The 72,089-nt window shown below is 40.4% G+C and overlaps 1 protein-coding gene across 4 annotated transcripts; it reads right to left on the reverse strand.

Annotated features, from left to right (window-relative positions):
* Nucleotides 1-7,986: 7,986 nt before the first annotated feature.
* igsf11 (immunoglobulin superfamily member 11) lies at nucleotides 7,987-22,268 on the reverse strand. Of its 4 annotated transcripts, none has more exons than XM_040131454.1 (7): nucleotides 22,215-22,268; nucleotides 14,048-14,255; nucleotides 12,662-12,817; nucleotides 10,943-11,005; nucleotides 9,841-9,910; nucleotides 8,343-8,542; nucleotides 7,987-8,240 (listed from the first exon to the last, which is right to left on the reverse strand). In XM_040131454.1, the coding sequence occupies exons 1-7, from the start codon at nucleotides 22,251-22,253 to the stop codon at nucleotides 7,987-7,989; spliced, it is 990 nt and encodes a 329-aa protein (XP_039987388.1). In that variant the 5' UTR covers nucleotides 22,254-22,268. The 4 variants fall into 4 exon arrangements, with proteins under 4 accessions (XP_039987388.1, XP_039987386.1, XP_039987385.1 ...); XM_040131452.1 differs by having other exon boundaries at nucleotides 9,841-9,988; XM_040131451.1 differs by having other exon boundaries at nucleotides 9,841-9,988; nucleotides 10,883-11,005.
* Nucleotides 22,269-72,089: the final 49,821 nt, after the last annotated feature.

A 72,089-nucleotide genomic window follows, 5' to 3' on the forward strand; every position in this document is an offset into this window, starting at 1 on the left:
GAGATCTGTTTGTTCTCATCTCAACATTTGCAGAATTATACAAATACAAAAACTCTGTAAAATAACAGCTCCCCTCATGAGAAAGGAGCTGTTATTTGGTTTTGAATGAGTCATCAGTTTTCACATTCTTAATCCTGACAATTTTGTGCAGGATCTCTCTCTCTCTCTCTCACACACACACACACACACACACATGCACAAACACACTGCCATCCTCCTTACCCATTGTAAATTTTTGATATGGTGCCTCAAGCTAAATGAGGTAGAAGCAAAGTGCAGAACAATTTAAGAATTAGTGTTTTTTGGATTTCTGTGTTTGTTTGTTTGAAATTCTCATAAAAAATAAATGTAAAACACATGAATTAAAACATGGCAAAACAACAGGAATTTAGTCATAGCATTTGGTGGACGCCCCAACTATTTGGAGATTAAAACAGCAGAAATAGAAGGAGAGGTGTGGAAACACAAGGGATGACACGAGGAGACAAATAAATTAAATGAGGGGTCAGACAGTGCAGGCCTTTTAGAGAGCAGGAGGATGCAAGTGCATGTGCACACAGGCAATGCGCTAAACATTCCTGCCAATAATTTCATGCGATGCGATGACACCTCAAAAAATACAGCAATGTGCCAGCAGAGGCAGAGAAGAAGAAGACTGGGAGCTAGTTCAACACGAGTGTAAACAATGCGAGGTTCAAAATACTTTAGAAAAAAATCTGCTTTGCAAATGTTTTATGAGGAAGGAAATGCGTTCAGCACTTCTGTTAGACCTCAAGGATGAACACAATGCATGTGTGAGAATGTTCTGCTTTTCTCTGTTGTCAACCTGGAAGAACAGTCAGTACTAACCTTTGTTGTTTGTCCAGGCTTTGTTCAATCACAAAGAACCTTACTTCAAATTCTAGCCAGGATCCCCAAGTTTTGATAGATACTAAATGTGTCATTTTATGTCGGGAAATGCGTGTAAAATGATGAACAAGACGTCTAGACTATTTCCATTTGAGGGAATGGAGGAGCCAAAAAAACCCATTGTAGCCTCATATAAACAGCTCATATGGCTTTAATGAAGAGTTGGTTTATACAGGATATTTACCGTATATGTATATGTGACACACTCAGACAATGGGGAATTAAATTTTTCCACACCTAAAGCTACGTATAGTACAGAAATTAAAACACAGAAGTGTTGGTATGTTAGAAGATACTTCATCTAAACGTCTAAAGCAACCTTTGTTCTTTTCCCAATGTTCTTGCCCTCTCCATTAGATGCTCTTGAGAATTCAGGCAAACCTAAAGAAACTCCAGCAGAGAATTGAATGTCAGAGTTTATGAATTGAATCCTTTAAAGCCCTTCCTATCTGCCTGCAGAGCATTACACATTATAGACACAGCACATTTTAATATAATTTACAATATACTTTATCTACTGTACGCTCTATCCTGAGACTCTAAAGAAACAAAAAAATCCTTTTTACTTTTAAAAGTGATTGTTGTACTGTATATATTGCAAAAACTCTGCCTCATGAAACTAACTTCACTAACTTAATCTTGACCAAAGTTTAAATTGTTTTTTCTGAGCCTTTCTTTTCCTCTAAACTCTGAAGCAGTCCATCACTGTGCTGAATCTATTTTCACCACCTAATTTTCTGTCTTCTTTCTTTTTTCCCACTATTTTCTCCCAGATGGACTGCTCTGACCTCTTACTCGGGGGATTAGCAACATCTATGGAACTTCTGCAACTGTAGTGCACGAGAATCCAGAACTTCAATGTGTAGCCGTGTGTAGCATAACTTACACACATTTCACATAAAGTAAGACTAATGTTCACAGTAATAAATATTCCAAGTCTATGAAAGTTTAGTGGCTTTGTGGAGGGCATGGAATGTATTAAAAATGTCAGATCTGTGGGGCACATTGAAAACCGCCTGTGAATTCACAGGTTGTGTGGTCATAGCCTACTAAGATGCCACTCTGGCTCATTTAACAACTGCACAGCCCAGTGCAAACGTTTGAGGAACTTTAGATGTTTAGATTCTTCTCCATCACACACTACTATCAAGGAGGCGTCTGATTTGTCCCAAATTCATTCTGCATAATGACAACAACCTCAAACATACAGCCAGAGTCGAAAAGAACCATCTTCGGCGACAAGAAGAATAAGGACACACCTGCAACAGATGGTCTGGCCCCCAGAAAACCCTGATTTTACCATCATGGAGTCAGTCTGGTATCACATGAAGAGACGGAAGCAACTGAGACAGCCTGAATCCAAAGGAGAACTGAAGCAATATCTCCCAGATGCTTGGAAAAAACTGCCTGCCAGGTATCCTGAAAAACTGTCCGCAAGTGTAACCAAGGAGAACTGGAGCTGTTTTAAAGTCAAAGGGTGGACACAGCATATTGATTACATTTGTTTTGTTTTGTTTCTTTCTATTTACTGCACTGTATTAAGTTCCCCTATAAAAGCTATTCATGGCATTATTTTTGAAAGCATTCTCACTAACGCTCGCACTGCTAATCTGTGACTGGAAATTGCTGCAGGGTAACAATTCCACCGGTGTGGACAAGAGGTAGCACCTGGGATAGCTCCCTAGCACCGGACAATAATAGGATCGGCACCTTGGAGAGCGCTGTGTCACGATTTTCCTCAATATAACCACTCGATGTCTGCAGGGGAGTGTTTTTGGGGCATAAAAGAATGCTGCCTGTGGCGAAACAGGGGTCAATTGGGGTCACTCACTCACTCGTTCAGCAACGTGTCTTGATGCCCCATTGCAAATGTATATATCAAGGTTAAATATGCTGAATTGACTCCTCCTCTTTGATTGGTTGCGGTTGTTTCAAACAATTCTGTATGTTAGATATGAATTGGTTCAACTACTCTTGCGTACCACATACTTGGTCATTGTTGTCAATATCACCGGTGATTCTAATGCATAGATAGATATATAGATAGTATGAGGCTTCCTCTGGATAGAAAGAAAGAGATAAAGGCAATCAGCCAGTTCAATAGATAGGGGCTATTATGGGATGGCTGTGCGATAGCCAAAACTAGAGAGAAGAAAACATTTTGGACAGGACAATGTAATGGCTGTCCAAGGTGAATTCTCGGTAACAGCATTGTGCATTCAGCTTGGAAACCACAGGGGGTTGATTGGCTGTATTCAGCTCTATAGTTTGCCACCTGTCTGCCCTGCTGGGAAATGGGTTTCAGCCCCCCCCCCACCCCCCACCCCCCTCTCTCTTTCTCTGTCTTTCATTTGTTCCCCATCTCATCGCTGTGTGTATTCACTTTAGCTTCAGTTAGTCAATCACAGATAAATGAACAAATGAACTGGCACAGAGATTAATATCCATTGCACATCCTGGTTTTACTTACATCAAATGGACACACAACAGTTGGCGCTTTTTAATCCTTGTTTGGCTGTGGCACTTCTTACACACTGCCCCTTTAAGACAAGTGTTCTGTCAGAACTTATTTCCCGTCTATTTCACTAAATAAAAATTGTCCTCTAACACTCCTTTGCCTTTCATAATGAATATTCTGGAGTTTACTGTCTAGAACTCTTATGATGGGATATGAGACATAACTGAAGAGCGTCTTTCTGCAAACCCAGGCTACATGACTGTATACACACTGCCCCTCAATGATGCATTTGAGAACCGCAGTCTCTGAGTATTCCAATCCCAACACTTCAAATTACTTCTCTACAGTACAGAAAGTGCTGAGCAGGTTGAAATGATAATGGCTATGTATAAATCAGCCAAATGCACAGTAGACCCGCCAAGTGAGCAGACACACATACACATACACATGTAATGCTATGAACCTGATTACAACCTAAAAACACTCCAATAATTTGGAGTTGTATCCAGTGTTGCTCCTGGTACATCCAAATTCATAAATTGCATGTGTATCACCGTAATTTTGTGCATTATATGTGGGCAATTTGCAGTAATAAGCCAAACAATTTCACATTTATGCACACTAACAAACCCCCAGTCATTTGATCTGAGTTTAGACAACTACACTGTGAAAGTCATGAGCACCGCATGAACCGGTCCTTTAAAACAGACATTAAAATCTTTATAACATGTTTGTATTAAAACAAACATTAAAGAAAAAGAATTATGCTTGGTAAACTTAAAAAAAAAACGTAAACTGAAAAAATACATCTGTTCATTTATTATGGCCCGCACCAGATTCTGTATCTTTACTTCAAGGGCCTTTGATTTGTGCGGTATTAGACAATTTGTCTTGGGAGTAGAAACCACAACTGCATGAAAAAACTAGCACACTTGCATATTTTTCACATTGTTATTCTGCTCAGCTCCTCTGCTTTATGGCTGTCTTAACAGCCTGCAGCAGCACCAAAGGCTCAATGAATGAGTTTCATAGAAACTTTGCTGAGCAAAGCCTGAAAGGTGTTATTCATATTACACGGTATTCTGCCGCAGTGCTCCTTTTGAACACAATACCTGCATGAAACATTTTATGCAGAGTCTGTACATTTCAAATATAGCTAAAATATAGTAAAATGTTTCCCTTTCTAAATAATGTTGATCCGCTTGTAGGCTTATTTCTCTGTTGCAGTTGTTTTTTGGTTTTGTCTTTTCCTTATAAACAATGGTGATAGATTCACCTTGATTCACCTTAAATACAGGAAACAGTTAGGCAGTTTGGTTCCACATGGTACCACATAACCATACACCCATACTCTCACACACACACACACACACACACACACACACGCAAATAAATTAGCAGGATGCCGACTAGAATGTATTAACAATATTTATTCACTACAAGTTCCAGTGTTTTTGTTCCTATTTCATTTCGACCCAACAGTAAGAACAAGATGTATTTTTATACATATTTACAGGTAGTTTTTTAATATTGGCAAATATACCACAGGTCATTATTTATCTATATATACAACCCATATACCATCATGTGTACCATATGCCAACATATGGCCAGAGTAGAAGATGAAGTTTTTATTTAATCTGGGTTAAACCTCAGTAGATTTCTACTGATTGTGCTCCCTTTCCTCCATTGGGAATGCAGAGTAGGGTTAACATAAAATAATCTCAGTTTAGTTTTTACAGCTTGACATTCTCACCGGAAACAATAAAGCCAGAAATCTTGGAAGAAAAGCCATTCTTTAATGTCATCGGCCAGCGTTCAGGGCAGGGACAGTGGGAGAAATGGTGAGAGAAATCTACACAGACAGAAGGCTTTATTCTCAAAACACTGTCAGCCAAAAAAGTTGAGGAGATAATGATGGATATTTGATCTTTTGACCTCTTTCATCCTCTGTATTTATAAATCAGTGTGTGTTTGTAAGAATGTCTTGCAAGAGGACTTAGCCTCTAAACTGTGGCTCTGCCACGCACGAGACAGCCTTGAGAATAATTCTGTAAAAGAAGTGCATGGGTGTGCAGCTTTGGTCAAACCTGGGTCAAATGTAAGCTGATGAAGAAGCATGTTTGTGGTTGATCTAAACTGGTACATATTGCGGTAACTTATAGAAGAGTGAATACATTTTTTTTTTTTAAATTTGAAACTAAAAACCCACTTCCATTATGCTTCCAGGAAAAAAAAAAAATCAAGGAAAAAACTGAGGATTACTGTATTATCCAGGTCTGTGTAAACCACAGGCCTACACATCTGACAACATACCGTGGAAAACCAGTGCTGACTGGTACTCATCAGGGTTATATTTGGGACTCAATCCATAAATGTGTAAATTAAAGGATGACACCAATAATACAAAAGTACATTATCTTGGCTGGTATTTATTATTCCTATGATCCATATATTTGTTGGGTTTGTATTTCTTCCATCTAGAATTATAAGTTATTACCAGTCTAAATTTTATTTTCAAATTCAATTACCTTTAATAACACTCTGTATATGAGTATACCGATCAGCCACATCATTAAAACCAGTTGCTGCTTATACATATATACATATATTCATACATATACATATATATATATATATACATATACATATATATATATATATATATACATATATATATATATATATATACATATATACATATATACATATATATACATATATACATATATACATATACATATATACATATATACATATATATATGTATAGCACACATATGTGTGTGTGTGTGCGTGTGTGTGTGTGTGTGCGTGTTTGTATAAATGGTGTAAATGTCTTCTCCACATTAAAAAGTTCCTAAATGTTCTAAAATCATCAAGTCATCTGGATGAAATAACAATAATGAAAAAATGTTTTCACCATAAATCATGAAATTGTATTTGTTAATGTTGGAGCACGTTTTTGTAAAGTTAGCACAAAAGTTTGTCTCAGTTTGACTTTAGATTCCAAAAAACTCATTGATTAAAAAATACTGCATGTAACACACAAAGGATAACACTTTAACAGTTCAGTCTGTTTTTTCACTGGTGAAATTTGGTTAAAATATAAATACAGTAGGTCAGAAACACAGTGATACTTTCTACCATGTACAGCATGGGTGTATATTATTTATAGTTAAACATATGGTCATTAGTATTAAACCATACTGTATTTACCTCAGACCTGGTAATGAAAATAATTTTTAAAAATCCCTTAATTTAAACCAATAATGCTGTCTATCAAACCCAGCTTGCTGTTTAATGTAACAAAAAGAACCGTTTTAAAATTAAGACACGTGAGTTGTAAAATATGTATCAGTCAGACATGTAATGTATTTTCTTTGACTCACAATCTAGCCTACTGCTGTAGTTACAATATGTACAGTAGAAAACAGTAGGTGTTAGCCTTTGTCAAAGGAAAAAAAATCACCTTTAAATATATATTTGTCTCTTTAAAAAGCATTTATGAAATAAGACATCCCCTTATACACGTCTTCTCAAAGCAGCACTGATGTGACATAAACTAGATTAGGACAACAGCAAGGATGAACACAGCAAAGACTACAACAATATCCATCTGCAGGTTCAAGTTCATATCAGCGGGGCAGTAGCTATCTGTTGTGAAAAGTGTTGTGCAGTTTTTCTGTGAAAATCCAGCACTTGTACTCTCTTCAAATATCACCAGTATTTTGCATGTGCAGACGAGTGTCAATTTTATGTGGTATGAATAAGCATTTCATTAGTAAGACTGAGTTATTATTCATAAGATGGCAGTTTTGATATAAAATTACCCTGAAAAGTGCAAAAAATGAAAATGTTTGCATTCAATGAAGTATAGTATGTGATGAATTGCATCCAATAAAACCTCTCTCTCTAAGCTTCTAAGGCCATTTTAACCACTATCATTTCATTCTTATCCTTTCATCGTGCAAGACTCTCCCGTAAGCCGTTTGAACATTCACTTTTTCAATTCGTAAAAATCATCACTATCATTATTGTTGATCAACATTACAACTGTGAGAAGAATTTTTTTGAAATAATATGGATTTAATTAGTTATCCTAAAACAAGGGACACATGCATTTATGAGGGAAATCCAAGCTCACTTCTCTCCGGCCATGCAGTATGGACACACTGAGATGAAAATGCCTTGTGTTGCTTTGAGTCCAAAAAAGCACAATCATTACAACGATCCAGCCCTGAATAAGATCTGGGAATCCAGGTTCTGCAGAACTATTCACTCCAGTTTTGTGAAATCATCCAAGTGGTTGAAAAGTGGTTCCCCCTGCACCCACCAAGACATTCCATCCAATAAGAGGATGAATAAAATCCACATAGTGCTTTGTCTATAAAATGAATGGTCCTGTCCATCAAGGAATTGGCATTAAATGAACTCTGCACTGTAAAATCCTAGTTTTTGTTTTTTAGATAAAAAGGTCGAGAAATACAGAAAGACACAGTCGTAAAGGGCGGTGGGCTGCTTTAGCCCATATTCAGTCTGTTTTTCATCAGTGAATTTCAAACATCACAACCAAACATTAGTCTTGTTTTCAAAGCTAACAGTTTGCCAAATCAGATTTCAGACCAGCGAGCCTGCTCTGCTCTGGGCAGGCACCATGACAGGCACTGCCCCCATCCGCTCCAGCGTGGCCTGGCTCACGGCGTAGGAGTGCGTGTGTTGCCCGTGTGTGGACGTCACCGCCGGTTTTAGACTAACAGAGCCATTGCTGCGCACCATGGTGGGAGGGGACGGGGCAGAGTTTGTCGTGACCACCAGAGTCTTGGGTGGCGGGAGTGTGTGGCTGCCATTGGCAAACGATGTCGTTGTTGCCGCTGTGGGCTGCGCATGGCGGGTCAGTGGTGCTGAGCCGGGCGCTGTGACCACTGTACTGTGGCTATGTCCTGCATTCTGGGCCTGTCCGTGTCCATGTGCACCATGGGCAGCAGTGGAGAAGGTCTGGCGTGTGTCTCCATTGTAGCGAGTGTAGGAGTTGGTGTCATAGTTGGGTTTGGGGTTGTGCCAATAGCGGCTGTTGTACGTGTTGGTAGACGTCAGCGTGTCGTTCTCTGAGGATGAGGCGTCTGCATGGAAAGCCTTCACTGATGATGATCTCTTAGGAGGAAGGTCGTCTTCTCTGTTGAGGAGAGATTTCAAAGAGAGGTTAGTTACTATGTTTGGAGAAACATCTACACCTTCAAATGCAGCATCAATGTCCTGTTTATTAGATTACTTAAAATAAATCATAACGCTGCTCTTATCAATATTTCTATATGAACAATGGATCATTGATGTATATTGATGACCCCACAGAGAAATTATTACCTGCAGTTCCCATTAGCTGTATGGAGCGTTTTAGCATCTTTCAGCTGATTGTGTGCTCCAGGCACACAGTCATTATTACCACTTTATACGCATCTATATTCTTACAACATACAAAGAATAATAATAATAAATAAGCAAGTTTAATCTTAGTGTTTTATTAGATTAACAGATTCAGTTCCTTTTCTGTTTTGTTTTGTAGAAAACTTGGATTTATTGGGCAGTTACTGCTAGTTAGAAATACAGCTCTGAATCCTTAATGGTTCTTAACTGACTGGAGTTGATGTTGTGAAGATGTCAGTAATATAAGAAGTGACATTAGTTCATCTTCAAATATTTAACACAAATCCTCTATGAATCATTCAAATTTAAAAGAGCTTCTCTATATAGTCAAGTTGCAACAAACAGAATCTAAATACTAATTATTTATTATTTTTTTCTCTTATATCTTTCTGGACCCTGTCACATACAGTCGGTGGTCACAATAACTGGAAACACCTGTGCAAACAATGCATTTCATTATTTTAAGAAAGTGTCAACGTTATTGTGTTCACCTGTTGTAGTCAACTCTACGATTAGGCTGCATTTAATTTCAATCAATCAATTTCAGATATACTTTCAATGAATATACAATAAATGTTCTGAAGTTTTGTTTAAAAAGTTCACAAACAATCTGCTTGGAGGCAGTGAATGGGGGATGGTAGTTTAGCCCAAAATGTGGCAGATGTTATCCCAATTTTAACCAAAGCCTTGAATATCTGAACAATTACTACCTTCCAAATGATTCATGGAGTGATTTAGGGGGAGAGATTGCAGCCCATTTAAACAACTGACAAGCTTCAAAGACTGTATTAACAGACAAATTAGCCTGTGATGATGGGGGGGAAAAAATTGCTGCCTGGAGATAAAATTAAGCCGAATGCTAGATTTTGAATGCTTAATAATTCAGACGTATTATTCTTCAATTGGAAAAACCAAGCTACTGCTACATTTTATCACCTTTTATAATAGAGTAGATAGAACACAAATGTAGTCTCCACACTGACTCAGTCTGAAATACATATGCAAATAACAATCCCTGCTTGACTTCAGCAGAGGCTTTCAGCCAATGACCTGATCTCATTGGGGATCTCCTCCTCATCATATTTGTTCTTGTTCTTCCAGTAGAAGAGTGAAACCACCACTAAGAGGCAACAGATGATGACAGCCAGGACTCCTGTAGCAATGGTCCCTGCTATCAGACCTATACTCTGAGGCTGGGCTGCAAGACAGGGAGACGGGAAGGGAAAGTTTCACAAAACCTTGCCAAATAATTGACAGTAAATTCAGTCTAAGTTATCCAGGATCGGTTACAGAAAACTAAATAACAGAACAAAGGAATAGTAATTTGATTAACTTGCTTTCAAGATCATATGTGCAATTTCAAGCCATTCTGATTTCAGTAATCTAATCTTTTCAGGCATTATGACTCTTAAAATACAATTTCCTAACCTCATGGCAAGTGTTACCTGAACAATAGCAGCTGTTTAAAAAGTGCCACCGCTTACAGTTTCTTTGTTGGTCAGTATATATTGGATGTCTTTAAGTTCAACAATAAATAAGTAGCAAGGAAAGAATGGACACAGAAAGAGAAATACAGTACTGCTTTGAATGTGTGAGGTATTTCAAACTCCCCTAAATAACTTCTCCTCCTCCTCCTCCTCCTACCCCTCCTCCTCCTCTTACTACTACTACTACTACTAGTGTCGTAATGCTGTACATTTCTGACACTGAGTGTAGGCCTGTCACACATTGCCAGATGAAAAAACAGACCCAAAGCCATGTTACAACACTCCCTGTCAAACTATCCAAACTGTATGACCCTGTATGACCGGGACTGACTCTCTGTCTTGTTCTCTGATTGTTGTCAGATGTGGGGAGTGCTGCTATCTACAAGACGTTCTGGTCTTGCCCTTTGTTTGTTCTTGTTTTTCTGTTTATCCGTCTGTTTGACAGGTGTCATTCAAAGAGAAGGCTTCTAACCTCATTCCCCTCTGTCAGTGTCTGAGTAAGACGAGAAGGCAGCCTTTCCATCTATAAATGTGCACAAACTCAGGAATGTGTCAGCCTGCCTGTATATGACGTGAACAGGGGCTGTGCATTTGAGCGTACTTACGTGCTACAACCTGCAGGTTGAGCAGACAGGTGCTCTTGCCAATAGCGTTGCTGGAGGTACACTGGTAGAGTCCTGAGGTGCTGGTGCTGATGTTTCTCAGTGTGACAGTGCCCTGCATTTGGTCTGGAAGAGACACACAGAGCCACATTCAAAGTGACTTAAACACAAATTCACACACAATGACACACACAGCACAATGTCAAAGCACACATACTGTTTGAACCAATGCATATCAAAAAAAAACATTGCAAAAAGAGTGCGAAGTGTAACATCAGAGTCAATTTGAAGTATCTTACATTGAAATTTGTATGAAATGTGAATTTTGTTATGTTTTTCATTCTAATGTTGTTTAAGGTATTACAATACATTGAACTGAACTACTTCTACTATCTACCAATAGAGGGTGCTATGTACTTTTAATACAAGGTGTACAAGTGAAGTATACTGTGCAGTAAAAAAAAAAAAGTAAAGCTGCAGATTCTTTTCTGTCATAAATGATGAATGGGTCAAGTTGTGAGCTTAGAGTCACTGGGATGTACACTACTGGACTTAAAAAAGGCTTCAGTATTTCCTGGATATTTGAGTTCTAGGACTCGAGCCAGATTTTCACCTGTTCTCTTGACGGTGACATGACAGATGTCATGGCTGTATGTGTCAAACTAAACACACGAAGAGACAGGAGTCACATCAACCCATCCAGGAACTCATTTCAATTTGAACCAAATACAAACAGCAGGAAACAAACTCAAATATTTAAAGAAGCATACATGAATACAACGCGGTTCTTTGATGTAAGAGGACAGACATGTCAAGCCGGGTGAGATCATTAAGTAGACAGATTTTAAGAGTGCAGCTGTTACAATTCAATATTAGTAAGATAGCCCTAATACCTGTAAATATTGTGTTATTACCTTATATAGGTTAAACTGAAATACCTCAGTAGACTGTGAATGATAAATATATGATTCATGTATTTAATTAGCAGGATGTACAAATGAACTTCATTTTTGCCTCTTTGAAGCTCGGTTAGATGTTTACATATCGAAGAGCTGATTGCCAGACAACTTCTGTTGCTGAATTTGCAATTATGATTTTGTTTCATCAAACTTAAAATCCCCTCCCATTGTCAGCAGTATTTGTCTCTATAGCTGTATAAGTAAAAATATCAACTTAATTTTTGTGGGACTCATCTGCAAATGATGTGACCTCTTTGTATATTAGGCTGCTATTGACCAGTTGTGTACAAACAAAGAAAGCGACAGTGATGAAGATTATTTGATGGCCCAATGAGCACAGCTGGAAAAAAAAGGAGAGTCCACTACACTAGATCTCTGATGCTGAAAACCAGCTGCAACTCCAATACACCCTCTCATGAGAGTAGCTGGATGCAAGTTAGGTCTCCGCTTAGCTAAAGCGGAAGCAGTACAGCCAGATTGCTTGCACGAGTCCAGTTGAAACAACTGTGTCAGAGTTGGTATTCAGCATGAGAGACACCACAAAATCACTTTGCTCATACACAAACACGTTCCTGAAACACAGACACACACTCATTCACAATTCACATGGTTTCAGTCACTCCATCCATCCATCCATCCATCATCACCCCTCAGCAGGATGAGAGGAGGGGAACCTTTGGGCACACAGTTGTCGGGCCTGGCACATGACAGGTGACGGTGTGATGGTGGGATTGTTGCTCAGTCTGAGCTACACTATGTTTGTGAGATTTACCAGCAAAGGTGGGGCAAAAGGGAACTCCGACGGCCAGCTTGTTTGTAATACCTTGCATGGCGTTGTGCGGCAGCTTGGGCAGTGCGTCCAGCTTCTCCCAGGAGTAGGACGGCGTGGGAATACCTTCCTCTGAGCTGCAGATCAGCATGATGTCACTGCCTACATCCAGTGTGCCCTGGATTCGACATGCTGGCACCGAGGGGGGCACTGTCAGATGGAGAGAGTGGGCAGTCGGTGTCGTCATAACCACTTTACAAAGCAAATGTAATGTTTTCCTAATAGCAGAGGAAATTATATGTACAAAAAGCTGAAGAGCTTCATATTTCCAACAGTGTTTCCATTCTGCTTAAATGTGTGTCTTCCTCTTGTTGTTTAACAAGTTAAAAAATAAACTTTCAACCTCCAATTTGTCACAAGGTTGACTGTGTTTAAAATGTTGCAATCTAACTTTCTTTAGAGCTCTACAATCGGCATGAAATGCTACCTTCCAAGTTAAAGGGGCAATGTGTAAGAATTTGCCAACTGTCGAATTCATATTCCAAACAAATAGGGAACAGCATACTACCAGAAAGTTGGGGTGTCCACCCCTATTGTAACAAACAGGGAAATATACTCTTTGGTCCCTCCTCCCTCCTCCCTTTCCCCTTGGGGGGCGGGGGTGGCCACTATGTTTTCCATAGTTGGCCTGGCCATTGGGCATAACGGGACAAAACCCGGTGGGCCGCTACATTAGTGGGTCGGTAGACCGTCAAAAAAATCCATAACTTTTTACCGGGCCTGCGAGTCTCTTTAACAACCCTCTCTGTGTACCTGTCATTCGGGGTGTGCATGCGAACATGCTGTTTGTGTACTCCGGGACTGGGCTCACTGGCCGATCTAAGTCAAGTTGCTTTGGTTATTGTTAGACTGACAACGGTGATTTCACACCCAGTCTGCCCAGTCAGAGAGACAAGGAAGATGCAGTAGTGGCATGAGTAGAGGGCGAGCCAGGAGAGGTCGCATAAAGCGAGGGAGAGGGAGAGTGGCTGGAGCAGCAGCATCAATAGCTGAGCTTGAGGAAAGAGTGAAGGAAGCGTTGGAACACAGGTTTATAGCCTACTCACAGTTACTACTTCTTCATCCTCTCATGTAGAACTGAGGGCAGACTTGACACTACAGTGACTTACTATCACCTCTTGAAGTACAAAGTGGTATTACAAGACAGGACGGGACAGGGCTAGCTTATTATTCTTTTTCTTTGACCTTAACTGACACCTGATACATATTTTAGGCAGATTTACATTGTCTCAATGAAGGGAGATATGACCAAAGCATATAAAAAGTTTGTTATAGTAGGAGCAGCTGTATATCTGCTGTCTGGTAATGTAAGAAACTATTCTTTTCTTTCTTTGAAACAAAAAAAAAATTAAATGTCTGTGGAAATGTGCAGTTAGTTACCCAACACAGTGAGCCCAATGACGCCGATGTTGCGCCCCCCTCTGTCTGGCAGGTTGTTGACCAGGCACTGGTAGGTCCCAGTGTCGGACAGCTGGGTGTTGTTGATGAAGATGGAGGCACTTGTACTTGGCATGGTGGCCACGAAGCCAACGCGACCATTGAGGTGGTTGGCGAGGCTGAACACCTGGCCACCCTGGTAAATTATCACCTGGATTGGGACGTCACAGGGTCGGGAAGGAAGGGAAAGAGAGGGTGGGGAGTGGAGAGAAAGATAGACATTTGAAGGAAATGGATTGGTAAAAATAGATAAGTAAATGGGAAGGGGTGGATGGCAGAAAGAGACATTGGTGATAAAAAGGTCATGGAAAAGATTGTGGGGAAATAGAAAAGAGAAATAGATATAGAGAATCAACAACTCACACTTTTTTAATACAATCGAAAAACTTAAATATTATATCAATCTTTTGACTATTATTATAGTCGTAAGAACCCAATGCTTTTTGTCATTTGTATATGAATATGATTCTTCATTTTCTTTAGTTATAAATAAGTCTCACTAGAGGGAGACCTAGTTCTATTAAGAGGCTGAAAAATAGATTGACAGTGGACGGAGTAAGTAAAAGGAGTGAACAGACTTTTATGTCCTAAGAAAAAAACAAAACAAACAAACAGACAGACAAACCAAAGAGAACTTTTATTTGTAAGTTGTTCTTTTATAAGGGGTCCTTTCTCGCTCACTGGATAATTTCTAGGATAACGGGCACATACTAAAAGTATGCTTTCATGGTACTATAAAGCTCTTTAGATAAAAGCAACTCCACTAAATGGTATGCATAATTGAAAACATCTTAACTTGGAAGTATATAAACTGCAATCTGATGAATCCAAGCATCGCAGGCAGTGTTTCTGCACAAGGAATCAAATCCAGCAAGAAATTCAGCCAAAACCTCACCTTTTATCATTATCATCAATGACCTTTAAGAATAATCATAGTGAGAACACACTTGTAGAGATGAATTCACACCTTCAGATTGAGGTAAGCTTGTCTCAGATCCAAATTGAAGAGCAATGAAGGATCAGTTTGTTGAAAAGCTTCCCTCAGGCTTCAACCTTGGGCTGAACAGCTCGTTTGTGAGGCCGAGCCACATGCAAAACAGCTCTCACCCTCAGCTGGGCCCACACAAAAGATGAAGAGGACACACACAAATGCAGGGTATGCGCACAGAAATCTGAGACTCACACACGGGCGTGCGCCAACTCACACGCAAACCCACACACAAAAAGCATGGAGGGGAATCAGAGGGGCTATTCACTTTGGTGAAAAGAGCCCTCATTGAACTGTTCAAAGACCCAGGCAGGGAAACAACCAGCACAAGTGTGTGTGTGTGTGTGTGTGTGTGTGTGTGTGTGTGTGTGTGTGTGTGTGTGTGTGTGTGTGTGTGTGTGATTGTGTGTTTTTGTGTGTTTGTGTGTGTGTGTGCGTGAGATGGATAGTTCTGATGAAAGTGCAGGAGTGTGTATGTGACCGTGTCCTCCACCAGTGCTTAACTGTTGTAAATTGCACGGCTGCAATTTCCTGAGTGCAGTACGCTCGCTTTGTCCTCTTATGTGCAGTTGAATAGGCAGCTCCTCAGCTGTGATGAGAGCCTGCAACTGCATCTCCTTTCTCTCTCTCCCTCTGTGTGTGTGTCTCTGTTTTTTTTGTTTTTTTTTTAGTGTCTCAGTGTAGATCCATTTACTCATGGGGACTGCATCAGTTCTGAGTTTTGTTGAGCGAGTGTGTGTGATTGCCCTGCCACAGTAATTGTTTCTCAGTCTAATAAGTGTGGTCTCGCTAACTTTCTGTCTGTCCACTTTTTTCCCGTCAAATCTTTTTTTCCTAGTTTTCTGTCTATCTGTCTCTGCCTACCACTCTGCTTCCCTCTGTAACAGACAGCATCGGTATGACCTGGCTTTGCCCTCCTGATGACCTGACAATATAATCTGCATGCTCGGTGAAAGTGATCCAATCAATCGGCCGTACACGCAATATTCTGTTTGTGCGTGTTGTGTGTGTGCATGAATGAGCAGAGGATTAAAGGAGGCCCTAACCTGTGCGGTATTTTACACCTGTCCCAGCTTTTTTTTTCTTTTTTTTGTGTGTAATCTTTCTGAGTTCCTGTGGGTTTTAATTTTCTGACAGTTAAAAAAGGAAGAAAGATAGAGGAATAAATCAGGGTAAATATATCAAAAATAACGTATTGGACACATAAATGTGTTCTCTGTGTGTATGTTACAGCTTTATTTGTGCCATATTCCACCTATTTTGTGACCCTGTCCACTGCGTTGAACCATATGTATGTGTGTGTATAAATCACCTCACCCTCACACGTGACCTGGTTGGCTTTGTAGCTGTACGCAGGGAGAAAAGAGGTCATGGCTGGCACTCAGATGGCGGATGGCCCTAAGAACTCTGGCTAGACTGGCTGGATGCCCCACTGCTTGCCCAGCTATAAAACTCTGCTATGTCCTTTCCTTTCTAAAATCCTACACACATAAAGTACAAGCATCCTCTCTCATTGTACTATATCCCGAGTCTTGATCCTGCGTCTTGATGCTCTGTGATGCACTCTGTAAGTGTGAGCTAAAATTGGATGCACACAGTAAACCTTCAGATATGCTCTGTCACTGTACCAGTCTCATGACCGTAGCCTACTTCTGACTGACCCCAAGGGCCCTGTTGGCCCCAGGCACGAGGGACACTGCCATCGCCTCAATAAAGCCTATATAAATCTCTAAACCCCTACAGCGTCCCTTCAATTTATTGACTGTAAGCTACCACTGTTATCTCTATCCTCTGAGACATGTTCTGAACATAATGGACACAATATGTTCTTTATTTAATTTATGTTATTGTTATTCAGCTATTTTCCACACATACAATAAATGTTTAGACTGATCACCAAGATGCTGTGTTTCTGTTTTCCTGTTGATGCATTCAAGGACATTACGACAATCAATTATGTCTGTTTTTAAACTTATCTTCTTGGTACTTTTATCATTGCATAGAGGCACTGATATAAAAAATTCTGACTGTTGGTGAAGTCAAGTCAGGTCAAGTTGATATGTGTAGGCCATTATCATGTCTCAGTGTGCTTGTCAGGCCTACACTAGCAACAGTTTCTGACCCAGTCCAAGACCGGGGCAAAAATAAAACAAAAATACCTTTTGTTTTAATACATAAAGGAGAAAAAAAATGGATGAACCCTCAGGAGACAATATTCAAAGAGAAATTCCATTTCCTCAGGCAGCTGGGGGTAGAATAGGAGCTGTGGGTGGGAAAAAGACATTTACAGAAAATAAAGAGACTGTTGGAACAGACTGTAGAAATACAAAATACAAGAATAGGTACAAACTGATCCAATGATACTGTAATAAATCCAATACCAATGAAATATGTCCAAGAATAAGTCTGATTACGGCTTTTTTAAGTTCATCGTGCAAGGTAGGGGTAGGTGTATTAGGCGTGAGGGGGAAGGGTATTAGGAAGATCCAGCCACTCAAAATTTAAAGTCAGCTGCTGAAAAACACCTTTTGTTATGCTGCCAGATGAAAATATGTCTAAAAAGCATAATGTGAATTTGGCCATCCTTGTGCATACAAACAACACGGTTTATTACACTGAATTTAACGAAAAGCAACAGTTCATTACATAAGAAAAAGGTCACAACGGATCACTGTGCATGATGAAAATACAGTATGCACGCAAACTGTAAGTTACCTTTCATGGCATGACTTCCTTCAGTACAATTTCTGGTCCACTCACTTTCTGTATGCTTACAGTACATTCATCTTGGTATCAAAAAAAAATGTCACTGTAATAGTCACAGGGAGATTAGCCACATTTGATCTTGGAGTTTAAAGTGTACATTGTAACCAAAGGTGTGAGCGATCTGAATTTGGAGTGATCAAGGTGAGGTGCTCATCCGTGTCCTTCAACTCAAGGTTGTGGGTTCAGGTCCTCATCAAAGGAAGGATTTGCCCTGTTGAAATGACTTTAAGAAATGACTCACTGACTAATGATGTCCCTGGAGATAAGCAAGCAAATAGGAAAATAATTTTTGTACATGAGAGAATGAGTTGAAGCTGAGTTTATGAATTGTTGTTTAACCTCTCCTCAGTCTTTCCAAAGGGAGGATTTCCAGCCACAGCCAAGCAAGATGCCATTTTTGAGTTTGTCTGAAATGGGTCCTTTGTTCATTTTCTTTGATGTGTCTGGCAAAAATTGTTCAGACAGGGTTGAACGGGGGCAGCAAAGAGAGAAAAAGGTCACATTTTGAGGGTCTATTGCAGTGTCTATTTTATCTGTCCTCTGGCAGATTGTTTAGTTCAGATAAGGATCAGAATATGACCATCTAAAATACTATGACAGATGTTTTCCATTACAGATTAACATAATTTCTGCACCACAGACTCTCTATGACCTCAGTTTCACTAGAGCCTCATTTCTCTCAAACTGCACAGTTTTTACTATTTGAGTTTGGAAAAAAAAAAAAAACAGCAAACCTATTTGATATATTTTTCAGACTGAAACTAATTCAGAAATGACATTACAAAAAGTTTTCATCAGTCCTGGAGTGACAAAACTTTTTCAACAACTTTTTGTCATCAACTAGAGCAAATAAGGGGAGAATATGTAGCAGAATTGGATTTTAAAGGATTTCAGGCTACAATGGCAATATTAAACTGCCAGGCTTACAAATGAAGAGATGCCTCCAAAGAGCTGGATATACATTTTTTGATATGTTAACTATTTTAACAATTTGAATGATTGTAACCACAAAATCTGTTTTAGGAATTAGTTTCACAAGTGGTTTGAGAGAAAAGGGAACGTGGAGCTTTTATCAGCATAAATAACAACAATATCCAGTAAACAGTTTAAAGAGCATAAACAACAGCTCGAAAACATAAAGCCATTACGTGTGTTTGTGTGTGTGCGCGTGCGTGCGTGCGTGCGTGCGTGTGTGTTTGTGTTTGTGTTTATGTTGATTATCACACACCTTGCAGTCCAGAGGAAAGAGGTCAGGACATTTGATCAAAACAACGTTACAATGGACAGATTACATACACAGAACACAGGACATCAACTTGGACAGACACCCAAACACGCACACATACACTCCTGTGAGCTCCATGCCTACACGTTGAAATCAGAGTTAACAACCAGGACTATGACCACAGTTGATACAGTGATACAGAGATACAAGGTTGAATGGTATTGTCATTTCTTTGAGCATTTTACATTGATCTTAAACATTTCAGTTTCAGTAGTGGCAACTTTATAAAAAAAATATGTGTAATTAAATTAGTAAAGACAAAGCTGTTTTATAAAGTTTCTCTTAATTGCTTTTTTTTTTTTTTTTTTTTTAGAATTCGGTTACTACAGTGGAATGAGGTGTATTAGGGATTATGCTGAAGGATTTTATTCTCAAACTATACACTGTGTTCTTCATTAAACCTCCCATAAGAGATTTTTGGACACTTGTGAGCAGAAGAAATAAAGTGTAAATACAAAACTAACATACAGTTTCATCAACATTTAAGTTGATATAGCGAACATGCAAACATTTGCCTAATAATACATCCAGCAGATAGTAAGCGTCTTTAGCATTTAGCTGGACTAAACTACGACACAGGGTTATTATTGTTACCATGTCGACAAAGGACTGGTACACCTGCTGCTGGTATGCTCCTATGGATTGTATCCCAGGGTAAGGATAAGCAACCTATATGATATTTAGGTTGGAGGACTTGTTGTAATTCTATATGGGTTCATCACTAGAAGCAACTCCACTTCCACTTTACACGTAGTCATTTGATCTGTTGTGATTACAAAAATATTAACTACCGCCAGAGAAGCCCCCTGACCGTTCTACATAAGTGGCATCATTGATTACAGTCCTATCTAAACATGCTATTCAAATGTGAGCAAAGAGAAGTCTGAGTTGTCCGGGTGCGTTCACTAAAGTGATAACACAGGTTGTGAGGGCGTGGAAGTGTACAGAATTCTGTTCAGTAATTCTTAATGGCTTTTAGCATCAACTGTAATCATTTATGACATTCTCTTCCTCTGAAATGACCTTGTACTTGTGCTGTCGCCCCACCGAGCACTTTATTTCTTTGCTCACTTTTTAGACACCTCACTAATTTCAGGCACACAACCTGATGGCAGGGCTGTAGTTCACAAAATATCAATTTCGTCTTGTTTGTGAGTATTCCGATTGTGTGTGTGTCATTGTGGTGTTCGTGACAACCCGCACTTAAGAACTTGTTTGTGTGCATCACTGTACTTGTACCCAATGTTCCCAGGTACACATGTATATGGACCATACTGTGTATATGTCATATGTGATGCGATATATTGAGAAGGTATAGCATGACAGCACAGTGAATGTGATGCAGCCTTCTACATGTATCCGCTACCATCATCACTTACCTGGCATCTAAAAGTCACGTGCATTCATCCATGAGTCAGTGCCTAAACGCGATTGTGTTCACTGTTGTTTTCAGCTTCTTGGTGTGTGTGAAGACAAGAGTATAAGCCTTTATCCACAGGTGTGCACATGAGAGCATTACTCTCTGATGTGTGCATTCCTGAATGTGTGGAAAAGTGCATCTCCGTTTTCACACTTTTATTGTGCACTCTGCATGCATGTATGTTTGAAGCCAGTAAATATATATGAATAAGCCCTGCATGTATGCATAGGAAGCTGCACTGCATTTGGACCAGCAGATTGTCTAATGCCAGAATGTTTGTGTGTGTGCGCGTGTGGTGAGAACAGCTGCGATATAGAGCCTGTCGTGGGCGTGAGATAATTAGTGCAGAAGATGATTGTATTATTTGGACGGCCGACCAGCGCCGGAGTTCAAAGTGAAGGGAGGCAGGTGAGCTTGTACGGCCTGCAGCTGCAGCCGTTAAACAACTCAAATGGAATCACAGAAGTCCACAAGGGGGGAGGAAGAGAGAGAGAGAGAGAGAGAGAGAGAGAGAGAGGGGAGGAAGGGAAGGTGAGAGAAAAACAGAAAGAAAATAAGAGCAGCAGGCCAGGGGGGACAATGGTGAGAAGCCAGTGAGACAAAAACAGAGCCAGTAAGACACAACTTAGGTCTAAATCATACAGTGTTTTTGTGTACAAATTAAACTGTTACCAGTGTTCCCAAACAATGTTCACAACAGTAAAATGAGCTTTGTTTTAAAGCTAGAGAAGTGCCACATGAGACTGCAGGCCTGCAGGCTACGATAGAACTTGGAAAGTGATGGAGTTATCTAGACTATGGACACACCTTAAGCTTACTACTATGTCTATATTACTATATTCATCTAATATCTATAATTTACAAAACTAATATCCTAAAGGTGCGTTCAGATGCACCAGAAAGAGAGGTTTTATGTCTTGTATTTGTGCAAAATTGATTTGCAGTCAATTGCAAAGGCCACTGTACATTCGGCAAATAGATATAGCATGTAAGCATGGGTTTTCTATAGTGATCATCACCATCAGCAAGAGCTAATACTGTCATGTAACTGCGCTGGAGGTCTGTCAAGCCCCAAAGATCCTCCCTGTGGATGCATTGTGCTAATTTCTCAATTCTCAAGTTTTTAAACTAAACCAAATGTTTTTTTCACGTTAATTTGGGCCACTTGCCTCATCCTGCGTGTATTTGCCTGTCGTTGAATTGTCCCACTGACTTTCTATGCATTTGTGCAACCTCTAAAATTCTCTTTGCGCTGCATCTGAGCACACCTTCGTACAGATCGTGACTGAAGTCTTGTGTACCTGCTTTGACTGAAAGGTTGGTGTTGGGCAGCAGTGCGGCCATCCACATGATGCATATACAGTAATGGTGCATTAGAACATAAGTTAGGTGCATACATCTGGTAGCATAGTAGTAGTATAGGTCTCATTGTGTCTCAGAATAGTAGCACAGTGCTCTGGCTGTTAACTGACTCACCATCCAAACATCTACCTAATTAAAACCATCACAGCAATACTCTTACCAAAGTGTTTTGCAGCAGTCTTCCGTTTTGTTACACTTCTTTAATTCAGCACCAACTCTTACTGCTATTTGCTGAAAAAACCAAGGGACTGCTCTGTCCCTGTACGTGCATAAGTGATGTGTACTGTACCTGTTCTGGCTGGTTGGCATTGGACAGCGGAATCACCATCCAGATGATGTTGAGGTTGTTGAGGGCAGCGCTGGTGGTGAAAGAGCAGGGCAGGATGGCTGCCTGGCCGCGGGCCACCTGGATACTGCTCTGGGACACTGTCACATCCAGCGCCCGCACACACACTGCAGGAGGAAGGAGGCCTTGATTAGGATCTTGATACATGATAGATAAGGTGTAAACAAATGAAACAAGAGAATAGAAAGAGCAGACCAGATGTCTAAATGTAGCAGTCACAACTCCCAACAAATGCATCTTGTACAACTTCTCCTACAAATCTTCGCAGTTTGAAAGAGAAGCTATGTTGTCAAGCTTATAGTCTTTCTGCAGGGTATTTGATCACCTGTATCACTGATATTAGAAAACTTGCCCTCAGTGGGTCAGAGAGAGACAGACACAGAGGCAGGTCTATAAATACAAGTAATAATGAGTGAAACCTCTGCCACGTACACTTAAATGTGCAATATTTTAAAAAGCAAAAAGTCATGTTAAATCTCTTAATAACTCCTTTCTGTGCTGCCTTTTTATCTTTACGGCAAAACAAACATGATTTCTGAACCAAGCACCTCGTTTGAAATGCTCTCAGCAACTAAACAAACATCTAGACCACACTGTGAAGAGTCACATGAAAAATGTAATAGTTAAATGGGGAAATATCATAGGCTGTCTCTTGAGTTATTCATTTCCTATAACAATTTGCTTCTTGCTGCTTTTATGGGAACACAGCCTGTATCAATACATACAAAATGAACATGACAAATGGGGGTAGTATTGGTTATTTTGAATACAATTTGCTGCTTCCCATGCGCATACAGCGTACTGAAAAACCACGATAACTCATTCTCTAGCGAAATAAAGGTTTACCCTCTCAAACTAAGGAACCAACGAGCTGCTTTCCTCCTCTGGACTCAGCTGTCAGCCATAACAGACCCACAGAGAGAAATATGTACATGCTGCATCCTATTTCTAGACAAGCTAAAGACATTACAACCTAAATTAAGTTACATCTCCCCCGCAAGCATGTATCCATGTCCAAAAACCCCAGTGCAAAGTAGTCTTATCTAAACATGGTGAAGAGGATCATGGCAGTGATATGATTACAGATAATTGATCATGTCCTGTGAATCGTCCTTGTTAGTCATAATGTAAGATGATGATCTTGCCATAAACCAATAGTAGAAACCACCGGCATGTAATTTGTGTGGTATGGAAGAGACAAGCCAGATGTCAAGTGCAAGCAATGATCACCTTGCACAACAAAATATATATATTAGCAAGTTATTTCTTTCCAGGACACAAAATATGGGCATTTTCCATCTGCTAAGAATTTCAGGTTTCATTTCCACCAAACTTCGGTTTCGCATATCACCATCATATTCTAGCTGACAGACTGCCCGTTGCTCCCTCTCTGTCTGTCCAAAACCTGCTGGACGTCCTACGCTTCCCTTCTGCTGGCAGACACCACACGCCCTGCAGGCTCACTGCTGGCACAAGGGAGATAGGCAGCACTCAAATTGCTCCACTCAGTCATGGTTTATAGGAGATATACTCATGAAAAAGACTTCCAATAAATTATGCAAGCAACTTCACTTAAAGGCATTATATTCCACTGGAATGCCAATATGTATCGTTTACAGTACTATGATTCCTCACTGTAACTCAACTGCCTAAATAATAAGACTGGATATTAAGCAGCACGACAATCTCCTCAGCAAGTACATGACAATGCAGGTAATGAGCTTCCATTACCCCTTATGACATCTACAATCTCAGACCATCATTATAAAAACAATAAATGACAAATGTTCAGGTCATGACTCTAATCTGATCTTCTTCTATCCTCTGTGTACACAATGTTCACTTCCTGCACAGAATCAATCTACTGTATGTTCTTACTGGAGGATTAACAGTGAAGTTCATACAAAAGGTTACAACCTCAACAGAATGTGTTTATTCTTATGACCACATAGATATTAAATGTGGTAGATTTAGGGAGGAAGAAGGATGGAGGAAGACTAAAACTGCAAGAAAAGAAAGAAAGAAAGAAGAAGAAAATAAAAAAGAAAGAAAGAAAGAACGAACGAAAAAGAAAGAAAGGCCCTAAAGGAATGAAGATAGAAGGAGCATCTTATCGTCTCTAAGCCTCCTCCAAGGCAACAGTCTCTCAAGCCCACAACAGCTGGCGGGCTCATTTCAAAACACTGGATTAGGAAACCTCTGAGCACAGAGCCTGTAAGCTCCCAAGACCAAAGACGAACACATGAACACACACACACACACACACACACACACACACACACACACACACAAAATCACAAACAAGACCACAAACACACACACATATGTACATATAAAGTACATACAGTGTGCAATATGCACACATGCCCTCGTGAGTTACAGACACACACATGAAACACCACCCACTACCATGCACACACATTCAGACTCATCAGTGTATGTCAGCGGTGACATGTGTGGTAGCCCTTTAGGGACACATGTAAATGACAGCGACTTGAATGGCTCGACCACTCACCAACTGAACAGAGCCATTGCTTGCCATTGCCTCATTGTTGCACACACCTCTGCCGAAGTTTTTTACGCCAGCTCTTCAGCTCCGCTCATGAAGCGTGTCCGGTAGACACTTGAATAGGTGTAGTGCTGCCAGAGCGCAACAGCACAATGCTAAACCACTTTGTTTCTCCAAATGAGGAATTAAAATATTAAAGTAAAATAATCCAGCTGAAATTCATAAACATTTTTATACATACGTATACATTTTTATTTCATACATATATACATATCTAATTTATTTTCATATGATACAAGAGAGATAATAAAAAACAAATGGAATGGTAAAAGTTGTCATATTGATTTTTAAAGTACTGATTGATTCACAACGACAACCCATGCAGTGAGCAATATGCAAGAAAACATTCCACCTTAAAAGATCCCGGTAGCCTTTGAGCAGCACAGTGAATTTATTTAATTTTTTCTACTTAGCTAACATTAACTAGTAAAGATGAAAAGGCGGCAAAACACCCTTTCATTCATCATTCACACTTCTGGAGGTTTATTTATTTGGGATGCATTGGCAAAGAAACGTTAGAGAGCCAGCCTATTAAACTTGGACGGCTGCATCCACAATGCCTGCAGGAAATGAAAGCTTGCTTTGCTACGTTTTCATGGCCGAGATGAGCTTGACCTCTGCCTGCACTGCACCTTTTTCTCAGAATGGATGCACATCATAGGTATACCCTGGTACTTAAACAAATAGCACTACACCTCTGGACACATGCTCTTCCAGAATGCATACTGTAAAGGGTTTGATATGAGAGGGATGAACGGTGAGCCACTCATTGTCAAATGTGGCCACCTAGATAGGATAGACAGGATCATTCGTATCCAAATGCTGTTTAAATAATTTGCTTGTGGGTATCAAGTAGTCCCCTTACAGTGTTCATTTTGGGTCTTTTCATACATGACAACATGTGGAAAAATGGCCTACTACTGCAAGCTGCTATATGCACTGGCTCTCTTCTAACTTTTTGTACAAGGTTTTTTGACTGCCACAATGCTTAACGTGATACTTTCCTCGGTTATAATAATCATCTTAATCATCATCCTAGTTATCGATTTGACCCGGACGTACGTGATCACTAGAAGCAGCTTCCGCTGTAGTGTCAAAGACAGGCCAGGTTTTGATACGGTCATTGTTACTTTATTACTTTATTTCCTCTGTTTTGTTTCTGTACTGTTCTTGCACAAGGCTGAATGTAGCACAGAGTTCTGCAGTCTTCTTGGTGTGCTGTTAATGAGCTGTCCATCTCACTGGGTTTATCATCTAAGTCTCTCCATTTGTCTGTCAACAAACATCTTGTTCCGTCTTCCTCTCACTTTCAGCCCTGAGCTGCCCCGAGGCACAGCTCAGCATGACCCAACCAGCCTGACAGGAAATAGCAAAAACACACTACGCTTGGTCTCCCTGATGCTGACCATCTGCTGCCCACAGCTATGTATACCTGTTGCAGATAAATTGCTGCATTGTCACCTTTATTACGTTACTGTGGGATGTTATTTCCACAACTTTTACATCCTCTTTTGACAGAAACTTAAAGATAATTTGGTCAAATAACACTGATTCAATTTAGTCAATAGCCCATGGACTAAAATGTCATATGATTTAAATCAGCAAAAATATGTTGACTATAACAGCTATTCAGCAAAATTAACACTTCACTGTTGACACACTTTGCAATATTAAGTTAACTGGCAAGTTATCAGTTTATCTGTGAGCTGCACACATTCACATACAGGAGCGTCCTGGTGGTTTTGGGAACAGATAAAATGGGCACTGCCTGTCTGTGACTGGATTATAAACCATAATCTTTGCAGGTAAATGGGAAGCTTTTTTTCCCCACTTATAAACAGCAATGTATCGTCTCCTGTTGTCTTTTTCATTTTTTTATGTGTTTACCAGTAACAAAATGACAAAAATATTGAAAAGGCTTTGTGCAAAATAAAAGCATTATGTTTGGCTTTCAATTCATGATAAGACAAGACATGAGGACCACCTGAAACGGTTTAACTATGTAAATCCCAACAAAGTCAATGGGGGTGCACATGAGAAAAAGGTTTAAAGGGAAATTTTCACATCCTTATTTATATATACATATATACATTATTCTGTTTGCTTATGATGCCATTTTCATTGAAAGGTCTTTTAACCGTTGACCATTAATCATATACTAGAGACGAATGAAATGACAAAGTAATGGCAAAAAAATGACGAAGGAAGTAACAAAAGACATAGTAGAGATGAGAAAAAGACAAGAAATTATCAAAGGGGTGTGATGGGTGGGCAGAATGTTTGAGCAGTAATAGACAAGGAGGAACAGAGAGGCACAAGAGAAAGATGCACCAAGAAGGGAGAAGGGAGGGACAGGAGTCAGACAGGGAGCTACAGAGAGGAAGAAAATCAAAAGAAGACAAGAAAAGGGGAGGATAAAAGAAAGGGGCAGGATGCTGTTGTTTCCAGAGAGGCCTAATTGATAAAGTCACCCCAGGCAGTGCTTGTGGAGTGAAGGAGAGAACCAACAGCGTGGCTCCGTTAAAACAGCTCTCTCCACTCATTCAGCAGCCGAGTGTCAAAACTGCTGTTGATTAATGCATGAGAAAACCATACACCTCAGAGAGCATGGAAATCTTTGTGTGTGTGTGTGTGTGTGTGTGTGTGTGTGTGTGTGTGTGTGTGTGTCTGTGTGTGTGTGCTTACTCAGTCAGTCAAGCTGAGGTACAGCCCTGATGGGATGGAGAACAAATGCAGGGTGAATACAACACTTTCACTCTATCACTCACTCTAAGACTCTCTCTTACCCTCTCTCTCTCTCTCTTTCACACACACACACACACACACACACACACACACACACACACACACACACACACACACACACACACACACACAGACAATCCTTGCTTGGCAAGTCATTTGCATCCTGTGTTTTTATTCATGTGGCTCTTTTATTCATAGGCTTTACTTTTATTTCAGTTTCAAACAGATGCCCCTGATGCTGTGATGTGATGAGCCCCTGGCACAGCTTCAGTGGGTGAACTGGGACACACAGAGAGACACAGACACACACACACACACACACACATACTGTTTAAGTGAAATGATTGATGATGGTGCTAAAAGTCCAACCTAAGAGAGACAACAGGACACACATTAATACATATATAAAAGTAAAATAAATCCTCTTTAATCAGACACTAAGCCACGTTTCTTCCTCTTTGCAGGCAGCAGTGAATGTCTGAATTGCTCAACTTTTGCCTCAAATTTACACCATATCTATTAATCTAAAAATCTGTTTTTAGGTTTGAACCTCATTTTCCATGACACACCTCCAATATTCACGTTAAGCTGGAAAAAAAATAACACAGTCGGTAAGTTTCATGCGTGATGTCCACCTATTGTCATTTTCTACGAGAGTGAGAAGGAGAAGAGTAAGAGGGAGCAATGAGAGATTGAGCATAAAATCATGCTCAGTTGCGACTGCTTTAGTTTTTTCACCTCCACACTAGAAGTGAATCGACCGCAAGGACAAAAAAATTGTAATACCACGAAATTAAACACAAGCATGAACACACCTACACGTGGATTCATGTGCACCGACACCTGTGCCCACGCACAAATTGAGCTCTGTGTCTCTCGCAGAAAGACCCAGGGGCTTCATGACGAGCTGTGTTCGTGTATGCAGTGGATCTTGTGATGTTGCCACTGCCCGTCAGGCACCAGGGTGAACCATCAGGCGGGCAAAGACATCCGTGTGAAACTCAGGTGGCATAGTTGTGTACCCAGCTGCTCAATAGCAACTCATCAAGCACCATGCTCAAGGCACTGCTGAGGTAAAAATAAAGTCACAAACCAACTTTTTTTTCATCCTGAAAGGGTGTGCTTTGTTAGCTTTAATGGTGTTTGACAAGGAATTTCTATAAATCCTTTCTAATGGTTTCCGAGTAGTTTGGCACGCTTATTTAAATTTTAAAATATGTCCATGGACAAGACATTTTGGGAAATTCACTTTCTTTCCAAGAGTTAAATGAGAAAATTGATACCACTCACATATTTATCCATTACGTATGAAGCTATAACCAGGAGACGGTTAGCTTAGGTTAGTATAAAGACTGGCAACGGGTAAACACCTAGCCCAGCTCTGTCCAAAGGTTAAAAAAATAATAATAAAAATCTTCCTACATGTCACATCTCATTGGCCTTAATCCAAAAAAAAAAAAAAAAAAGTGTAAAGACAACAATTTTGGCAAGTTAGACTTTTTCTTGATCAGGCACTTTACTTGGTGGAGTCTCCACAGGAAGTCAGTGTGCCTGAACAAGAACGCAACTTCTTATTTTTACATTTCAGTTTTTATAAAGATTAAACAAACAAGATACAACGTGTCAATCAGTGAGTTTTCAGATGTGTTTATAGGTGGACTTAATTCGCTTTGGATAGAGCCTTGCTAGCTGTTTCCCCTCTTTCTATTCTTTAGTGGTAGTGAGAGTGGTATCAGTCTTCTCAACTAACTCTTTTACAAAAAAAAAAAAGGATAAGCGCATTTTCCCAAATAAAGATCATTAAGCTTGTGAAACAAGCTATGCAGTCTGTCTTCCTGCCAAGCTGTTGGTGCTTCATATGACATATAATCTTACATATAATGTTTTTGTCAGCTGCTCAAGCTGCATCTGATTTTAATAAACCTTACACTCACTTCCTCTGGAAAAGCCTGCATGAGAATGTTAAACATCAGAGTAAACAAACTTAACCTTTAGGACAGGCTTGTTTATAACCGTAGTCCATAGGGGCCACATTATAAAAGGTCCTCATTCATATTTCACAAAGAAGCAAATGTTGGACCTGTCTACAGTGTACAGAGCAAACATTGCTTACAACAGAACCGCGTGAACGAAATAAGAAAAAAAATTCTTCAGCTTCTGCCTGCATGCACTGTGCTAGTTCGAAGGTTGTGCATATTTTATTATAATAACAATTTGACAACAATTTGGTACATGAACTGATATATGAAAGACTTGGTACTTCCTCAGGTTAAACTCTGGTTTGGAAACCTCAGTTGTTTCCTCCTATTTGTGTAAAGTCACACACCCTGGTCTAGATATTTTGGTAGGTCAAAGGGAACACAGAAGATAATTTCAATTTAACGTATGCCAGAGGTTTGTTTGCTCACGTGACCTTGCCCATTTAATCTTTCCTTTCCTTTCCTTTCCTTTCCTTTCCTGTACTTTTCTTTGCTTTAATTTCCTTTGCTCTCTTTCCTTTGCTTGTCTGTCCTTTCCTCCATTTTCCCTCCTCAAACCATCCACCCAACCTTCATCCAATGAAAGAGCCTTAAAAATCTCTTGCTCATCCTCCCCTTCATCCCTGCCCTGCCCATCCTAGGTGACCTATTAGCCACAACAGCCAACTCCTAAACAGGGCCCACTGACTAACCTACATAGCTTAATTCTCTCCTGTAAACTGTAGTGAGTCTGACTAGTCCAGCTTACTGCGCACCTCATGTACCACTACTATAAATGCAAGGCCTCATAGCCCACTTACAAGCTATGGCATGTAGCATCGGTCACTCTATTTGCTCACAGCCTCACTTACAAACAGTCTCACAATCATGAATGGAGAGTCACTAGAGTTAATTCTCATTTTAGCTAAACATTGACTAGATTACTCTGAATTTTAATGCAAAGACATTAAATTAACAGGTTAGAAGCCTATGGATGTTTCAAAGAAAATGTGGTTCATGCTCTTTTAAAGAATACTGTGATGACTTGTGATGATAACAAACCAGATAATAAGTTTTTCCACCTCTTAGTTAGATTACCTAAATAATATACAATTCTTCTAGTCTGGTTTTATGCTGTACACAAACAAGCGTACATCACTTGAGTAGCAGCACGTCCCCACTTATTCCTCACGAGACAGCTTGTTTGAGATGATGAAGCTGACAGCTGTAAATTCATGTGTGATTACCATCGAATACTCAAACTTTAAATGTTGTCCAAACCCAGTTTTTTTTTTTCCAAAACATCTTATAAGAAACCACACTTTGAGCAATATAGTTTGGTTAAACAGAAATGCACAAGTCAAGGATGCAACTGAAGTTGTGCGGCAAATTTTATGTACTGTATTAATATATTGTAGGAACATAATTGGAAGGTTCACAAATTACGGTTCCCAAAAAGTAAAAAATAAATTTTATTTTGAAATGAAATGAAATGAGGAATATTTTCTTTTTTGAGTCAGAAGCCCAAGACTAATTGCTAATGCAAATGAACTGGGGGAAAGTTACTGTGAACAAGCTGACGGGTGATCAGCCAAACTACTGTGTTCGGCTGCTGTGCACTGAGCGAGCAGAAGGTTGAAGTAGGCCACTGCCCTCGTGCACAGATAAGCCTGGGCACTGGAAGACTACTGCTAAAGCAGCAAACAGATGGCTCTGCACATGCAGCCCTGGACACAACTACACACCCACACACACACACACACACACACACACACACACACACACACACACACACACACACACACACACACAATGACCAGAAACATCAAGTACCAACTTCAGTGGAGTACACTAAGCACAGATATCATATAGAGCTCTAATCTAAAACATTGCTCCCATCCTTTGTCATACTGCATAGAGCAAAAAGAAAAAAAACACACAAAAAAACAAATTGCCAGCACATGTTGCCCTGTATTTTGTTTCACATGACAGCTGAGAAACCAGACCTGGGTTTCCCCACAGAAAAAGACTCTGTTCCTGTCAGCCACCAGACACCTCACAGCCTTCATACCTCCTCTGTGTGTAGTAACTCCATTCCCTGGCAGACATGCAAGTTTGGCAAACCTGTCACAGTGTCTGCACGTAAATCTAACATCCTGGCAAGCACACTGATCTCCCAGTAAGATGACATGATTGGCAAGGGGATCTGTTTTGCTGTTTGGCAGCTGCCTTTCCCAAGTCTCTTTTAACTGGGTGACAACAGCCTGGTTCTGCCAAAGACATCCAAATGAACCGCATCTCCATGTATCTATGTATGTAGGTATAGCTAGCATAGAGAGTTAGCAAGATCAAGGGTGTAAAATTTGCTGCACTCCCACGACGAAGTGCCTTCAGTTGACTTGGAAAAGAGTAACAAGGTAATACACAGACATTGTTTTAATTGCATAAACTGCATTAGATCTCTTACCCTTAAATAAATCAAAACTACCCCAATGTAGACTGGCTTGGTAACTTCCCCATTAAACTAGTCCAAAAATATTATCTTAAAGTTTTCTGCAGATGTTGCAGAAACTGTTGCAGAAAGGTGGCGCTGTTTCCTTCTCTGTGCTGCATGTCCGCAGGTACGGCCAGACTCCTGGCACTCTTTCCACTGTCTGCATGGCACAGGTTAACACAAATACAGACTAAGCTTCTCAGTCAGCCAGCGAGAGCCTCACAGCACCAGGTAGCTGATAATACTAGAGGGCTATTCCTGGAACTAGCATTTAGCCTAAGGTAACCTTGTCTGATGCCCCTTAGTTGGTAATTGGCTTGTAGGCAGAGATTGCTCTCTCTCTCTCTCTACAATGACTGACCCTTCTTTGTACTTTTCTTTGTTTCTTTCCCCTCTCAGTCTGCCTGGTTTTATCTCTCCCTCTCTCTCGCTCTTTCTTCCTCTCTCTCTCTCTCTCTACAGTGATCTTCAAATAAAGACAGTGATTTTAAGCCCGCCAACACTGGCCGGGCTATTTGGGAACAGAAGCGCTTCTGCAGGTGATTTGGTCAGTACAGTTCTCCTGCAATAAGGGCCCTGTGATGATTTATCGTCTGTTTGAGTCCCTGTGTGGCTCACCTTCAGGATGAACCCTCATTCAGCTCAGTGCCACTGATGTGTACTATCAGAGGGAAGCAGAGAGTGAGGCTGAGGCTGTGGCGGGGTAGAGTCCTGCACTACGGTTGATTTCAGATATTTTTAATTGGATTCATTTAAGAGAAATACTGCATTTGTGTTTTAGATATTAAATATGTCTTTACTTTAATAGATACAAAGTTGAGAGAAGTACTGGAGAAAATAGGTTTAGTAGGAGTATTAAAGCTGGACCTTTACTATTATCACTGTTTTCACTGAAAGTGATGTTCTCTTTTATATGAACACCCTGCTCCACACTCACATTGCTGTTGTTGTGACCGCAAATTTGACTAAGTCTGTCTAGGGCTATTTGTGTGATGCCCCTATTAAATATTTTTTGTTCTATTGAGCATAACCTGTAGTGTGCTTTGCTCTTCTTTGAATTTTAAACTAAGACATAAAACATTCTTACACACATATTTACACACTTTATTTGTAAGATCCGTCTCGACAAACTGGTGCTATATTTGAAAGGACTGAGAACACAGTGACTGCACTTCACCAGCTGTCTCACACACACAGACACACAGACACACACATACACAAATGCTTGCCCTGAACTTTTTTGCCCCCAGTGTCACAAAGGTTTGTGATCTCTCTGTGGACAGCTGCTCTCAGCTGACTCCACCATGACATACGAGCAGTCAAGTGATGTGTGTTGTTATTTAGAGAAGAAATAACAACAACTATTGATTCCCTTCAAAAAGCCTTTTGAATCTCATTTAAAAATCCTTTTTTCTTTTCTCTGCTGTCTGATTTAGTGACACCATTTATAGATCAGCACAGTCATCCTTTGATTATTTTTTTTCAGTTGATCTAGGAACAGAGGAGGGGATGGGCTGACATGGATTTTTTTTCCAAAATAGACATTTCCCATTTCCAGTTTTATGTAAACAAGCACTAAGATGAATAGTGCACCGACATATGGGTAGCATGGTGCAGAGGTAAATACACACATAAGGGAAGTCATATGAGAACTCCGACCATATCATACAATTTCATTACATGAGTGGCAATACATGAGGATTTCCAATAATAGCATCCTCCTACTTGCTTCACAAAATGAGTTTACATGTAATTCTATGTATACCCTTTGTTACAAGAGATGTTAGTGTATGGTATTATGTCAGAGCTGATGCGTCCAAATGGAAATGCCCTTATATGGACACCAAACAACATCAGTGACATTCAAGAACACACCATACACCAATCATTAATGCACTGCTTCATTCTGCTTTGATTTCTGTCTCAACCTGCTCTCATCTACTTCTACTAATCAGATGTAAATAATGAACTAAAGTACATTTGAAATATTAATTTGGGAAAAACTGAAAAAAAGTGCTTCTGCGTGGAGAGTTCTGGTCTTTTTTGCACAATCCCTTGGATGTGAGCTTGCGCCTAGGTGTTGACCAGTATGGTGATGCTTTCTAACTTATTCTGCTTTTGGATGTTTGATGTAGGTCAAACGCTGGCTCAGCAAACACTAAGAACCAGCCTACGTTCTCATTCTGCACACTGCTCAAATTTACTTGCCATTTCATTCAGAGGAACCTTAACTGTACTGTAACACACATACACACACACACACACACACACACCTCCATCGTTCTTCTACTATTCAGCAAAAAACAGCCCTGAAAAAGTCTACACAAAAACGCTGAGTTGGCGCTCTTCAGGCAACGAGGGCTCTTTCCCAGACAGCAAAGAAATGAGGAAGTCAAAAGCACCAAAATCTGATCACTGAGAAGTTTTCTTAGACTCTGATCAGTCAACAGCAACTCTTTGAACAGCTGACCAGCTTTCAGTAGACCCATACGTAAAAAAGTCTGAGTGGAAAAGGTCGAAGCTGACATTTATTTATAATGACACAAAACCTTTGACAAAGTGTGACATCCTGTTGACCCATAAGCATCACAAAGGTAATATATTTTGCAGGGATGTGCATGGGTCGCATCACATATACGTATGAATGGGTTTCCATTTTTTGCGTTTTTTATGCATAGATGGTTAAATACTCTTCAAGTTATGTTTCGTAATTGATATGTACTGTAAAATATACCAGGAATCACAGCTTCAAGCTAGAAACACAGCACTACTACAGGCAATCACTGACTTTAATATGAATTCCCACTGAGAACTCAGAGGTTCCTCATTGAAGCTCTTGTCGCCCCTGTAGCCAGCAGTTTGGGAGTTAGATAATGCTGTTGTCAGTCAGTGACCTCTTCCTCGGTAAAAGGCACTGCGTAAGCCTCCGCATTTGTGCTCTTGTGTCTGTGTGTGCACGCGTGCATGCGTGTGTATGCATGAGCTAGATGGAGCAGAGCCCCAATACTGAGCACATCTGCTCCAGAGGCCCCTGGCACTGCCATATGGCCGGCAAACACGCCTCCTACTCCACCACAAAGAGAGAGTTTGCAATTGTAAGAGAAAATGAGTAAAAATGAGTGTGTGCATGACAGGGAAAAAAAGCGTGTGAAAGACAGCGCAAGGGAAGGAAAGCAGAAGAGAGTAACAGCTGATGAATGAGGAGCCGCATGTGCTGCCCATTAGGCATAGCAGACAGATCCACTCCACCTCCAAACACAATAATGTTTTAAACATCACAACACGACTACATTTCTCTTATATCCACACCAGGCCAGTGTCAAATACTGATTACATAACAGCTTACTTCTCAGCCACGGTCTTTACTTGACTGTAGTAAATGAGAGGGTGCCATGTTATCAAATCAAATGGCGTTACAGCATCATATTGAGGAGAGTATCATGTTTTCCTGCGTAAGAGATGCATGTACAATAGAGGAAGAGAATGTTAACAATTTGAGAAGCCTTGCCATAACCCGTAACCCTGCAGCATAACACACTGCTCCACTGTCTAATCCATATCTTCAGTGTGTTCCACGCTCAGAAAGAGGCGTGTTCCCTGGTTTGTGCACATTAGAGAGCATCCCTTCTGTGAGCTCCTTCCTGGTAAATGAAAATAAACACCTGCTGATTCTGTATGTGTCCAACTCCATCAGTATCTATCTACACCCTCCTCATGCAAAAAGAGACTGTAGAACCACAGGGCAGACAAGACTGGGAGGAAAAGTTGGTAAAATGGCAAAAAAGAAAAAAAAAAACCTTATGTCGAAATCATATTCTGTGCCAAATATTGACCATTAAGATCGTGTCCATACTGTAAGCTTTGTTACCACTGGAAACTACCATCCCCCACCTCCTCAGAAGACTATGAGATCCATGCATGTCTCACCATATCATACAACTAAAGCAAGTACAGTTCAAGCTCTTCATACGGCTTTTAACATTTCAAAAGCCAGAGCATGTACTGAAGTTTAGGCCTTGCTTATATCTGACACGTGAATCTTTTTGAGCATGAAGCACAGTATCATAGGCAGCAGGCATTGCTTTAAACTCCTTCCTCCTGCCCTCCTCCTCCACCTCTCTATCTCCTCTTATCTTCTCCAGCTCACTCCTTTTCTTCCCTTCCTCCTCTCCTTCATTCCCTCTCTTCTCCTCTGCTGCTTAGGGCTTTTCATGAAGGCTGCGTTAGTATGTGGAAATCAATACCTTCGCCACGTTGCCTGTCGAGGTACAGGTCAGAGACTTGGTGCTGGGGATGGGGCGTGGGCGGTGGGGTGGAGGTGTGTGCTTGTGTGTGTGTGTGTGGGGGGGTGGGGGTATGTTGCTTGCTAAACGCAAGCCCATTGATCTTTTCTGCACGTCTCAATGTGTGAGAAAGTCCGCTGAGATTCCTCAGGGCCTGACTGACAGGCAGTATGCTACTTCTTGGCCTGAGAGTCGCACTGAGTGTGTATGCGTGTGTCTATGTTTGTGTGTAAGTGCGGTGAAGGGAGTCTTGTATACATACCGTATGAGAGCCTTTTTAAATTATATACTTTACTTCAGTAAAAGTACCAATACACCAGTGTAAAAAAAAAAGGTGCAGTATTACCAGTAAAATGTTTTGAAGTCAAAGTACTCTATGCCATGGAATGGCTCCTGCCCGTGATATAATCTCATACATTAGATTACTACCGACGCATTAATGTTTAAGTAGCATTTTAACTGATTGTTAACTTTGTGGCAGTTACTTTGTCCTTTGATAAATTGCACTTGTTGGGTAATGCAATTGTTGGGTATTATAAACCACTAAAGCCCAGTGTCACTGTCCAATGAAAACCATGCATCATCTAAATGTCAACTCAAGCTTTGTTTTCAGTTTTCTAACATTTGCAGCATTTTTTTTTTACTTCAGAAGAAAGAGAATTTTCTCAGCCCATTAAGAAACACTTAATCCTCCAATTTATCTTCAAAATACCCAAAACTGGAAATATGTTGTTTTCATTGGACAGCGACACCAATCTAAACTAAAATGATATGGGCCTTATAGTGACTCCTGTATTATTACCTAACCCTGGGGCCCTGTCTTTAAGTGGGGCCCTGTGTCACACATTAATTTTGCCGTAACTGTTGGTTGGTTTGATCTATGGCAATGGATCCTGTTTTATGAAGTCATCATATGTTTGTATTTAAAATTTTAATCTGCAAAATAATAATGTTAGGTAAATGTAGTGGACTAAAAAGTACAATGCATTCCAACATGATGCAATGGAATTGAAGTAAAGGGTATATTGACTGCTTTTATATAGTGCCTTTATTTCAAAGCGCTTTACAATTTGCCTGTCATTCACCCATTCACACACACACGTATGGCAGCAAGCTACCATGCAAGGCGTTAGTGTAGCTAATGGATAACTGCCAACCCTTCGATTATTGGACAACCTGCTACTCTGAAGTAGCATAAAATGTACCATAAAATGAAATTAAAAATACTTTAGTGTAACTTTGAGGTACTTAAGTATTTCACCTGAGTAAATGTACTTAGTTATATTCCACGACTGCATATCAGGAAGGGGAATAAAGATCTTCTTGCTCCCAGAGCTGGATCTGAGACTAAAACACAACTACCCAGCAATGTTTCATACGTTCCTACCTGCCATGTCTTCCAAATACAACACAGACACTGTATGTTTGCTACAATCCAGCCCTTGGAGGCTTAGAGTAATGTAGGTCTGTTCAGGGGTTAGATACGGGAGCTGTTGTACATTATCCTTCAATGATCCATCTCTTCAGCTCTATTTCTCTGCCTCTGTCACTTTCTGCCTCTCGCACTATATCCCCTCTGTGAAGGAAAATCCATATGAGCTGGACAGCAAGACTATGGTATTATTAATGGAGCTTAACATCCATCTAAGGGGGTTTAAATGTTGAAGGCTTGATGTGTTAGCCTTAATGTTTCACTCAAAGCACAAAGAAATAGTGTTGTCATAGAGATAGCAAACTGGCAGCTGGCTCAATATTTCTGAATGCATGGTTGAAAATGACACAGTGGGGTGGGGTGTGGTACTAAATGGACTACCTTTTGGCTAACAGGACTTTCATGTGGCGTGCCAGGTTGCTAACATTTTTTGTACATTGGATCCTGCTATGATTCTATTTATTGAGACATCGGTGTTTGGTGTGAGTTCTGCAGAATCGTGTAGTGTTAATAGCAAACGCTGTCCTCTTTCTTTGAGATTCTTTGTTTTAGTCTATCTATTCTCATGTCTTCCTACAAGTGCACACATACACACACAAAGAACACACCCTTAAATAATCAGTTGCGCTATTCACTGCTCGGGGCTAAACACAGAATGAACGCATTCATCACATAATTACTGTGGAGGCAGTCACACACTTCATCAGTCTATTCCTGTCTCAAAGAGCCCCGGATAGAACAGTGAACACATAAGATTTCCAAAAGATAGAGTGAGATTCTTAAAACCTCTATCTAAGGAAAGTCAAAAGAGAGGAGCAGAATCAGAAGCATCAAAGTGACATCTTGACTGATTCACACATCTACGCCCAGGCCATATAGTTGAAAGAGGAGGATTCAAGGAAGGCGGATGTTCACATGATCGAAACGGCTGATAAATCTTTAAAAACCTCTCCCATACTGAGAAATATTTCCAAAAGTATAACCGTCTTTCTCACAGGAGAAGATAACTGGCAATTCATAGAGGCATCAGTGTAAAATCAGCAGGGCTGAGAGAACCATCACGGCAGAGCTGTCTGTAAAGGATACAATGATATAAGGGCAGAGATGAAAAAGGTGAAGCCCTAATGTAGGGTGATGTATGATGCTAGGGGTGAGTGGGCCGAAAGCTCACATTGGGAGGAGACTGGAAATCAATGATGGTGTAAAAGACATGGAATGGTGAACGTCATGTTAGACCTCTGTGAACGTGAAGAAAGCTGGAGCTGCCTAATAAAGTCCAGTGATTAGTGGGAGAGGGGTCGAGTGTAGATGTTGGCAAATATAAATTGTGGATCTATATGATCTTAAATGGGTCTAACATAGACTCAGCAGAGTATAAATGCACGGATCTATTTATTGTGTGGCCTAGAGTTAACCTCTTGTTTTTACAGTGCATTTTAAATTATTTTTATATATTTATTTTAATGTTTTCTAGCATACTTTCACATGACTTTTGTATTTTTCATTGTCATTTGGTTAATTAATGTCTTAGGTCTTATTGCTCTCCTGTGAAAGCCATGTGCTCAATCTCCAAAACATACTGTATTTTTATCATGATGTGACTTCAGCTTTGTGACGATCCTTTTTTCTCAATAGACTTTTAAAACAGTTTATTTACCTTAAGAGGTAAGAAGTAGGTAAATGGTCTCGTCCCAGTTAATCCTTCAGTTGATATGAAAATTCAGAATCGACAAATTTGGAGATACATGGCTGTCACTGGACAGTGACTTCATGTTAATGTTCGTAGTAGTTTTATTAGTAACTGTGGTAGATTTAGAGAGGGTGGGAGAATAGGAAGATTTTTTCGTGTGATTAAGGGGTTCTCTAGACAAAGGCTGGGAAAGAAAGACAGCAAAGAGGAAGACAGATGACCTACTGTATGAATGGGTGAGAAGTGACGCACATTACTGAAAGAGCTGAATTAGGCAGGAACAATGGACTGAGATGGCACATTGACATGACATGAAGATGAGTGAAGGAAGAGAGAAACCTGAGAGGAGACGAGAGGAGAGGAGGTGGCATTAAGGGCCAAACATAATGTAGGTTAGAGGGGAAGTATTTTGTGGTTACTTTTCCTTTTTTCCAAAAACGAGCCCTACATGGTTTCCCACTTATAGTACATTAAAAGAAGAATCAAAGCTAAAATAGAGGCCATCTTTGAGGTTCAGTTTGCTGAAGCGCACATCTCTTAACCTGGACTCAACCAGTAGCTGCACAGATCCATAGTTATATTACTTCAAATCCTATCTCTGTCATTCGTAAGTCTGAACTCATTTTGTCTGACCAAAATCTGAACGTAGCCACTGCAATAACTATTCTTTTCTTTTTTGTGAATGTATACAAGGATGAGCCTCATCCTTTTGGAATTGAGGACACACTTCCATACTGTGGGCAAGTATCTCCACCTGTAACTTATTTATCCTCCACTGTGCACGTTTTCCGACAATTTAACTGGATCCACACAGCGACTTTTCTTGTGTTTAGCTTGTATACAGACAAGAAGTCAACCTCCACTTTTACGAAGGAATTCAATTTGCAATTAAGCCTTATTTTATGGTAACTAGCCTTTTTTTCATTTTGCCTCCTTTCATAGACTTTGCTCTTTCAGATTTATTCCTTGTCTTGTTGCCTTCTCGTCTCCTTTGTGCCTAATTTTACATTTCCCTTTAGCTCAACATCTTGCATTAAAAACTGGCAATTCACTTGCACAAAATGTGCTCCATTGTTTGATCCATCCCCCTCCCTTAAGAGTCACGACACAAATGGCCCCATTGGCGTAGAGTTAGAATTACAAGAATTAAGACATTTATTGATCAAATCATTGACTAAACCCACTGGGTGACAATGTAATTTCATTATTTTCCGCGGCTGTTAATGGCTTCAGAGAGATTAATAGCTCTGTACTGTTGTAGCGTTTTGTTGTTTTTCTCTCCCTCTCTGTGGACCGGCTCAGACATCAGGGGGTAGTGCGGGTGGTGATATCGCTGTGTGAAATTTTGCACTGTGGCCAAGAAAGCTTTTCCATCACATCATCATTTACATTCAAATTAATGCCATCAAAAGCAAAGCTGAATGTTCAATGAGCAGAGAGTGGGACTAGCTGCCATCACCCTCTTCTCTGGAGAGGGTAGAGGGAAAGTCACGGAGAGAGAGAAGTGGGGGATACAGTGAAAGTAAAGTAAGGGGAGGTGAGAGATACAGCATCTGATTTTAGCATTTGAATGAAATAATTGGAACAAAGATGCTCGCAAACTAATGATGACTGATTCCTTTGGAGAGGTTTGGCGCTAAAAATGAAACAATGTGAGTCATTTGCACACAGCTGAAAGCATGCATATCATTTATCCATCACTCATTGATTACTATTATTATGACTGCACCAGAACAATCATCACTATTGATCTGTTTAAATCAATAACAGAGCTATAAACCCAACCATTGCCAACTCACACACACACACAAACACACCTACACATACACACAGCTTTAGGGTAGGGCAGAGAGCAGCCAAACAGCTTGGCTGCAGTGGCATAATTGCATAGCACGTCAAAAACACTAATAAATAAATCAGTGATTACTTCCCTTTGTGAAGTGCTGCAGCCACATTATTGAATATTCATGTAGGTAAATACATTCATGCAAGCTTCTCTCCTGGGTTTTACAGTTTGCCTTTTTTCTGTAGTTTTAAAGCCATCTCCTCTCTCACTGTGCAGAGAGGAACACAACAGAAATTCTTTGAAAAGACACGAGTGCTCTTTATGCGTTTATGCATATTTTAAAGGTTCTTACTGTATGATCATGTTTGTTCCGCCTGAATGCATGAAAGTCAGTGGATATTATTTTGCTTTGTTAACCCTAAGTGATCAATTTTATTCAGGGATTCAAAGCTGATCGCTTTTGACAGAGGGCTATTGATTCCTGATCCCCCGAGGCAGATATCCGTGTAGCGTGACATACACAGTGTCATTTCCCACGGCATTGTTTCTGTTATATCTCACTGGCACGGGGACGAAATAATACCACCTTTTTGACCTGCTCGTATCCATTATCTCTTCCCACACGCTCTCCACTTACAGCGTCTCCCTCCCACTCTCTCCCTGTCTCCTCTAATATCTTGATTGCATGTGAATGTTTGCTCCATCTCTTCTTCACTCTCTTTGTCACATTCTCTGATGTCAGCATTTGTGCACGACCACACGTCTGTGCGCTGCCAGTCTAATGTGTAAGGTAGTATACACATGCACAAACGCCCATCAACACAACGCACACACAAACATGCACATACACCATTGATGGCAACTTAGCCTGCGTGATTACTGTGACTCTAAGCTGCTTAGGGGTTCTGTCCCATCTGGCTCTGGTGTTTGCAGCATCATTCAACTGCCCCCCCCCAACCACCATCAACCCCACCCAACCCCACGCACATCGCCCCTTTCCCCCCAATCTCCTCCTCCTCCTGCTTCATCCCCCTGTCATCCACTCTCCCTATACACCGGCACACAAACACACACACAGACACAGCGGGACAGTGGAGGCGGAGCAAAAGGGATGATAATCCTGCGTAATCTGGGTTTACCAACTGTTAGGGCTCTGCAATGTTTTCTTACGTAATCGAATCATCCGTAGAAACGTGCGGTCATCCACCGGGGTGAGCTTGTCTGTATGTGTGTTCAAAGTGGAAGCCAGAAGGGATGCCTCCTCGTGCCACCTGGACCATGTGGGAGGAAACACACACTCACACACATTTACAGGCCAAAGTTTCACACACACAGATACAGACTATGGTGTTATGGCACACATATGCAGCGTAGTGCTCACACGTGCTTAATCTGCATGCCTATTGTGTAGGCCCTCACCAACACACACACACACACACACACACACACACACACACACACACACACACACACACACACACATAGAGTACATGTGGACAGGAAAGTCTGTAATTAAAAGTTTAGTGCCACATCAGAGAGCGTTCAGACTCCAGCTGCTCTAATAAACCGCCTGCCTCCTGGTGATGGAAGAAACACACATACAAATAAACACAACAAACACAACAAACAAATAAATGTTTCGACCATGAACATAACGATATCTGCTCACTTGGTCGTGTCAAAGTACATGGATATGGAAAACATTATCCATTGCAAAGCAAGGTGCGTTTTAGAGCGCTGTACTAATTGTGACCTTTTTACATAATACATCGTTCACATTAATAGATTTGAAGATGGAGAAAACTTTAAGGTAGAGCCTGACACGAGTTAATGTTTCATGTTAATGTTTTTGTGTTGGATTTTTAATGAGACAAAAATTCATATCATAAAGGTAACTCCACTGACGCGTAAACTACCAAGGTTAACTATCACGCAAGTGTCGTATCCTTAAGTTAAATACCTTCAGAGAAAATCAGTTGTGCTGTACACTGGTACACTAGCATAAGATTTGAGAGATACAGTAAATACTGCAAGTTTTATCTCATTTAAATCAGTGTATGTCAATGTTATTTTCTTGTGTGCTCTGCATTAGAAACTCAGAGGATAAGAAGATAAACAGATTGTGAGGACAATACATGGTTTCATGCTGTAGCCTTATAACATATGTACAAAAGAGATTGAGTCTATCCATATAATGAATCATGCATCACCAATCTAGCATGGTGCACATGGTCTCTCTGAAGATATAGGGATGATAAAGAGAACAAGGGACAAATCCTCAGAATATTTTTTGTCTATTGCAGAAAACGCACTGCCTCATTGAATTTAACACGCATGATCCCATGTGGGATCATGTGTTTTTTTCTCTACATCATGACCTCTTAAGGGAATAAAAATAATACAAGGGCTACCATTAGTTCCTCTCACTCTCGAAGAGAAAGTAAGAGGGACTTTGGCAGATGTAGACATAAATCAAACATTTACGTGCATTTGCAGCAATATTTCTCCTCAGTCAGTGGTGCTCACAAAACTAGAACATAGCAGTCCATCTTGAGTTAGAGCTTTCTGCGCTTTTACTCCAAAAACCTCCAGAGGATTTTCCAACATGACTATTAGAGATTGGGTTTTCTCGTTTTTGTCTCTTTCTGCCTGCCTCACTGGCCGTGCTGACATGTCTTTTTTACGAATCTCTCTGAAACACTCTCGGTCTCTCTCACACTGTACAAGCACTTGCACAAACAAAAATCTCAGTGACAATGCACACAGACACAACTTCTGTTCTCCTTTTGAAAAGACTTGCTGACCTGAGAAAGGTGACCCAGCAAGGGGTTCAATCAGTACTTCTTTTTTAAGCGTTTTCACACTAGTGTTAATTTCGTAATGAAAACTATGACTAACTATGTTCGTCAACTACCTTTTTTTCCACGACTAAGACTAGACAATGACGAGACGGCACTGACCTCGTTATACACTAACTGTGCAATAGCGTTTTTTCCAAAACGTATAAAAATATATATTATACGGTTAATAAGATAATAACATAATCTAAATGTCCTTCTTTGAATGGCTTTGAGTGGCAGCACATTTCTCTTGCTGCGTACTCAAATCATTTTTCTGGTGATTCTGCACACCAGCATGCCCATGTACGCACTGCCATCAGTGCTAAACTGTACCTAGCTACGGATAATACCCAGTGAAGTGAAAAGAACATGACGGCAACTAAACTGGTTGACATTTGGGCCCTCTTCGAATATCATGCAGCCGAGAGAAAAAGTGAGTGTGTAGTAACTTGTAGTTGGCAGAGAAGCCCTGCAGCTACAAAATCACTTAGGCACCTTCAAATTAGAAAACTTTGTTAAAAAGGATCGAGTGGGATGCAGGTTTGGATTAATATGTAAGTGTTTGAAAAATATTTAATTGCTTGGGTTTAGTAATTTCATTTAGTCTGTCAAGATCTCTTTTTCAGGAGAGGCCTGAGTTCAGGCAACAAACAGAATCACTAAAAACAATTAACAAAAGAACCCTCAGATAATAAAGCTTTAAAATTTCAAAGGGGAATGAAATACTTTGCACTTCTTTTCCACCAACCATGAGTAGGAACCTACGAGTGATCTAGGAATATTGTGGGAAGCATATCTACTGCACTCCAAGGCTTATTACACAGGGATGTCCTATGTTATATATCACGTTACAGCTGTTATTCTATTCATGTGCATCGTGGACTACATGGAACTCCAGAAGCAGGACAATGTCGGTTGAACACCAAACTTCAAATGCAAAGCAGACTAAATTTTGGATCAGAAACCTGATCTGGGTCAGCACTTTCTCAAAGACATTCGGCGACATACAGAGCTGCAATTTTGCAGTTTGCCCGACTATTGTTATTGAGAGAGAGAGAGGGAGAGGGAGAATGCAGCCATTTATCAAGCATTTACTTTCCTCAATCTGTGGTACCAGTATGGCTGACAGTCACTCTAGCTGAGTCGCTGAGACTTTCTTAGCAATAAATAAATCAGAGAATAAACTGAAAATAAAACAGAAAAGAGGGGAAAATGAGATGGTCTTCCACTTTCTCTGTGTGTGTGTGTGTGTGTGTGTGTGTGTGTGTGTGTGTGTGTGTGTGTGTGTGTGTGTGTGTGTGTGTGTGTGTGTGTGCGTTTTTGTGAAGACTTGAGAAGAGGAGGCAGAGAAGATGTAGGGCCAAAAGAAGTGAATTAGTGACAGAGGGAGGGAGGGAGATAGAGGGAGAGATGAGGCACCCATCATACTCAGAGTGGCTCGCATTATGAATGATTCATGTGTTCATCTTTAACGATATTTGAAGAACTTTCGATTTCTCAAATGGATCGCTTCATCTACCCCCATTTCCCCAGCAGTGAAAATGTCTCAGGTTGATATTTCTTATGAGGGGTGAGAGCAATACATATCTGTCTTGTCAAAGCCATATTTTAATATATGTTTAATTCACACACTTTTTTTTTCTGACACATATTGCACAGGGCATTGGCAACCCTATAAGATAATTCGTTCACTAACCTTAGAATGGATACAGTGAAGAAAATGTCATATGGGGCCCCTTGATGGAAATACTGTATTTGCATATACTCATCTGAATATGATCACATTAGATTCTTAGGAACTGAAGAGGAATGATTGTGGGGGATTGCTGACTGACTTTTAATAGCAAAGATATACTGTCATTAAACATAGAGCAGGCTTCATTGTGAAGGGAAAGACACAGGCTGGTAAAGGCACACTCTGTGCTGGCTATTGTACAGTGCATTCATTATAAGTGAGACAGTGGGAATAGAACCAAGACAGTATGTGTTTTGAGAGCCAACATGATCACTATTCACCACTCTCCACAGGAAGAATAAAGAAATCCTGACTGAGATGCTCAACTCTGCACGATGGGAACCCTCAGTACAATTTGAAGATAGTTGAACACAGTGTTTGTTCTATAGCAAGTGATGTAAGTGGTACCAAAGTGCACCTCTGCCTCGCTGTTCTCTCCTTTTCTATTCACATTAGTCTCATGTGGGGACTACGGCTAATGAAGTCACGATTACTTAGCTGTCTGTGTGCTAAACGATTAACAAATAATGAGAAAACCAATCAGTCTAGGTACTATGGGCATCTTTCACCTGTAAAATACAGACTTGTGGGGGGTGACAGTGATGTAGAGCAAATTTACTACTGTGGAGATGCTGTTGCTCCCATTGCTGCCTTCACAATCAATTCAATGGGCCTCCATATGGTGCTGCAGAATCAATGAAAGATCATTGCAGATTCTTCTCAGCACTTAATGTTGGTGGGGGGCTGGAGACTCTAAATTTATACTGGAATTCCACAGAGACGTCTCAGAAGAAATGGTGACTATATATGTGCAATAACTTTAGCACTCCCCCTCCTCCTCCTCAAGCCCTTTAGTGGAGGGTCAGGGAGAAAAAAGGGGGAGTACGTGTACACTCTGAGAGCTCTGACCCATATCTGTACCACAGAACTGTCACGGGCTGGAAAATGAATGGGTGACCTTGGCTGAAATTCGTACCCACATCTTGTCTTGGGGATAGTCTTAGAAAGATGGTGTTAGCTCTGGGCCTGGCCAAGTAGATGATGGGAGGGATAGAGCTACTGCGGAGGAAGAAGCCAGAGAGGCACCAATGCTGAGAGACAAAGCCATTTTATTTCCCCTTACTGAATGTTATATATCAATCCGATGGCAATGAGAATTTCTAATGCTGGCACCTTCTGGCAACGAGCAAAGCTGGTTAATAATACACTGAGGTAATCAGCATGCTCAGTGGAAGCACATATTATTTTAGCCATTTTAATGCAAGTGTCATACAAGAGAACTGGTCCAGGGAGCCAGATGTGACAGATGTGCCTCTCTGTGGTTGCACCGCGATGTCAGAAGTTATCACTTCTACCATAATATATTTCTTATGACAAGGATCATGGGAAATTATGAGAAAGAAAAGTCGCTAAAATGCTTTTCAAAAAAGATAGCTCTTTTTATGTCATGCACTCAGTGTCTATTATGGTCCATGGTATAATAAAGTTAAAACATTACAACAGCAGGGAGATGTAACCTAACAACAGCAGTTGTGAATATCATCCTCTAAATATTCTGCTTCTGATAAAAAAAAAAAAGAATAAAAAAGAAAAAAAATCAAATGTATTCTCCTCTGTAACTCGTCCTCTAGGAACTCCAGTGCGCTCAAAAATTTTTGCTTAGATCGACAAGAAAGGAAGTTTTGTTGGTTATCCTGTATCGTTTAATAGAGACGGGTTTGCCTCAGGGGTGGACAGGCAAGTTTAGAATATCAATTAGTATCAACCAATTCTCTGAAATTCTGCTCGGGGTAATGCAGATTTTTTTTTTTTTTTTTTTCCATACAAAGAACAAGCTGCATTGAAGATAAAAGGCAGTAGTGGGGCTTGGGAAGCGCGAGGAGTTATAGTACTGTATCTCTGTGTTACTTAACTTATTGTAAGTAAAGGGTGTCTGAGTGCAATGAGGTCTTAATATAGCAAAAATAACTTTATCGGCTGTATTAAGGACACTTTGTTATTATTATGAAAAGGCCAAAAGTCGTGGGCCTCAGAAGTTATAAAGTGGGTTGAAATTCTAATACACATTTCATTTATTTTGCCATTCATGAACTTAGTTTCATTATCTTTTAAAAAAAATATGTGAAAAACCACGATAAAAAAGACCAATACACAATAAGTTGGTTTTGACGCCAACCTGTGTGACTGGGGAAGCAGTTGACTTTTGTGTAAAAATGAAACAAAAACGTGCAAGAGAAAGCAGTGAATTTTGGGGCCAAATAAGAAGGCTCCCCTATTATGTGAGCGTGGTCTCATCAAAAAATGAAAGTCACTGATGTCTCACTTGCAACCTACTCGACATGGCAAATGTAAGTATTTAATCACCGGTCTGATGCTTTACATTACAGCAGCTATAGCGACTGTGGGAAGCGAATTCAAAAGTCCTAGCAGACTCTTACAAAGTTAGAGACATCCAAAAACAGATCCCCTAATCCAAAAGTGAAGACAGAGAGGCCTTACAAAGTGCTGGACTGAGTCCTGGGGACAGACGGGGGATGAACAGCACATGATGCAGCCCTATTTTACAAGGTTACGCCTTGTAAACTCAGAGATACACACACAAAGGCACACACTCATACAGAGACTGAGACACAGAAGTGGAGAGGAAAGCTCGTGTGCACACAAACATAGAAAGAAAACCACATTTCTGGATCAACAGATGCAGCTCGAGGATGTCTAGTCTACTAATGTCTAGTCAACAACTCTATAGCCAAGAAAAATGTACAGCTTTCAGAGGAGTGGAATTATTTAAAACACTCTGTGTTATCACAACGCTGTTTTCTGCCACATATGCCACAATTTAAAAGCAGAAAACTATGACAGGTATATTTTCAACTTGTTATAAAAGGACAAAGCACATTTCTAATTCAAGCTGCTTGGGAATTTCTCAGTTCTTGTAAGAGTTATTGTGACAATAGATGTTCTAAGAAATAAAAGAGCAGGGTGTAACATTTTGGAAAAAAAAATACAAGCTGGTAAAATAAACAACGTCAAGTCCATTCATCTATTGGCTATCTAATTTTTCTGGTGGGACATTAGGACTTCAAAACAGAGTAACCAGATAGGGGAGAGTGAGAGACATGGAGGGGAGATTGTTAACAAACTTGCCATCTAAAAATACAAACTGACAGTCAGTTCCACTTTGCAGTTATCTCCCCATTACATACTCCGTTTCACATATGAATCCCAGAGAGGCCGTGATTCAGCCATAAGCCTATCCAAGGATCGTTTTCAACCCAGCGGAGGTTTAAATCATACACAGCTTCAAACACATCCCACGATAGCCCCCAGGAAGAATCATAAACACCTAGCTATGATAACACAGGGTCAGATTCAAGGCCAAGTATGGACACATGAGAGGTCGGTCCAGAGACAAGCACTTAGATACTGTGTCCTCTAAGGATGCGCAAGAAGTGAGGGCCCAAGATATTACATACTAAAGATAGGATATAATAAGATGTAGAAAAACACAGATCAGTGGTTCTTATTCTTAATTATTTTTGTTAATTTAATAAGGATGGTGACTACACTCATCCAAAATGGGCTGTGTATATTTATATATTCTGGTCCTTGAATTTTAATCCACTTCTAGTTCCAGTCGCTCAACAATTGATCATTAATTGACCAAATGACAGAACGACAGTTTCCTTTCGCCTGAATGTAACTGTTAATACAGATTGCGGGTCTGACCCAGAATTGCCAGAGATAAAGTAAATTCATTGGGTGGGTAACCTAGAGAGACTGGTGTAGATGAGAGGAGTTAGGAGGCTGGATCAGTCTCTGAATATAGAGTTGGTGTAATTTCCATCCAGTCCTTGAGATTTCACACTCACTCCTGTGAAAAATCACACTTAAAGGGGCTCCAGTAAGCAGGGGCTTAATTGGCTGTGACGTGACATGCATAATAGCAGCTAACTCTCTATTTAAAACACACAGCACTAGAGCACACAAACACAGAGATACAATATATCCACAAACACATACACATAACCGCGTACCCATTATCGAAAATTACATTATACACACACGCACGCATGTGGGGAGACCAGCTCTGACCTGCATGTCTGCAGTACATGCAATGAGAAAAGCAGTTAGGAGGCATCGGTAAATCATGCAAATAAGTTAGCTCACACCTATCACGGCCTGGGAAAAAGAGAGAAACGGAGAGAGAGAGAAAGAGAGATCTTGTGTGTGTGCGAACTCGGTTGGAACCGAGCAGTAAAGAGCAAGTCAAACTGTGTCATAAATCATACTGAACATGTAGCACAAGGAAAACATGTTTGGCCCATACAAGAATAAATTATCAAGGCTATTGTCCTCTAACCTTTGTGAGAAGCATTAAACCTACTGTACATTTCGAGTTTTTTTACATATGTATATGCACAGACGCTGAACCGGTAAGACGTTCATTCACTGTACAGTTAAACTCTCATCGCTCATCACGAACCCCGACTGCTCGTTAAACTGTCTGAAGCTTGATTACCGCTGATTTATTGCGTTCCCTTTTGATTAATTGTATTCAAGTGCACTCAAGTTTGGCATAAGCTCTAAATGATTGCAATGGAAATACATTTTGAATTACAGTGTGGTTAGTAATGACTAAAGACTTGTATATTCTGTGTAATCCAGCTGGTAATTAGATACTTGTAATGTTGTGTGGATTTAGGAGTAGTATGAAAGCTATTTATGCATTCACGGTTCACTCTAAGCTGATTAACGGTCGTGGTGATCGGTGGTGAAGACTAATTATTTTGGGCCGTTAGTTCCTTCAGCTCGTTAGGCATGCTCACAAGGAATGTGTCCTCTGGTGTAGGTGTTTTGCATATTAAAGGACATTTATAAAACACGTTGACTTTATTACTGGGGTCCTTAAATTGTATTTGATTTTATTTGATTATCTAAAATATGTCTTATGTAAACTGCTTTCACAGGAAATACGGCTCGTGAAACAAGCCTCAAGGATGCAATTAGTAAATCATGCAGGATATCTCAAAGTAATGCTATGCTACTTGAAATGTTATACAAGGGAGAGATAAGCTGGGAATGATAAGAGACGCATTCTTTGGCTCCGTGGTGCAGTAAATCGTAGATATCAGGTAATGGACATGGCTTATGCTACTAGAGGCTAATTACAGATGGACCACCAGAGCAGCCAGACATAACATATAGCTGCAGTGATCGTAATATGCACCAAAATTAGGAGCAGGGATCACCTTGACACATAATGGATGACACAAGTGCAATTTCCTGGTAGGGGGATATCTGTGTATCACTCAATGTCACAACAAACACCCACTCACACTGTCGCTCCACACCTCTGTTAAGACTGAGACGCAGAATGAGACTTCTCGACACATGAATCCAGCAGTATGTAGAGGCGTCTGAAAGATGGTTCAGAATTAGCCCAGCGTCTTTTAAAGACAGCCAGATAGACCAGGCCTGAGCTTGGTATTTCAACATGACAAAGATGAAACCGTACACCATTTCTTAGAATAGCCACCTCACTTAGCAGCACCAGCAACCCAATCCCCTCCTCACTTTCACTGGGGTCAAAGAAGCTCTCTCTCACCTTCTCTTTTTCTTCCTCACAAATTTCTCTCTCTCTCTCTCACACACACACACACACACACACACACACACACACACACACACACACACAGTACATAGATAATTTGGTTTACACGGCTTGGCCTTGTGCATAAAACTCTCAAAATAACCGCTGACACAATTTCCTCCACCATTCAAATGTCACAGCTGCTGTCATGTAAAAATAGTACTGTCATCTTTGAGGTGTCTTGCAAGAAGTCATTAACTCAGATGTGAGGTGCTGATAGGTGATAAGTCTCCAAACTGCCATGGGAAAATGTACGGTGAATTACACGCCACTGACTACCAAAGACATGCAAAGTAGGGCTAAAATCCTGATAAAGCCGGTGTGATATGGAACCTTTTATTTAAATGTCAAGAAGGGCTTATGTATGAGCCGTGGACATCTTTAATATTCCTCAGTAAGTGAAATTTCACATAGCAGCACATCTTTTTTTTCATTACTTGTTTTTTGGCCACATGTTCTCCTGGACCAACCAAACCATATACATCCCTGTCGTGTAACCGTAGCCATAGAGAGCTCCTCTCAGTCACATAAATACAACTAATCTAAACAAAGAAGCTACTGTTATGGTCTCAAACACTGTGTGAGCAGTGCTCCCCTCAGGATTTACATGTGACCATGAAGCTGTGTGTGTCAAAGTCATATTAGGTCACGTCTCCAACAAATGGACCAAAACCACTCAGTTAAAGCCCTGACCAAACAACAGAGCACTGACTGCTTTCTCCACAGAGAAATCAGTTCATCCATCACACTCGTAGGAGTACAGTTAGCAGTGGAAAAGGTGTTCTCATGTCAGTAGCCAAAAAATCTAGTCCAACCCAATACCCAAAAAATGCGTTGAGTAGGGCTAGGTATTAAACAACAATACATTTTTGTGCATGTAATGTGCACAAAATGTGCACATGGTACAGAATACCTACCAAAAGCTTTTGCTGAATGCCTTGCTAGAGTTGTAACCTTTTACTTATTCTTTGATTATATAGTTCCAGATTTAGATACAAACAGGATAGGAGGTGGCTGCAGAGAGGTGGTAGGATGTGACTGATGGGCTGGATGAGCCAATACGGTCTCAATATCAAACAGTGCACGGCAGAAGGCGGAGGAGGAGGATGCTCAGCCAGGTCTACACGCACACACACGCACGCTCACACACAGCACAGCAGAGTCAGTGAACAGCTGGGTTAGGTCACAACCTGTAAAGCCACACTGCCCACAGAACATCCAACAGAACAGGATAAAACACTGTAGAGCAGAGTACCGCAGTCAGACTACAGGGCAGTCAGACTGCAGGTTGGCCACGAGGAGGCCCAGCCTCTGTCAGCTGGACAGACATGGGACTGGTTTGTACTTCTCGTTAATATCATGACATAATATTATGTAATGTCAGGTGAGGTGAGGTAGGGGCAAAGCAAAAGGTGGGTAAACTCTGACCTCCATTTGCCTCATCATGAGGAAAACAGACGCCAAAATAAACATAAATCTGTGATATTTCCAGAAAAGCATTGCTTTATGGGCTTTGTTGCTTAAAATACAATAATAATTACATCAATAATTACAAAATTAAAACACTATAATGTTATTTATTGTGTGTGACCCGACCATCATAAATCAGCTTAAATTATGTAGTAAAATATTTTACATATGGTAAACTGAGTTTAGTTGGGTTGTACCTTCCCCTTTACTCTATGATGCTTTGAACATAAAATGCACTGGCAAATGTTTCCATTGTCATAAGAGGGGGATCTCACAAACTGACAAAAAATGTATTGAAAATGAAACTATAAAGTGCATAAAGTGAACTATAGTGTGACAGCCTAAAATAAAAATACAGGATTGATAAAAATGACCAAAAATTCATCATTGCATAGCTTTCGGTCCAAACTCTTAATTCAACAGGCAGATGTCAATATCCAGCAACAAATTTAAGCCCTTTTCTGCTCCCAGTTTTAATGTTGGAGTATAATTATGCAAAACAGACCCAAAATATTCTGAAAACGACCTCTTTCGCATTTAAGTTTCTATTGTGGGCATGCCTGATTGGTTAACCAATTACTCAAGACAAGCACTTTAGAGTCAGCTCTGCTTCCACCAATATCCTATTGCATATATTGTTCGCCGATAGTTTGAACCCTGTTTCTTCCTCCAGGCTTCAGTCAAAAAAACAAAACCTAAAAAAAAACAAAAAACGGCAACACCCGTGAACACGCTCTCAACCTATTTCACTCTACTGTTTATCTAACATGTGAGGTCTACCCTTTGAAGTTGGTGCTTTATAATAACTAACAGTGCACCTTGGCTTTCTGTTAGAGTAATGCAATGTGTTACACACTGCAAATACACTTTCCACTGACGGCTAGTTGAAAGCAGAATTCCCACATCATCTCTGTTGTGTTGCAAGACCAGCAAGGGACAGGCTACAAATATACTCCAGCATCTGCTAGATGTGGGACTAAAACTAAGCACATACAAAGTGATGACAACTAGCAGCTTAAAAGTGCAAACTTGTAATTCTACCACTGGGCATTACAGAGACTGCACTCAGGATACATGGATTCAATATAAACCGTAGACTATTTAATAAAACCCCAAAATGCAGATTCTGCAGCTAAGGAAATTATTAAGCTTTATCATCAGGACTCTTATTTAACATTGTAAAAAAAAAAAAATCCTGTTTATTAGTTTGAGTTGGAATACACTGAAACTGTTGTACAGCAGGTGTGATCAAGTGTGATGAAGCAATTTTTCAAACTCAAAAGCTACAGTAGATAAGAGAATAATCATCCGCTGTGTGCATGTGGGATGTGTACATGCTTGTGTATCTGTGGGAGTGTAGGTGCCGCATGTCGGCATCTGCAAAACTAACAGCTTCGGAAACTGGCTTCAATATTATTCTTTGTCTTGGTCCCAATTTAAGTGGTCTCCCAGATAAACAATGGATGATTTCAGTCTAACTCGAGGGACGGTTAAGTGTTGCTATCATAGGTTACCTAGAGCCATCTAGCCAACAAGAGGACAAGCAGTGCAAGCCAAGCAGAAGAAAATGCCTGGAGCAAGAGAGACGAATGTGAGTGTGTTTGTCTCGTGGGTACACGTGGGTGATGTGTGTGTTGGATAGCCCACTGACTCTGCAACATAGCTCGCTTTCCGTATCTAACTACAGTTCTCCAAGTGAGCAAACGTGCTATGAAAAGCCTGCAGTGTGGCACACATTAACCTCATACAGCACTGAAGCAGTATGGTATATTGTCGACGCAACTGGTTCACTTATTGTGGGGTGCAGATGAGGACCTTATCTTAATTTCTCTACCCATGTCACGCGATGTGTGAGGAGAAGCTGGTGCATGAGTGGATACTGAGATGGCACTAACAAAAACAAAAGGTCTATAGAGTCCTCTCTTCTTCCTCCCAACCACCACTCCATCCATGCTTCAGGCTCGCTGTCCTCAGTTGTTTCTGTCTTGTTATCTTCAGACCCTTTCATCGCAACACAGAGAGCCAACTGGAAAACCAAAGCACACATTAACACTCACGCACGATTCTACAGACACGCTTGCATGTCACGGACATAAATAAACCCCGAACCAACAGTTTATACAGTGTTTGTGGTTTCGTTACTGTTGGTTCAATTACATTTACAATTACCCTGATGTAGCTTGAAACCTGAACAGCATAGTTTGGTTTCAGTGTAAAGTTGAACACTTTGTGTCAGACTCTACATGGATTGTTTTTTTTTCTTCCCAATATCGCCATTAATCTGGCATGGCACAGGCCATCTGTAGCTGACATCAGGAAATCACTGCTCACATGCCGCCTGTGTGTCTGCGTTAGTCTGTGTCACAGAAATGCTGCAGGGGGGATGAAGGAGCTGTGGCTCTCTTTCTTTTCTCCCTTCATGAAAAAAAGAAAAAAAACCGTCAGCATAGAGTCATTTGCATTTCAACCAGGGGAGCGTTGTGGTCGAACTCTCTCAGTCGAGGTACTTTAATTCTATCCTCAGGGAGCGAATCATTGCGCAGGTTTCAGCCATGAATATGTCCAAGTTCAAAAAAAATAAATAAATAAAAACTGTCCAGCTAACCTTTTAAGTGCTACAGCATGGTTAAAATAAAAAATGAATACTTTTTAAGCACTGGTAAGCACTGTCACCCCAAAGCGAGAAAGGTTCTGCGTTCAGCCTGGGGCTTTCTGTGTGGAGTTTGCATGTTTGCCCCCTGCCTTGCCCAGTTTCCTCCAGGTACTCCCACAGACAAAAGACATGCAGGTTAGGTTAGGTTGTCTGTCTCTGTGTCTCTACCCTGTGATAGACCGGCAAGAGATGCCAGAAGAACATGAGAAGAACATATATTGACATTCTGACGTACTCTCCTTCAGTCTAGCGAGCAAGTATATTAAGTAGTTACAACATGGCTGAGACTCCACCACTATGCAGCATCCACTGCTGTATTTGAAGGAAGGGATAGCTTTGGAGGAATAGCGTGTACTGCCTCTCCTTTCTCTCTCCTGCTGTGCCTTTCTCATAACACTGCACAAGGGCAGCATCGTTACCATTGAGGGTTGATAAATGGCTGGCTTCACTCTCCTCTGCTTCTCTTTCATAAATTAGGAAATAAAAAACGAAGGTGGTATTGAACCTTCCCCACTGAGCCTTCTGGGTCAATCTCAAACCATTACATCTACCCTCCCTGCTTCATTTAAGTTAAGAAGTTATAAATATTAGATTGTTAACGGATTCATCTGTGTTTGAATGAGACAATGGGACGCAAGGAGTAATTTGCAGTTTGACTCTGCGAAGTGCAGTGACGAGAGTAACATTGGTTTCTCTACTCCAATAGGCTACACGAGGGTCATTAAACTTCAGCTGGTGATTAGTCGAAGGAAATTCGATTTTCTGTCTATACACCACCTCGCAGGAAATAAGACCCACTGCAGTCCAGGTTAAGTGAGCCAACTCCCTGTTAAGCTGCTATCATAACCTTCTGCTCCTACTTGGATGGCATTTGAGAGCTGATCAATTTAGGCAGTATAAATCATTGGTACTGTTACAGGCAAACAACAAGGCTGTTTCTCACAAGTGGGGTCTGTTGCAGGTCAAAACAAGATGTCCCTTGTGAACAATATAAACCAACATGGGTTTTATCTACTGTATCTAATAGAACAACATCTATAGTAAAAGGACAGACCTGCTTTACAGTACTGCACAGGCACAAATACACACAAGCACATACAGTGCACTCTTCATGCTCTAGTGGCTCACAATTAAGCCCCATGCTCATCATGCTGGACAAGCATGGTTGTTACAAGCACCTACATTTGGTTATGCACAGTCACACCACCTACACCAGTCCTTTTCTCTGCCACCCTTTTTTTCCCTTTGGATTCTAAATATATATGTAGTAGAGGAGGACCTGAGCTTTTTTAATTGCAAACACTCAGTTTAGCCTAGAAGATTTCTGTGAACAAAGCAGTTCTTCACATTTCCGATACAAAAACTTCTGTGGTTGCATCTTAACAAGAGGATAAAAAAGGTTGTATTTTCTCAAGATAGATAAATGAAGCTGCTCCGGTGTATCTGGAAATGTTAAAAGAAGATGTGAAAGGGAATTTATTTTTAAAAAATAGTTTGATATTTGCAGAGTGCTAAATGAGAGAGACGAGAATTATATTGAGAAGATTGATACAATTTTCATCTCTGTATGCTAAATATGAAGCTAGCTAGCAGGAGGTTAGCTTAATTTAATATAAAGATTGGAAGCAGGGGGAAACAGCACCTCTAGTACATAACCCCACTTAAAATGACAACTTGTCATTTTTACATCTCTTTTTCTAGATTTCTACTTTTGGTTTTGAAACAGGCTACCTCGTTTCCCCCTGCTTCCACTCTTTATGATATGAAGTTAACCACCTGCTAGTTCAAGTTTCACATTTAGCATACAGACGTGAGAGAAGCATCAATCTTCTCATTTAAATCCTGGCTTGAAAGTGAATCAGCATATTACGCAAAATGTAGGACTGTTACTTCAAATAAAGTTGTTTGAGGGTGACTCCAACTCCATTAAAAGCAAGTGTTTTAAATACCCAATGTAATATGATTTAATTATTTTTGTAATGGTTACTTTATTAATGAAGCTACTTTATAAAAATCTACATAAAATTTGTAGTTATTTAAACCCTCATCCTTACCTGGAGATGGAGTTAAGAAACTTAGCTGCTAGTTAATATCATAGGCATCATAGGTGAGCTAAGATAGGCTTTTCACTGTTTAAAACGTGAGGTCAAACTGCAGACAGATTTTTTTTTAAATTTGTTTTTTATGAATTTCGGTAGGTAGAAGAATTTCCCACAAACCAAACTATTTCATGGAAATCACATCCCCAGCGGGTAAAGCAGAACAATTTTACATTGTTACACCAGGTCCCACTCATACTCTCATGTATGCAGCCTTGCAACTGCACAAGTCTGAGAGTATGGTCTCTATGTACCTGAACGTCCAGCCAGGACTGACTTTTCCTGAGGTGTCGTGAACCAACCTGGTTTCAGCTCAACTTTGAGCTGTGTCTCTACTCACCAAATAGTAATAGAGTTTACATCAAAGATTTCCCTCCCACTGTGACAGCTGAGTAGATAGATTGCACTTTCTTTCCCTCTTGCCTCCCTGTTCTCAACCTACTGCCCTTTCCTCCCTCTTTCTCTCCATCCTTCCCTTCCCTCTCTCTCCCTCTGTCTCTCTTTCTACTTCCCACCTCCATGATGTGGGTAGCGAGGTGGAGTGTCGCTTTGCTCTGTGCCCAGTGGCCTGTGGCTAGATGGTGATTTATAGCCGAGGAAAACGGGGGTTTGGGAGATGAAGTTTGTGGATGGCTAGGTTTAAAATCACTTGTGGCAGCGTATGAAAGTGTGATCGCAATGATGAACGAACATAGTCTCTGCATGCCAATCAAAATGATATTCCTCCAGCATACAAAGCCACATCTAAAACTGTGAACAGAGTCTGTGGGCAAACTAAAATGCATATTTGTTTTAATGCCCTCCAGGATATACAGTTTGCTGGCTGACAATTGCAGCCCAGTGTGTATAAATTATTAAGGAAGAAAGCATCAGTGGCAACAATGAAGTCTCTCAGATGTTGATGGTGAAAAATGGATTGGTCTGAACAAAAAAATTCATTCTTTATTGTTCTCCACAAGACATTTGTCAGTAAGGATCATTGTAAAAAGAGACAAGTGTACTGTGTGTGTGTGTGTGTGTGTGTGTGTGTGTGTGTGTGTGTGTGTGTAAAAATCATGATGACTGATATTCATCAAATGTAGGGAGTAGTAGTGCACCAGGACAGTAATGAGTTGTCCTTTACCTGCTCTGGATTACAAATGGTAATATAATTACTCATTTAAATGCATGCATTTTTGCTGAAATCATAAGGAGAGCCAGAAGCAGGTTCTTGTTTAGTACGCTAACATAATTCACACTATATTCATTTAATATTAATAAAATCATACATGTCAACAATGGTGGGAACCCCTGTGATGTGTGACTCTCAGTGAGGAGCCACTCCCTACAGCTCACTGAATAACCAGAGTGCTACACAGCATACAAAACAGAATGTGTCTCTGGACATTTACTGTCACAGTGGGAAGATCTTCAATTTTCTGTTACAAAAAATAACAGTCTAAAAACACAATATAGTCTAATAATAAATCAAAGAGCGTTTCTTTTAAACCTAACCAGAATAAATTGGGCAAACTCTATTAACAAATGAGTTCAAATGATTTTAGATGATTATTGTGTTGAGTAGCATGACTCATTTATCACTCCTTATGCATTTGAAATACAACAGCATGAGTGACAAATTTCTAGTGGCCAAAACCACCCAGCAACTAGTTGTCTGTACTGTATGCATACTTTATGAGTCATACAACAACAAGTCACACAGACAGATTGTGCTTTGCTCTCCATCTGAGTCCATTCATATGTCAGTGATATCAAAGCCACATATGGTTCGTTTGTTCTGTCACCTCCCAGTGAGCATATTGTCTGTGATGCAAAACTGGAAATCTCTTGATTGAGATTCCACGCCAAATCTACACTACAAGATTACAGGAAAAGATCATTCTGGAGATATTCTATATTTTTCTTGTGGTCAACAAATCCCATGAAAAGACCAAAACCAACAAAGAAACTGATCCTACTGACATGTATTGTCTGTGTAGCCAAAGCCTGCAATATTTCATTGTTCTGCACCACAGAATAACCAGAGGAATAGTTTTTATTGTCCAAAAACTATTAAAAACACATAAATGAGTCACACTGTTGCACTGGGTGGCATGTGCCTTCATTACCATGAACACACACACTGTAGTTTATTTTTGATTCAATCCCACATACACCGTCCTGCTGCCATCTTTAAATACTCACAATACGCATCAAATGTGTATTAATCTTCTGTTAAAAATAATCCCCAATAAAAACATTATTTACTCCTGTTTGAGAAGCAAAAAACTATAGCTGTTTTCTGAAATAATTAAGCCAGTTTAACTGGTTTGGGGCTAAGTGCAACAGAACAGGAAAGTTAGAAAGTACTGATAGACAGACTATCACATTATTGGGTTTTGGTCTTTTCATGGGATTTATTTGAAATATATAAAAATATATATTTTTAAATAAATAAATAGAGACCAGCCTTGACCTTATGAAGTTTGACTGTAGAGCTGACATTAGTTTCTCTATACTGCATGGAACTCCACTAACCCACAACGTACTGCACAGCATCAGTCCATACTTGGCAAAGTTAAACTTATGAACCCAATGGGCTGGGTACGGGTTGGACTGAATCTCCACTAATAATTTGGTTTCACAATTTGCTCTCCCAAATTGGCCAACAAATATCTTGAGAAATTCTGGGGCCAGGAAAAAGCCACAACACTTGGGCTTGATACATATTTTATCATAGTGTGTTGGTTGTACAGTCCCCCATCTGGATATTTCAAAGCTCTACAACTGGCCCAGTTCCCTGCATGTGGCGACAATAGCGTCACTACACAGTAATGAATCAAATTAAGTGGAATGTCAGCTAGGCTAACAGAGCTCTCCTTCTCCTCTCAGCATGAAAAGGAATAGTTTCATGGCTCCAATTTGTCTCCTCCTGCCCTCCCTGGCACATATTTTTGCATTTCATCTAAAAAAAAAAAAAAAGCAAAAAAAAATATGCTTTTGGCAAAAACGAGGATAAGAAGAGGGAAAAATCCAATTGGAAGTGTAGAATCTTTATTCATGTCTAGAGTCAGACATAGATGCGTTGACTCGTGTAGAGCAGGGCCTTACCTTTTGGTTTGATGTAAACATCTGCGATAACAAATTATATCCCAAGGGTGGCGTCAGCACCTCTCTCTTTTCTCCCCACTCTCATTTTTCTCCCTCCCTCTCTCCAGTGAAGATTAAAGTACGTAAAGGTGATGTGAAGGGAGAGTGATACTTTACAGTGACAGAAGAAAGAGAACGACACAGCAATATGCTGATGATATGGTGATGAGCAAGACAGAAGATGAAAGTGTAAGAGAGGAAGACAGAGTACAAGAAAGAGAGAGCAATATTTTGAATGAATAAATATGCACCGAGGCTTGAGTACAACTGCGTAAGTGAAAGCTCTTATATGCGTTTGGTAATCAGAAGAAACAAAGATTTTAAATTTAAAGCAGCATACTAAGGCCCGTGGGTGATGGAAGTAAACAAACTCCTTTGTTTGTTTGTCTGTGTTTAATCTTTAACCAACTTCTTTTTTATACATCTAGTGCACAAAGTAGTACTTAATGCTACTATACCATTCTACTAGCAAGCTGTGAATGCAGGAGGATCACTGTGGGAGTCAAAGCTTGGCAGGTTCTCACACTTGTCATGGTGGACAGAATATCAACCAAACAAAGGAAAATAAAGAAAATGCTTCTTTATATGTAAACAATCCCTGCATGTGTTAGCGGTTCCGCCAACCCAAAGTTTTTGGAACTCTTTTTGGAGCTCCTGTCAGCCGTAACAACTGACTGTGGTGATGCATTTTGTGAAAATAGTCAGCGGGAAATTATGATCCCTTTAAAGCACAGTGGTTGTTGTCGTTTAGTGAAATTGTGAAATTTAACTGTAATTTAAGTTTATAAGTCAAATATCTTTTAGTCAGTGTTGATGAGTGTTTGCTTGTTATTACTGTTAGGGCTGTTAAGACTTTAAAGAAAACACAATAAATGCCAATAAAAAGCTGCTTTTCTGAAAATCTCTACCAAAAAGCTCAAAACACTGTTAAAAATTTTGTCAGACGGTTAAAATAAACTGAGTTGACTGCGCTTGTGAAACAAGCAGTGCTGCCATATTTGTGAGTATATTAATGTAATGGAAGTAAGAAGAAAGAGGCCAGCCTTACTGCTTTTGTAACACAAATGATCTGTCCTCTAAGCACAGGCTAAATCCTGGCTAGAAAGATCTTACAATTCACAGCGACAAAAGTAAGCAGAGGGAGGTTGCGGAGAGAGAGCACAAAAGAAAGAGAATGACAGAGAAAAGCAAGAGAGTGAGATTATCCGTGGCCTTTCACTGTGGTTCTAATCCATACTTTACAATATTGTCACCCAGAGTCAGGAGAGCTTAAATCTGCGATATGGAAGTCTATAGGAACACTTAGCAGACAAACGGACAGGAGGGAACAGAGGGTATTACACTGTGGACCATGAAAATCTATCTCTCTCTAGATAGATAAGTATGCTACTGTGAGTCTATGGGCACTAAGTGTAACAGACATGCATGAGTACACTTACCACTGTTTTATCATAGGTGAAATGTGCCTGTTTTTCAATTGTTAGTCAGACTGTGACATCCCCCGAGTTTAAAATTATGCTAATCCATGACTTGCTTCACTGGCTGAGCCACTAAGATCATGTCATTTTTTTTAAAAATTGAAGACAAAGGGCTGAGGTTTACCACTGCAATAACACCCACTAAAAGGCCATCTGCAGTCATCGCCCTCACTGTGAATTTGGGAATGTGTTTGCACTCACGCCACCACATCCTCACCACGAGGTCCGCTTCCATTTACGAAAACAAGCAACCCAATCCATTGAATTTCAACCGCACTGTGACAAAGTAGAGGGCCTATTTGCATAGCCAGTCGCAAACCGAAAGGTGTATCCAATGTCTTGGGGGCGCGGGGAGAAGATGAATAAGGGAAGTGGCATAAGACTGGTTCTATATATAGCAGGTAATCTGTCATCTCATTTTTGTCATCTCCCATCCCCTCATTTTTGCTTTGAGGAATGAGGGATTGATGTTCAGAAGATCAGAGGAAGTAAGGAGGGAATCTTGGAGGCTTGGAGAGAGGAGAAAAAGGAGAGGGAGAGTGTGTGTGCGTGTGTGTGCGTGTGTGTGCGTGTGTGTGTGTGTGATAGAAGGAGGAAAGAGGGAGTTTGCGCTGAGCAACTGGTGACTGCTGTATTTAGAGACCCAGTTGCAGGTGGCCAATGTCCAAGCTGAATAGTTCAACTTTCTCAACTAGAAGATAAAAGTGAGGGTCCAAAAAACACTTTAGTTTCAAAAGATTTCCGCTGAAGAAAAAATTTCATTTCCTCCCAACCTGCAACACCACAGCTGCCTGGAGTCAGATATTTCTAAAGTGGATATTGTTTGAACATTCTGTCAGTTCTGACAGGTTGGATTCCCTGGCAGAAGGATAAGTTAGAGACAAATATTTCTTGGTCACAAGCAGACACACACTCCGACACACAAACAAGAAAACACTGGGAAAATGCTGAGGAGCCATATGAAGCTCCTTTCGATAAGGGACATCCTGTGGTCACTTCAAAGCAGAGATGAAGGAGTGGATAAGGAAGGAGCAAAGAGATGGAGGGAGAAAAGACGGGGGTGAGGAATGAAACATGAGGCAGGATAAAAAGATGGAGAAAAAGGCAGTAGAATGAAACAGTCAAGCGTGGGTAAGATGAAAGAAATGCTGGGAGGGATTGCTCTGTAAAAAGTAAGAGGGAGACAGATTTGTATGGAAAAGATAGCAGGACACACAAGCACAAAGACACAAATACAAGTTGTACACATTAAGATGTGCATGCTCACACACAGATCACACTTGCACACCTGGGGAGTTGAATCTGGAACATTAGCAAGAGGTTTGGGAGGCTGAGTCTTGTCCCTCTGTGTAAAGCCCAACTAAAGGAGCAACTTTTTGCTGAAAGAGAATCCTCCTGCTCTCGATTCAGAAACTCTCTGATGAGTAAAGCCTGCAGGCACGCAGTGATACATGCGGGGGAGAGGGGGATCATTAGAATAACTCAACCATTCAGAGACGGTAGACAGTTAGCTAGCTAGTTCCATCTAGAAACAGTTCCCCTGAATAATTCACAGAGGTGTAAATAAAATATATCCAGTGGCCTTCACCTAAAAAAAATTAGAAACCAGATAGCTGCCATGCTGAGTAATGAGTTCTTCTCTAGGAGATGAGTTCACATATGACATAAAAGCAGATGTGAAAAAAATGACCTTACCTCAAAATTCATTTATTCACAGTGATATTCAAGGAGGGGGCTGTGTTGCTTGATTTGAAACAGAATATTTCATCCATATATCTGCCTTTGATAATGACACTAAAACATGCCACCTCTCCAAAACTGCGAGAAATTCATAACACTAATGATGGCAATGAGGTCCAAAATTGATATTTTCAAAAAATCAATCACTGAGAAAAACATTGTTATCGGTCGTTTGGCGCTTGAAAGGCACATTTCTATCCTTTAATTTTCCCAGAATATAAAATAATATATCAATAGCAAGATGATAGCAGAACATTTATTGCTTTTCTCCTGCAGCAAAGAATGCAATATTTCCTGCATAATGCATGCGTGCAACGACAAGGCCCAAATCATCCCCAAAACAAATAGCTCAGCAAGCTGTGTTAACGTGTTAAATATCAGTCCTTCTCACATACATGACAGAAAATTAGGAGACACGCTGCGGTGATGTAGTCATCAACCTGTGTGCCACAACTACAATAGAGCCTGAGCATAAAATCAATACGCGCTCCACCTGACTCCCCATCACCAGCTCCTGAGATTATGACAGTCGCTCCAGGCGGTCGGAGTATGGATCACAATGCTCTGTTGGATCAAGGCCGCTGCTTCTGGCACACAAAAACTTTTTTATTTCGTAAAGGTCAATCAATGGGGAAACTGGCTCATTTCCCTTGGTGACCCTAGTATTTCTGAAATTAAGCAATAATCGGTTTGAATGGGTCTCATGGGACTGTGAAACTCCCTGTAGCAGACCCTTTAATTCTGCAATTCAAATTCAAAAAGCAAGGAGAACAAGGTTACAGCTCTCTCAGAACTGTAGATTACAATTTGTCCATCCTGTATATGAAACCCCTGATCCAAAAACAGCTTTCATCTATTTCATTAAACCTAAATCTACCATGTGAAGATATTTATTCAGAATGAGGCAGATGAAAGACAATATTTTCCAAACCACTGTCCCTACATTTTTATTTTAGGACCCTGTTTTCACATCTTTGCACTCAAGGCAAGCATGAAAAACTTGAAAGATGCTTGAACCCTCAGAGAGAGACATCTAAGGACAGCTGCCCCCACGACCACCCCCACCCCTTTCACTCCTTGCCCTCCACTCTCTGTCAATCACAGACAAACTTTTGACTCCCCCCTCCCAGCCCCACCTCTCCAAACTCAAAACATATCCTCCCCATCTATTGTCTGTCCTTATAAAGGACTCTCACTCTCCCCTCTTTCCACACATATCTTTTATTTTATGTACTCACAATTGACAATTGTTCCATTACGGCAAATGGGTCAAGTTTGTAGGGTCAGTAGTTAGTCAATGAGAGAGGCAGACAGTTTCTGCGTGTGTGTGATATGTATCAGGATTTTCTCATCTCAGCTCCTACTACTCTGACACAACACTTTCGAAATCATCCGCCTGACACTAACCATTGCCTGAGCCTCAGATCCCAATCATGCTTACTCACTTCTGCCTCACTTTACACACAACTCAGGTTGGAACACGACAGACATGAAAACAGAACATCCTAAAAAAACATCCTCATCAGACCAAAATGATCTAAATCTCATCATAACGTCCTTTCATGATGAAAGTCGACTGTGCAGAAGGATGGTGATAAAGTAAATGTAGCACAGAAATGTGTTGTGTAGGCTTACATATTTTAAGTTTCGACCAACATTACAATGACAATCACAAGGCTGTTGTCACCTTGTCATGGCCTATATAATGGTGAGTCCATACCAAAATGCAGCTACCCTTTGAACCAAACTCACAGTTTATATCCAGCAGGTCTCAGATACTTGAAGGTGTGATGATTAATGATAGTGTTGTTGACGGTAATGAGCAGCGGGACTTTGGCTGTACCCTTTTTGCTTCCGTTCCCGTGGCTGGCATCTGCCCACCTGACACATGTAGAGAGAAAGTAGTCCTATCCCAGGCTGGAGGGCAGTGCAGAGAGAGCTAACAAATATTATATTCTTGGTCCATCACAGACTAAAATAGAATAGAATAGAATAGTTAGATGAGAAGCTCGATACCACTCTCATGTCTATACAGTCAAGGGCATAATTTCCACTGTAGAGGAGGAAGACAACTTTCCTTACCAGTGAAAGTTGTTTACACCGTTTACAGGCTGAAAAAAGAAACACCTGCCAACACTTAAGAAGCTACTGCCAGTTTCTTTTTTTGGGTAATATTTTTATTTAGAGTTAATGTTCTCTTCTCAAAAGATGATGAAGTGAACATCACTAAGAGACAAGACAGCAAAGCACAGTGCTCTTTGGAGTCAAGATGCAAATACAAGCTACACCCAGAAATAAGTTATCTTATCTTAGCACAAAGACTGAAAACAGGGGGAGACAGCAAGCCTGGCTCAGTCCTAAAACAAAATCAGCCTACCTCTATCTCTAAATTTCACAAATTTACACATTAGATCTTGTTTATTTCATGCTTGTAAAAAAATAAAAATAAAAATAGTGTAACAATTAAAAATTGCAGGTTTATGACATATGATGTGTCAGTCTATTTGTTGGGTGGGGACAGTGACATCTATGGGAAGATTTTGCTATCTTTGGAGAAAGCCAATGCTAGCTTCCTCCACCCTGCTTCCAGTCTTTGCGCTACATTGCTAACCGGCTGCTGGCTGTAGCCTTATATTGATGGACGGATATGAGAGTCGTATTGATCTTCTCTTCCAACTTGTGGTATCGATCTTCCCATCTAACTCTCAGCAAGAAAGCAAATAAGCATGTTAACTATTAAGTTCACTGCCTCTGGTTATATTCAGATTATTGCCTTGATTTTTATATTTCGACTATGTAGAAAAAATACTATGTGTGTATTTACACACACAGTAAGTGTGTGTAAATAACATTCGTAGCTCCTGTGTGGTGCCAACTATGAGGAAGGTGAGTGCAAGGACAGGTTAAATTGGACATCTGATCACGCTGAGGCCCTTCAATAACTAAGTGGCATGCACTTTTAATTCCAAGAGGTGTTTGTTTCAACGTTGAACTTTAATAGGATTACAAAACAAACTCTACAGAACTGCTGAAGAAACTTTACATTGAGGTAAGAAGAGTGAGGGTTACTTGTATGCTCAAAGGTAGGATTTTATGTGACGCCGCCCTCTTTTATCCAGTAGGGAGCTGCTTGAAAATGTGCTAGTGTACCCTGTGTCATTCCACTCATAATGCATAGCACCGACCGCTGTCTGACTCATAAACAGAGGCTTTCGAAACTTTGTGTATGTAGGTACAGTAGGTGCTGGTAAAAAGGCGAGGCGGGAGGCTCGGAAAGAGTATGAGCGAGAGTGAAATTGAGAGAAAGATGAGTGACAGACAGTCCGGGGAGAGTCTTCTTGTGGCATTTTATCACTCCACCGGAGCCATGAGTGCATCTTGACGCACTGTGATGTTAACTGTACTCGCTGCAGCACTAGCTCCCCAGGATACGTCATGTCAGAAACAAGTTGCATTATTCTGTTCCACAAAGCAGCCTGTCTGATGTGCTGGAAACACGGTAGTCAGCACCTAGAAACTGTTACTTTTACAAGCCCTTCTACTTGTGAGATTGTTTTTCCTATCAACAGGGTGTGGCAATATGAAAAGATACACTTGTCATGATAAACAAAAAAACCTTATTCTGATGCCCGGATACAGTACATATGCCATTATATTTATCTACATACAGTATGGGAAGCCACCTGTTACATTAGTTATATTGCAGATGGTAATCACACCTTTGTGTTTTAATTCAGAGAAAAAATGTTTAATATGACACTCTGTATTGACAGAGGGTCATACACTGTGTTAATTGTTGACTTCAATCTTAACATTATCTTTGAGTCTTGTTTTCCCAACTGAAAGTTGTTTCAAAAACAAGCTCATTCTCATTATTCTCTGAATTGGGGAAAGTTATCATGTTTTTATTTTTTTCTATGATCTGTTACACTACTTCTTGTTTGCCTGGCTGAGTGGTAAAGCTGTTAATATCTTCAATTGCTAGACTCCCGATTACGGGTCCTGACCAGATTCTTCCGATGCTGAAAATTACACACGTTTACACTTTCCTGACAAGAGACCAATGTTGGTTGTGCCACTGACTGTCCCTTCTTAAGGTTAGGTTATGCTCAAAAAGAAGTAGTTTCTTTGACATGCTCTGCAGGAGTCAGAAGTGTTTATATCTGATCTGAACATCCACACAAACCTGGGGTGAAAAGCTGGTCGTCATAGAGAGAAAGGAGATGTGATATTGTTTAGATATTGGAATAACAGAGCACATTTTCAGACGGCCTCTTCTGAAAGGCATTCATTATGTCGCACTTTAATGAAACTGTTTGACTGCCTGACAAGCAGTTCTGGCAGAGTATGCTGGCGCTTTTAGTACCAAAAGCAGAAGTGGTGTTATTATTATCCCGACGTATAACCTTTTAGGGAGAACTTGGACACCAAAGACCACGGTTGAAGTCCTTAATCCTACAGTTTAGTTGCCTCATCTTAACAACTCAACAACTGTTGAGCTGGTAGATCAGAAAACACTCATGTCATGTTACTTCAAAAACCAGCGTTTGGTCATTTGTCTTTTTCCAAGGCAATGACAAACAACCTATTTAGTGTCGTATAAAATAGGCTGTTTTTCATATGTTGTAGCTCCAGTTCTAGTTTGTTTGCACTGGATTCCCGTAGATTTAACAATTTATTTTAATGTTTAATTTTTTAAACTATTCAGCATATAGTATTAGACATTTGTGAGTATTTACGCCTCCGTACCCACACTCAACCTTAAATCCTGCATCAAACTTCTTTCCGCAGTTCACCTCGTTACCTCAGTCACTACCTTTAAATCTGCACTTAAAACTCATTTTTACAAACTAGCATTTTTCACTGGGTGTTCAGCCCCTTTGATATGACGTTTCTCTCATCTTAACCCTCTTTTTGAACAACAGGGGCCATCTCTCAATTCCCTTGCCTTTACAGTACCTCTCCCAGCCTGCCGCCCCCTCTCTCCTAACTTTCCCATTCCTCCATTGTCCTCAGATCATACTAGGTGAACTCTGATTACAGGGGTGGTAATAGACTCGTCAGCACTTAGATCCTCTTTATTATCTGTCAACTGTGGACTACATTTCTAAGCTGATTAGCCAGAGCTGTCTTTTCAGCACTTCAATTAGGAGCGTTTTGAATAGTCAAGCAGATTGCATGCCTTATAGTCATTACTGACATTCTTAGAGCCTTATATGCAATGTTTAAATACAGTAATTCATGGAACACATTGCAGGAATGAGGATTAAAGAGCTACAGAAGAATGACATCATGGCGGATTTTAAAAGTGGACTCACAGGGAAATGGCAAAAGTAGTTATCAACAGCAATCAAAAGCAATTTAAAGCAGCAGAGAGGAATGCAATTTTAGCATAAATGGCCCAGGTGGTAAGCACAATACCATCATGCATGCACATACACACAGACACACACAAAAAATTTAAGGTGTTCTTTAAAGAACTACATAAGACAAATGAAATATTTCAAAGAGCATTATCATGACCATCGAGTATTCTTAGTTTTGACCAAAAACATTTCTTTAGAGGACAACTATAGCCTTAAGCCTCAAGATGCAGATGTTTTAATTTAATGATGTGTGTGTTAGCTTCAGCTGTGGTTGAAGTCTTTATCTGCTTTTATATGACTCTCTGCTCTCAGAGAACTGTAAAATGGTGAGAACCCATACATTTGTCATTTCGAGTGGCACAATGAGAGGATGGCTCGTTAGCTGCCACTTGGAAAAAACTCTACCCCATAAATGCCCACGGGGCTGTGAACACCTACATGCTTAATCTCGCTGTTCGGCTGTCTCTGTTCTTGTCATTTTCAGATGAGCTCACAGAGAGAACGTCCCACATATGGGACCTGATGTCTGGTAAAGAATGAGAGAAGAGGAAGCATAAGAGGGGGAAATTGGGGGAAAGAAGAGGGAGGACGAGGTTGTGACTCCTATTGCTAATGGATTTAGGTCAGATGGCGAGGATATGATCTGTTCAGAACTGCGGGTGTATGTGTGTGTGAGCTTACACATGTACATGGGGAGCGCATGGTTTTGTGATGTCAATAGCAGTCGAGCCAAAATAAGATGATCTCGGGGTATTAATGGTGTCTGTTTAAGGTATCTGTCTTTATCAAATACCTACTTGACACAGGAGCCACTACCGTGTTTTATAATTGTGTCTGTATCTGACTCTTGCTTTCACACGCTCACACATTCAATAATCCATTCAGTCATTGTTAATCCAGCTGTGTGCTGGTACAGAGATGTTCTGTAGATGGCTGACAACCATACCACCGAGGTGCTGATGTCATACCTGTCTGTATTTTTTGTCAGTGCTGTTGTTGCGAGCCGCTCAGGGACACACACTACATCTGAATATGTCAAGGAGAATAAACCTTGTACTCTGCCCTTCAAATTATAGCACACTGAATATCTTTTCTAAGGTGATCATCAGTGTCACAAATGCATGTGTCTCTGGGCTAAATGAAATGATGTTGTCACGTTCTCAGTTGTATGATTTGAAAAAGAGCTCAGCCTCCCTCGGCTCAGCATCCGTCTGGGAGAGGAGAGCTGAGAAGAGGAGGGATGCAGTCGTACACACTTGAGGATTTCCGCAGTAGTCATGTACCAGTTGCCACAGTACAACTGCAGCAGACTAGCTGAGAGTCAAGTACCTTTTCCCTGGGCACCTTAGTGATGCTTGTAGAGGAAGATGAGAGCCTTCCACATTTCAAACAAGATTTTCTGAACAAGCAGATCATTTTTCACAGTTGGGATTTCAGTCATAAGCCCCTTTCTCTAAACTCTAAACTGCTGCTGTTCAAGTTGGCATATTTTTCTTTTTTTTCAGCTCACAAACAGATTCAAAACAATAGTGCAATGTTTGGATCAGAACGTGTATTGCAGGATAATATAATGTAGTACACGTTTTACTGTGAAATTCTCTCTGATTTCTCAGGTATGGAGGAATGCTCAAAGACACTTCGGCTATCTAAGCCTGGTTGAGGAACAGTGTCTCTGACCAATAAGTCCCAGTTTACCCAGTTACCTTTCCAAGGTATGGCATGGTGAAGTAGTGCGAGATAGCCAGCAGCCTGTATCAATGTAATGATGTTCTACATTTTGTCATAAAGTGTGGTCAGCACAAAATGTGTTTGTTTCTGACACTACAGGAGCCAGTTACAACTGCTGTTAGTGATTTCAAAGTTAGCCTAGTCGTAACATGAACTTTTATATAGATTTGTTACATAATATTTATACATCAAATTAATTACCAGGTGTAGTAAGTGTATTGATAACTGAACCAATTGACATAACTAGCTCGCTGATATACAATATGAAATTGTTAAAGGTTAACTGGAATGTGGTCATCATATCAGATCTGACACTTGACTGAAATGCTGCTCAATAATGATGTAAACTGGAAAGATATTACATTACATTTCACAATGCTGCATTGACTGTTCACACAGTTGACTGCTTCTGATTGGATGATGCTACAGATGTTTCCAAGCAACGGATTTACACATTACTAGCTAAGACATTGCTTAGCTTTGAATGGCGCAACCCAGTCCCTAGCTAGTAGTTACTAAGAGATTAGGAAGCCTTTACGCACAGCCTCGGAGATGGATTTACAAATAGCTAGAGCAACCTGAGGAGTAGTTTTTCTGGAATAATGTACACATTAAATGTATCTCCATACATTCCTAATGGAGTGGATTTTTAACAATTTCAAATTGTTAACCAGGGGCTTTAGTGTGTGTTCAAGAAATCCAGATTAGGCTTTGACAACCTGTGGAGAGTGGTTGGCGTGGGTGTGTATATGTGTGGAAACACTGAGGAGCAGAGTGTGTAGAGTCATCCAGAGATTTAAGACGAGACAGATGAAAAGCAGATATTAAAAGGAATCATGAGGGAACTCATGAGGAAGAGATCATAGAAAGAGATGATGGGAGGAAAGAGAAAGAAAATTAAGATCCATGAGAAAGAAAGTAGCAATGTGATTGACTGGAACAAAGAGACGAAACGTGATGGAGATTGAGC

Source organism: Xiphias gladius, chromosome 7 (assembly GCF_016859285.1).
Source record: "Xiphias gladius isolate SHS-SW01 ecotype Sanya breed wild chromosome 7, ASM1685928v1, whole genome shotgun sequence".
Lineage (NCBI taxonomy): Eukaryota > Metazoa > Chordata > Actinopteri > Istiophoriformes > Xiphiidae > Xiphias > Xiphias gladius.

Coding starts and splice junctions, on each gene's coding strand:
- igsf11 (XM_040131451.1), bottom strand. CDS start 22,253: ATGGTGATTCCGCTGTCCAATGCCAACCAGCCAGAACAG. Junction 12,818..14,047: donor CATTGGGCTCACTGTGTTGG/GTAACTAACTGC, acceptor TCCATCTGACAG/TGCCCCCCTCGGTGCCAGCA. Junction 8,241..8,342: donor CTTCTCCACTGCTGCCCATG/GTGCACATGGAC, acceptor CGCAGCCCACAG/CGGCAACAACGACATCGTTT.